This window comes from Abrus precatorius, unplaced genomic scaffold (assembly GCF_003935025.1).
Source record: "Abrus precatorius isolate BTA unplaced genomic scaffold, Abrus_2018 Scaffold2, whole genome shotgun sequence".
In the NCBI taxonomy this organism is placed as follows: domain Eukaryota; kingdom Viridiplantae; phylum Streptophyta; class Magnoliopsida; order Fabales; family Fabaceae; genus Abrus; species Abrus precatorius.
The window spans coordinates 5,651,112-5,701,964 of record NW_020874362.1 but is presented as its reverse complement, the minus strand read 5'-3'; the positions used below and the strand labels follow the sequence as shown (position 1 = coordinate 5,701,964).

Here is a 50,853-nt window from a genome sequence, read left to right as displayed (position 1 = left end):
ACCTTGTTACAGCTAGTCTTGTTAATTCCCTTCCTTTAGAATGTTGTCTATACAAGTTAAGGACCCATGTATGCTTATATATAAGTTGTAATTTTCTTTGCATTTGAAATTGTGTTAAAGAACATCGAAAATTGTCCAATATCTTCAAGCACCAAATCAAAATAGTAAGCTGCACAAGGGGACCAAAACAATTTTGTCCTATTCTCCTTTAGCATTTTTTTAGCTACCACAAGGTCAGAAGCACCATCTATCACAACTTGCACTACATTATCCTCCCTAATTTTTTCCACCATATCATCCAATAATTCAAACATTTTTTGATATCCTTGATAACATCACTAGTATCAACTGATTTTAAGAAAACAATCTCATTTAGACTATTAACAAGAAAATTAGTAAGAGATCTTCCTTTTCTATCTTTCCATCCATCACACATCAAAGTGCAGCTCCACTTCTCTTATTCACTCTTGTATTTCTCCAAATTTTCATAGATGCTATCAATTGCTTTTTTCAAAAAGGATACTCTCACTTCATGATAAGTTAGAAGTTTTAAACCTTACCAAATTCTCCAACAACTTTCAACATTTGAATAAAATGGGGGCTTCTTACCAAATTAAATGGTAAGACATTAGCATATATGCATTTGCAAATTTTTTAAATGACAACATCTCTATCTTTGAACACTATATTCATTGTTGTTTGCTTTAGAGCTTTAGATGTCCCTTCTTTTTCTTTGCTAACAAAAGAATTCATTCTTTCCTTTTGATAACCACTTACATCTTAAGTCGCAACTTCTTCAAAATACTCCAGGCTATTTTCACTTTTTTTCTTTTCTTTCTCTTCCAATATTTTGATGAATATCTCCTTTACTTCATCTGGAACACTTTTACATACACTTATATTTTTTCTTGTTCCAGCTAAATGATGTTTCATTCTTGTAACTCCACCCAAACAAGTATGAGAACAATATTTGTATTTTACTAACAGCTTGTATAGGGGGACACTTTCATAATATTTCCACATGATATCACTCTCTTTTATTTTATTTTTTTGGTAGAACCTATTAGTCTCCTCCAAAAGCAAACAACAAACAAAAATATTAGGAGAAAGACAAATATAAAATAAGAAGTAGGAACTCTTGAAGAGGCTGAATAGAGTGCGAGAATGAGAAATTACTTGAGGGGCCACAAAAAATAAATGAAAGGACCACAAAAAATATGAAGTGAAAAGTACTAAAATAAGAGAAAAGTAGAGAAGAGGAGCACAATACGGGAATAAAGAAAACAAAGGTTTCCTTTCAAAGTAAAATAATGGGTCTGGGTGGGTCTTGCAGAAGTATTATTAAGTGGAAACAACAATTTTCTCAAAAAATAAAAATAAAAAAAGGTTTTTAGTGAATCAGGTTGCGCTGACCTGACCTGACTGCTACGTAACTTGATTCACAGTTGCATCGCATCGCACTCATAAAAATTGCGATACAAGATCGAATTGTAAGATTTATGCGATTTTGGCGGCAATTCCACACAAAAACAATACTTAAATACGATTTTTATCATTTTACAGCTGAATCACGACATTTCTGTTGTATTGTATCGTGATACTCGCGATACTAACTGCAATGTTTAATAGTGAAAAGGAAGGGTGATGAGGTTTAATCATATAGATGACATGATTATCTTGTATATCTTTTATTCATATTTTTTTTATCTTTTTCAAAAAATAACAAAATAATTTTTTCTCTCTCTAAAAATTAGTAATTTTATTTTTTTAATTTTTTATTAATTTTTTTTAAAATTCACTTTAAAAACTAACATATTTACAAAAAATAAAAATAAAATTCTAATTGTGAAACAATGGAAGAGAGAAAAATCTCAGAATGGAGGACTCAACAAACCAACACTAGGAGTGTTTTAGAAGGTTTATAAAAACTCCTTAACCCTTCCTCTCCTAATTAAGTAATTTCTAAATAAGGTTAATCCCAATAACTCCTCCCTTTTTCTCCACTCCCCTATTTTCCTAAACATGACTCCTAAATATAACCTAAATGTAGATTTGGGTAAATTGGTTACAATCTACATCACATTTTGAAATATATTTATAACTAGTAAATTAACTTGTGCAATGCATTGGATCATATTTTTTACAATACACAAATAGAAAAAATTTAGGTGAACTTCTATGCATTTTACCATTGTAGTACCTTTTACCTCCTATTAAAATTAAAGTTTCACTTTTAATCACTACAACAAATAAATCCTTAAGTCATGATTAAAAATTGTAGCTATTAGTTATGAAAAGCGTGACCTTTGATCAAAGGCCACACTTTTATACTTAAGGCCATGCTTCTCTTGTCGTGGCCTATAAGACCATATCCTATTATCTATGGCTACACTTGTCCTCAGCAAAGGCCACGCTTCCTAAGAAAACGTGGCTATTGATGTTAAAAGTGTGATATATGATCGAATTAATGGCTATGCTTTTATCAGTGCTAAGGCCACACTTAAGAATGTTGTCTATGAGTTCAACTTAAGATCATGGTTTAAAGTGTGCCCTTTTATATAAGCTAAATGCCACCTTTTTGAACCGTGTCCTTTGCTTTGAACTTACTGCCATGCTTATCAACCGTGGCCTTTGCTTTGTTCACTTTAAACCACACTTTCTACCATAGTTTATTTTGTAGCCTAACTAAAATTTTGAAATGATGTAATTTTGTATTAAGTAAAAATTATTTGAAAACTTAGTTTAACATATAAGTCTAGCAATTAAACAAGATAAAAAGATACATATAAGTCACAAAATCTATGAAACACCATGATTTTGATAATCATCTGCTCATAATACCAAATATTAGGATGCTCCATTCCCATCAAATACACCATTCACATTATCTTACAAAAATAAAAATATAAATTAAAAATAATATTGGTATATTTGTGTGGTATAGGGTTAGTGGTGCAATAATTAAAAGCAAAAGAAATCAAAAGAATTAATAGAATTAGTGTGCAAAATGCATAGTAATCTCCTACTGATGTGTATAAACCCAATAGCAAAAGATCAACAACAAAAGGCAATACCATGACACAATCACCAGCATAGCAATCCCATTTAGATTCAAGTGCCCTATCATATTGCATGCATAGCAATCACAATTTGAGATTCAAGTTAATAGTGATGATGAGATAGGATAGAAGTACATAACCAAGAAACTAAGGGCTAAGAATAATCACAATTAATAAACAAGATTTCAATTATCCGATTTCTACATAATCAAGAAGAACAACTAGAAAGTGTATATAATCATCAAATTATAATATTTACATTTTCACTAATTGAAATATGACTTGACCCAGAGGAGTTAGGAACATTTTGTCCTACCATATTTGGTGCAAATATTAAGAAGACAAGCTAAGCCTATTTCTAGAAGAAAGATACTCATAACTAAATCCTATTGCTAGAACAAGGGTGCAAAGAAAGGCACTCATAATTTTTTGAAGATTTTGTTTTTGAAACTTTATTTTGTTCTATTCCATCCGTTGTGTTACATTTGTTTCTATTCTATCCTAGTATCCATCATAATAGCCTAGCAACTCCAAACTATCTGAAAGATTAATAATGACAATTTAAGTAACTCACAATCATAGCCTATGTTTCAGAATCAACTTCATTTTCTTTCCTACTTATGTGAGTTGCAATGAATAATTCATATTGCATTGGTTCTTTATTGTTCTCTTTGGTTGCATGCTACAATATAAAAATAAAATTTTACATCAAAAAGTGTGGTAAAGTTCTAATTGAACTTCAGTTCTCTTTGTTTGGATTGTATTTTTCTTCATTGGTAGCCTACTATGCCCTTTAGTTTCTATTGTCTTATGAATTTTTGGTGTTGTCTTCTGACTTTGTTGGGCTTGAGCTTTCATGCTATTCTTCTTGGTTTCTTCTATTCCTTTTTTTTGTCTTAATTTGATATAGTTTTAACTATTCCGTACTTGACCTACTATTCATTTTCATTTCAGGAATTTGGCCTTCTTTTATTTGGCTTAAGGTTTGACACCTTTTTTCTCTTAAGAGTTTCTTCTTTGTTCATTCTATATATGAGAAAAAAAAAAAAGGAAAGTCAATACACATAATAGGTGAGCATGGTAAGGCAAGCATGAATGCATTAGTGAGCCAAAAATAGGTGCAACAATACTGTTTGTCTACCTTAAACTATTTTCTACAATCAAAGAAGAAGAAAAAAAGAGTCTACTTTCAGACTGATCAATCATATCTAAACCAAATTGTCAAGAGAAGAATTTCATCTTTTTATATGGAAGCAAAATATAAACTATTTTCTACCAATCAAAGCAGAAAAAAAAAAAGAAGCTTACTTTCAAACCAATAAATCATATCTAAACCAAGTTGTAAAGAGAAAAATAAAATAAAAAAAGCTTACTTTTAGACAACTTTTGCAAGCAAAAATAGGTTGATTATTAGAGAAGGTTTAACAATAACAGGTCAAGAATAAAAAATCATAGAGCAGTAACAGATTAGCAACAATAACTCAATACCTCAAGAATCACGTCCAGATGCTAGGTTTCTAATGAATCTGTAATACTTAGTCTTTGATTGCTCTTTGGTCGGAGATCTGAGCAACACTCTGAGTAGCGATAGTGTGTTAACAGCGATAAATGTGCAGGATGTAGATAGGCAGCGCAATGGAAAGGACGATGATGAACGCAGATGCGAATGAAAGGAACTCAAATGCGGATGAACACACAGACGATGATGAAAGAAACTTAAATGATGGAAAGGAAGAGAGAGGAACAAATGCCCTATGAGAGAGAAAGAAAGAAACAGGGGAGCTTCAACAAAAGGGGCAACATGTAATTTGAGAGGGAGAAAGGCAGCAACATGTTTTTTTATTTTTTCAGCTATCAATTTTCAAGCAAGAGAGGAGATCTATTTTCAGGCAAGAAGATGAGAAGCAATAAGGTGATATTTTGTTCCAGAGAATTAATAAGCGAGAGACATTTAGAACCTATTTCATTTCAGTAATAGGTAGAAACATTAAAATTATAGTGGAATCTATAGCTCATGAGTTTGAAGCATAGCTCAAATGAAAGATAGAAGTCACAACCTACAAGTGTGGTTATTAATAGTACAAATGTAGTTGATTTACTCCAATTAAGCCATGTTTAAGAAGCGTGGTCTTTTCAATCTATGGCCACATTTTACAAGTGTGACATTAAAAGCGTGGCCACAAGTTTTGACCTTAGTCCATCTCACTAAAAACGTGGTCTTTCGTAATTATAAGCCACGCTTTCTAAGTGTGGACCAAGATAGTGTAGCTGAAGACCATATTTGTTGTAGTGAATGTTTATTTTTATTGTAAAAATTATCAAGGTGAAACTTTAATTTTGATAGAAGAACATCAACAATACCTACAAAATTGCACTTAAATTTGTCCTTCAAAAATATGAAAAAAATAATAATTTTGGCTAATGAATATGTGAGTTTTGTTGTGAATCTTTATCTAAATCCTCGTTCAAGTGCTGAAATCTAGCGAATAAGGGTCTGAACTCAGCTCCAAGGGATCCATGACTCATGCTAGGATACAATAATGTTATTGAATTTGAACAAATTATCAAGTTGGTTAAGGAATTATGTTTGTAGGTTACTAGTCAACTTATGACTCACTTGTTAGGGATAATTTAAGAAAAAATTAAAAAAAATAATTATGGTGGCGTAAAAAGAAAAATGAGTTGCAAAAAGCAACCCCTTAAAAAATCTTATTGAATTAGTCTTTTGTTGTGTACTTTGTGTAAAAAAAACTATATATCAAGTTAAATTAAAAAAATACTTGATAATATTATGTATTTTGAGCAATAAGAAAACTAATTTTTTTTAATCAAGATAATAAAAGAATGATTGCTTTCATTGTTATGTATACATAATTTATTCTCATCCATAAATCTCCTTTGTTGTTCCTTAATTTACATTAGAGTGCTTTTGTTGATATATCACTTTCTTGTTAGAATAAACATACACAAAAAGTTTCATGTATTTTGGCTTTGAACACTATTAACTATAAGATTATTTGTAATGAGTAATCAACTTGTGATGGCAAAATATCCTTAAGTCTTCTTCTTTATATGCCCTAACCAAACTCGATGGATTTTGTGTTTATTTTATTTTTCATACAAGTGAATAATTTTATTTTTTATATTTTTTATTAAATTTTCTTAATAATCTTAAGTGTGCTTTTGTTATGGATACTAGCATATTTATTGCTACAAAAACTAATTTTATTGAGACAAGTGATATAATTATAGTAGTTATTTTGAGATCAATCTTACGGGAAAGAGAAATCTTGAGTGGTAGACTTCAAGACCACAAATTATATATGTACAAATCAAAATACATTTGCCTCCCATAAAAATGTAAGAGAAGGAGAGGAATGTTTGTTTTTAAGGACTTAAGAGCTATCATTGTTGTTGATAAAGGAAGAGTGAATTTAAAGTTCTTTCTAGGAAGGTCCTCTCATTGAGTAGTATACTTCATGTGCTTGATATATGCTATAATTTGCTATTGATATTTATTTTATGTGAAATTAACATTAAACTTACTTTTGATTTGACAAAGTAGTATTCTTTAAAAGTAAAATTTTTGTGGGCAACAATATTATAAAAGCAACTTATTTTTTGTTTAATGTTTCTTATAAAATTAATAAGAATACATGTTATTCTACTTGTTTAATTCTATTGATATATGACTTAGTAAATTAGAACATATTAACTTCTATTATATAAAGAAAATGAGAGATTTAGGAATTTTATATAATATATCCATAAGCAATTCTATTGATTTATGGCATAATGGATTAGGAAATGTTAACTTCTCTTGTATAAAGAAAATGAGAGAATTTATAAGCAATTAAAGAAAAGGCTTAATATGTGTAAAAGTCAAAAGTAACTATAAAATTTCATGAAACTTATTTGTAGAATTAATACATTGATTTAGGTGACTTAAAATTAACTATGACTAAAGGTTTATATAACTTTTATAGATGATTTTTTTAAGATACTCGTATGTGTATTTATTAAGAACTAAAGATGAAACCAAAGAGATTAAAAAAATATAGAGCAAAAGCAAAAAAATAAATTGAACAAGAAAAAGAATTAGAACTTAAAGAGGTAAAAAATATTATTCTAGTACTTTTAGTTCCTTTTATGATCAACATGGAATAATTCATGAGATAATACCTCCTTATTCACTAGAATCTAATGATATAGTTGAAAGAAAAAGATATAATATTAAAAAAATTATGAACGTTTTGTTGTTAAATATTGTGCTTCCTTTAAATTTGTTGAGAAAAGTCATTATTTCTACTTGTTATAATCAACATGATTATATTTAAGAAAACTAACAAGACTTTGTTTTTTGGTTAATAACAAGACTCTTTTTGAACTTTGGAAAAATCATTTACTTAATTTAAAATATTAGTGTGGGGTATTTGGCTAAAGTTTTATTACTTAGAGCCTAAGAAAAATTGACTCTAAAACTTGTGATTGTATGTTTATTGATTATGGTATTTGGTGTTAAGAAATGAGAGTTTAGAATCTAATATTATTATTGAATGAAAAAAATGTTGAATTCTTTGAACTTGTATTTCTGTTAAAATCTTCCATTACTTGTTTTGAAATTAATGAGTTTAAACATAAAAGGAGTAAAAGAACTAGAAAAGAAACTGATTTAGAGATGGATTTTACACTTTGTTAATGGAAGCAGATCCTTTAATGCACAATGAAGTTATTTCTTCTCTATATGTCCCTATTTGGAATGACGTTATTAATAATAAAATATAATCAATTATGAATAATCATTCATGGAAACAATTGGCTTTACCTTCAGGATCGAAGCCAATAATATATAAATGGATCTTTAAAACAAAGTTGAAACCTAATAGTTCTATAGAAAAATATAAAACTAGGCTAAGAGATACAGACAAAAGAAAAACTTCAACTATTTTAATACATATTCTCCTATGACTTAGAATTTTTTTATTAGAGTATTTATAGCTCTTGTATATATGCACAACTTAATAGTACATCATATAGATATAAATATTGTTTTCTTAACTGAGAATTTAAAAGAAAAAACTTTATAAATCAACCTGAAGAATTTGTGATTTTTAGTAGTGAGAGTGTTAGTTGTAAGTCAATTAAATTTCTACAGGGGTCTTAAGAAAGCACCCAAGCTATAATATGGAAAGTTTGATAAAATAATGTTGTTAAATGGTTATCAAGTAAATAATTCTAATAAGTGTATTTATAATAAATTTGATAATATTTTAAATGGTGTTATTGTTGGTCTATGTGTTGATGATATGCTTATATTGAAAAATAATATAGGCGTGATTAATGGTACCACACATTCATCAAAATTTGATATGAAAGACATAGGTGAAACTAAATTTTGGGAATTAAATAACCAATTTAAAGAATGAGGATAAAATGTCTCAAGAACATTTTAATAACAAAATATTAAAAAAAAAAGGGTTCTATGATTCTCAACTTGTGAGTACTCCTTATGATGATAGTTTACACTTGAAAAAGAATAATGAAAATAGTGTATCTCAAATTGAATATTCTCAAATAATTGGGAGCTTTATGTATTTGATGAATTATTCAAGACCTTAATTACATATGCAATAAATAGGTTGAGTAGATATACCCATAATCCAAATAAAGATCATTCAATTGATTTATGTAGTATTTTAAAATATCTTTGTGGAACTATAGACCCTAGTTTATGCTACATGAGATACCTTGTTGTTCTTAAAGAATATTTTGGTGTTAATTGGATATCTAATTCTAATGAAACTAAGTCCATAAAGGGATTTGTTTTTACCCTTGGCAAAGGTGTTGTGGCTTAGAAGTCATGCAAGCAAAACTTATACAGCTTAATATCTATTATGGAGGTTGAGTTTATTACTCTTGACTTAGCAAGATCAGAGGTTGATTGATTAAGAAATATCTTAGCAAATATTCTTTTATGGAAGTGACCTATGTCTTCCATATATGTACATTGTTATTTCTAAGTAGCAATAGCAAGAACAAATAGCAATGTTTATAATAGAAAATATAGACATATATGTATACATCATAATTGTGCAAAGTAACTGCTAAATGATGGGTCATATCCTAAAATCATGTTAGATTAGAAATTCATCTAACTAATCTTTGAAAAAATCACTAATAAAAAAGTTGATAAGTTATACATTGAGGGGCATAAGACTAATGTCTAATATAAAAATAGAGAGTGAAAGTAACTTTACATAAATTTGTGAAATTTTCATAGATTATGTCACATGAATAAGAACAAGTTACTTGTCAATTTTTTGAGATATTATTCAATATTTCAGAGGCTTCATTCTTATATTGTAGGATAGTATGTTACTAAAATGCTACAAAATGAATATATACTCTTATTAGATTTATAAATCAAAATTGAATGATATGATTTATTATAGTGCATATTTACCAATATAATAGTTTAGATGATGATGCCTCCACTACAATTTAGACAAACTCTCTTAGGTAAAGGTTTAAGGCAAAAAGGCACTACACTACATTAAACAAATTTTGATAAAAATAATTTAATAAATGATGAAATTACTTATTTTTAGAGAAAATAAAAGTCAGATAAATTTTAATCTCATTAATATTCTAGCATATTATAACTTATTTTTTTCTATATATTAGTTTATAGTCTAAAAAATACGAGTGCTTATACATTGATTTCTTAAACTCTTAGGAATATTTTTCAAGTAAATAATACGTAAGGGATTATTTTATTTTAAATTATATTTTCCTCCATTAAAAAGATTACATACTACACTACTTTTTCTTTTATTTTAAAACTGTATAATCTTTTTCTCTACAAAATTAAAATATATTGTAAGTTATTTAATTTTAAATTTTTTGTTAAAGCATTGTTAGAAAAGAAACCATAGTCTAATTTTTGTTAATTTTTTTGTGCCTATTATCTAATTTTCAATTCTATTCACTAATTTTTTAAATTTTTTCAAATTTTACCTCTTTCTTTAAATGTGTTAAAACTACAAGTCATATATATCTTGTATATTTTCATACAAGATGAGATTTTTTATTTTTATTTTTATATTTAATGTCAAGACAAACCTTTAAAACTTATATCAATAACAAGTGATTAATGTTTCATGAAAATTACATTCTCATTGAGCTTTTTAAAATATTGACAAAGAAAGTGTGATTTTTTAAAAAGAGTATTTTATTAAAATAAAATGTCAAATAATTATTTAACAAAAACTTAAAATAAATTAAATTGTAATCTATTTTAATTTTTTAGAGGAGTTATGTAATTTTAAAATAAAATAAAAATACTGTAATAAATGCATCTTTTAAAGAAAAAAATGTAATTTACTTTAAGTTTTATTTATTTATTATTATTATTTATTTAAAATTTATCATCTATTTATATGTTAAAAATTTGCTTAGTCTATGCAATATTACTTTTCCTATTAAAGTTAAAGTTGATTTTAAATTTTATTAGAAATAAGTTAGGTTATCTTTTATTACATGTTTTATATATATATATATATATATATATATATATATATATATATTATATTTATATTAATTAATTTGTGTTGTTGTTATTACGGAATCGTTTTAGTACTTTTTCAAAGTTGAAAGTTGGGTACTCTTCTCTTTCTGTTTCTCTATATGCTTTTGAAAATGAAAGTAAAAAATAAAATTCTAATTTAGTTTATTGTAGGCTAAATTAATAAATTAATCTCTTAACTCTTCATTTTTTTAATTTGATTTTTTTTTTGTTAAAAATGTTAATTATGTTAAAAACACAATTGGAAAACATTATTCTATTTATATATAATCATAAAGACTACACTGTACTTACCAAAACAATTAATAAACATATCCCTTATCTGTTACTACACTCAATACCAATCGAAGCAAGTGAGTCAATAAATTTAAAAGTAAAACCCGTGAAAATCCAAATCAATGCAAAGTAAAGTACTAAATTTAAGATAAAATTGAACACGTTAAAAATAAATTAATTATTGTTATGTAATAATAAGATTTAATTAATTAAATTAATGAATTTAACTCTTACGCCAAGACATAATTTATATTAATTTAAAATTTTATCTAATTTTTTTTATAACATTCATTATATTACTCAACCATAACCAAATAGTAAACTATAAATCAACGTGCTTACTAATTCAACAATATATTTTATTTTTATAGCATACTCATTTTTATTTTAACGTTTACTATTATTTTACGTCTTTCATTTAAACAGGTCTACTTATTTATTGGGTACAAACAGCCGATACCGGTTACCTTAATCTTATGCAACCCAAAATGTCGCATGCTGGTCAACTTACACAGCGATATTATTGAAGAGGATGATTTGGTCTAAATTATTCAGTGACTCATACTTCTATACCTATCAAAATGGACTCCTGGAATTAAGTTTAAGAAAATTTTGTCCTATTTTATAATTTGAAAAACACAAGTCCCAGTTAATGTATAGCAATACTTTCAAGTAACCTATCAAGAAAAAGTCAGTATAAGTTAAAAAAGAAACATAAACCCAAAACCTAACGGTCAACATGATTCAACTTTATTATTTGAACCTAATCTTTACACATTTTTCTTTCGTAGCCTAGTAGGAGTACGTTATGCATGAAATTTAAAAAATATTTAACCTAGTTTATGGATAACAGTAAAACATAATAAGAGACAACACATAGGACAAACTAATCTAAGCAATGGAAAGAGGTCAAGATGGACGAGAGACAAGCACATTAATATGAGATATTAATTTGTTAAAATTTACCATCAATTTGTGACCACATTATTCCAATGGACTGATTCAATAAATATTCATGAGCATTTGCACATCTGAACAAACTATAGATACTTGCAAGAAACAAAGGATACTGATAACCACATTTACTGATGATAATTTTTTATATGAATTTTGAAGTGAATATATTTTGACATTTCAATGACCAGTCATTTGGTTTCAGACCTTCCAGATGATATAATCATTTAGTAAGCAGAGTCTCATTCGATTTAACATTAGGTTGGCTTGATTAATTCCTCCCATGAATTATCATCGTATGGAAGAGTAGGTGATGAACTCTCTTGAAGTAAATTGAAATGGCTGATGTGGAATAGGGTTCCTGCAAAAGGGGTTCACATAAAAGATATCAACTGACATATTTATAACTGTATCTAGAAAATTGCTTAAGAAGTATAAGGAGACGCACGGTCGAGGACCATAAACTTTGATTTGCCGGACATGAGTATCCCTCCCATTGAGATGGTTTGACAATACAGCAATTTGCAGCATGAAAGTGTTCACAAAGGTTTCTCTGTAATTGGTAAAAGGCAATTATAAGCTTCTATCTGGAATGAAGGAGAAGCAATCAACGAGTCATCACATTGTCTCATTTACCAACACTATGGCTTCATTGACATTTTTCAATTTCATAATAAGAATCAAAGCCAGTGGTTTAATAAATGAACAAGAATTGTTTATTACAGTCATGCATATTAACAAACAAATAAGCGAGTAGTACCACTGCTTATCCAATCCAATTTTTCAATTCACAAATGGGGAAACACATCCTCGCTTCCCAGCCTTGAACACAAATCCAGGAAAATAGGGAGTGAATTAAAAGAAAAACCAGTAAAATACTAAAACTTCCGCAGCAAAAAACAATTCAGTCACTGCTTTAGATCACTTGGCAAGAATACTGGCCCAGACACTCTACAAACAAGAAGGGAGAAAAAAAAGTCCATCCCGATTTCATCACTTCAAACTCCAAGAGTCTTTAAAAATCATCGAAAGTTTGGATGGCAGTGATGCGTTTTCGATCTTTACTGGAATTGATTCACGATTTCTCAAACCAAATCGGTTTTCAAACAAAAATCAACGGTGAAAAAAAGTGATGCACGGTTTTGCATGCAAGTTGGATGGCAATAATAAATTTTTCATTTTACTGGAACTGATTTCATAAGCTTTACAAACAGGCCCTGAAACTATACAGGCACTAACTGTAAAAAAGAAACAAAATAACAGAATTAGCTTTATAAGACTCTCTTAAACGTTGGATTTCCTACATTAAACTATGAGGCCGTGTTGTCCCCTTCTTCTTTTCTTTCTCTCTCTCTCTCCTTTCTTTTAAAAAAATATATGATCATCTACAGGCAGAGGAGAGTGAATATAAAAACCTCTGAGATAGTAGGGAAAAAAAAAAAAAAAAGACAAGACAGAAGCACGTACCGAGGATCAACACCAGACAAGGAGAGATAAACCCAACCAGTAGGCTTCACAAGTTCCACAGTTTTAATCTCCTAAAAAACTTACCCAATTCATTCACCAATCACAATCTCAATAAAACCAATAACACAAGGGAGCAAAACTACCTTCAAATTGTGAAAGCCATCACCGGCACGAATGGAAATTTTGCTAGGTGTGTAACTCTCGTCAAGCTTGAAATCCACATACAGCACAATTAACTGCGATAACAGAAAAAAAAAGAAAGATTAAAATAATATTAATTAAATAATTAATTAATTTGAAATTTGAAGAGGAGGATGCGCGTACTTGTAATCTAACTTTCTTTTGAAACTGAATGTTAACCAAATGGGGTTGGGCTCCGTCAGATCTGAAAGAAAGTAAAAGTGTGGTATGTTGGGAATGCGAATGAATAAATAAGAGAGAGAGAGAGAGAGAGTGAGGGTCTCACTGCCAATAGGTTAAGATGTTGTCGTCACGGAGCGAGGAAACGCCGTTACCGGGTTTGCAGGAACTGACGCTCCAAGCGGCCTTCTTTCCCATTTCCGTTAAGTCGTCATCCACTATGAGCAATTTGTTCCCTCCGTTCAACTTTCCTTCTTCTTCGCCCTCCGATGATTCTGCGGCCATTTCTCTATCTCAAACCCTATCCCTCTCTTTTCCCCCTTTCTTTATTTCACCGCCAAAACCAGAGATGAGAGTTGAGGAAACGCAGATGAAATGGAGAAGAAGAACTTAACTGAAGAACCAACAACAAAAACAAAACAAAAGTTTAATTTAAGCTCAAGACTGAGTGAAGGGACGACCAAAGTTGCTCGTCTCGCGTATCAAGTAACCACAATTTTGAGCTTTAATTAATCGGGGGAAAATTTTTTAATAATAAGTTGCCTTTATAATTAATCATAAAATTTAATATTTATACACGTTAAATTAAAATAATTTAAGAGGATTATTTTATTTATTTTTTAAAAATTATTACTATTTTATTTTATTTAAGATGATTACTTTTTGTTTTTAAATACAGTTATTTGCAAAATAGTTGGATAATTTTAATCATAAATTTTTTAAATTTTTCTTATGACGACTTTAATTATTTTCTCAAATATATTAATTCTTTTTATAAAATATATTTTCCTTATAAAGAATTTCCTTCTCAAAATAATCATATCCAAACAATAAACATGCTTTAAATTAGATTTTCCACGCCTGCCATATGCATGTGTATATTTTTATTCTTATGATATTAAACTTAATTTAAACTATAATTTATTTATGTTGCTACTATCTAAATTATTAAATACAAATGCTATAACTTATTTAGAAAACAATCAAGCTATTTATTTTAGTCTCCGTTGATTTTACTTAGCAGTAATTCCATTTTAAAAAAATTGTGATATCAAATAACATTTTTTAAAAGATTCATAGCATTGAAAGAACTTACGATATTTACTCTTACAATTTACCTGTATGTATTCTTTTATACTTATAATGAGACTTATTCGAAATTTTAAATTACAACCTTTTTATCTTTCTAAACTAATTGATTAATAATCTGTGTTAATTATAAGAAGAAGAAGATTTTGCACAACACATTAGAATAAAAATATTATTAATTTATGTATTAATTCTGTAAATATTTGTCATATTAAATATTATTTTAAAGATTAAAAGATTCATAATAATATATTTGTACAATGTAAGTATATGTATTTTTCTAGACTTAAAGAAGATCTACATAATGCATATTAACTATTTATAATTTTATGTGTTAATTCTCTGGTCCATACATTTTTTTCACACACCAATAGAACAATGGGATTAACATGTTTATATAATATTCACCATTGAACTGCATCCTTTCAAATATCAACAACTTAAGTTACAAATGTGCATTACCCTAAGATATATTTATTTTGTTTCACGGTTAAATTAAATATTTCCACCCATCATTTGTTTTATATTTTCCCTATATCTTATACAGAATTTGTATTTGCCCCTATTAATTTGTATAAAAATATGAAAAGAATAAGTAAAAATTCGCTTAATTAAGAGATATTTTTCATTTTTTCGTTTTTCATTACCTGGTTATTGTGAAGGAAGCAACCCCACTGGACCTGTCAGAGACCTTTTCTTCTTTCTTTATACCTTGCATCTGCCATATCTTGATTTAGCATCTTGTACATGTATTACAGGAAGGTCAAGGACGGCAGAATAGGCAACTAGCCGTGGCCTACCACAGGCGGCGGAAGAAAGTGCCCCCTTATAGTTCTTGCGGAGTTGCTTCCTTCACCATAAAACGTGCACCTTCCAATATCTATAGGCAAGGGTCTACAAATCAAGAACTTGAAACATAACATTTAACGTACTAACTTCAAGTTCAAACCAGGAAATGAAAGAGAGAAAAATGAGAGAGATGGAGCTGGTTTTGTTTGTGACTTTTTATTTGCTTAAGCAAAAGTATTTATGTATTTTTTTATATTTTTATACGATTTATTTAAGTGAATTTTAATTTGTTTAAGAAAAAAAAAATTTAGCATTCAACTTTTGCTATAATAACAAAGAATCTAGATCCCATCGTAAATCCATTCCAAACATGCTTTGAAAGGAATTCAAATAATACAATTCATGTAAATAAAAATAAAATTCAAGTATCATAGCGACAAAGAAACATAATATAAAATGTAATCAATCTACCTAAAACTAATTTAAACTGTTATGTAGGGCAGAATTAGCTAAAAGATGGTATAATGAATGACAATTACATAGGTAAGAATTGTCATGTATTTCTATATTTCATGTTACCGGAGAATTAAGAATGTGACCAGATCGGATATTTATGGAAGAGAGAACGCTGAAGCCTGAAGGCTTCCAAGATATAACTATTGCACGTTTTTTTTTATCTCGTGCCAAAAGATAAATGTTACACTTCTCAACAATGTAATTATGCATTCTAAAATATCGATACATGCAATATATGCCTAATGATAAGTGTTATCATGCTACTTCACCGATCTTGGTTTCTTTGCGAATTATTACGTTTTAAAGAATCAAAAGCTTTTCAAATTACCTACTGGCTATAATTATCTTTTTTAATATAGGTAATCTTCAATTCTTTGACAAAGGTATAGCTCAAATAAAGAAGTGTCATCACATGTGGAAATAACGTTAAATAATGATAAATTAAAAAAATTAATTTTTTATACTTGAGTCTTTTACCACATTTCACGCAGATTTTAGACTTCGAATCTTCTTTTTAAGAAAAAACAGTGCAGCTCCTATTTAGAAACTAATGAAGTGGATCTCTTTCAAATTTGTGAAATCCTAGAAGTACTTCATGGTAGTACTTCGCAGCAAAATTAAGCACCGAGCTCAACGTACCTAAAGGCCAAAAACGCATTTTAGTCAAATTGGTTTAATATGCTTAATGATTCTTGAAATTTTGGTTACATAAATAATAAAATCTCTAGCTGATTGAACTACGCGCTAACCCAAATGGTATGTATCTGTTATTTTAAAGATGGGTCACTCTTTGTTGTCTGTAAATATATGGCACTTCAGTTTCATTTGTTATTGCATGATGGTAAATACATTTTTCAAGTACGTAAAGGAAAAAGAAAAAACAACATCGAATGGCGTATGATTTGACAAATTAAAAAAAAGGGGGCTAAAATTGAATGGACACAGTGAAAGGAAATTGTAACGATAAATGATAAGAAAGAATTATTACGAACATTACACAAACTTCATATTACATAAAAGAGATAAAAGGATAAGGTTGTAATTAGCATGTCATAAGCATTGCAGCACAGTTTTGAAGATAAAATGATGACAGTATCATACAACTTTTGTTTCTAATTAGACATCATCGCGGCGACATCTTAGTATTGGAGAGCAGCCACGATTGTAAGGTGGTGGTTTAGCATATTGATTGTTCTCATGCTTGGAAACTTTACGTCCTCTTACGTCACGGAGGTTGATATATACACTTTTGTCACCTGGTAAGCCATGATTGAATATTGCCATGCTGAGCAGAAGAATGCAAAAGAACCAAGCCTTCATGATGAAATAAATTCCGTGTAACCCAACCACCACCTTTAGTATTGTGTTCTTCGAGCCAAGTTTTTATTTTGGATTTCGTCTCTTTTCTGCAATTGTGAACATTATATCTTGCAAATTTATATTCGAGTTTATTGGTTGTCGTTATGAAAAAACGAAGTTTGAGTCCAACTTAGTGGTGAAAAAATGAGCTTATTTTTGGCAATAAAGTTTTAGGAAAAATTCGTTAGTTACTCGTTGTGATGGTTACTAAGTATAATATGTTAGAACATATTCATCTAAATTTACTATTAATATAAGTCTCATATAGTTTTGAATTTGTTATTTTGGTTATAAACGTGAGGCATCTTATTCGATTGGTTTTATTATACTAAAACTTCCAACAAAAGTTAATTTTCTTCCTAAACTCTCCTACAAGGATGTAAATGAATTAGGTTATTCGTAAATTATTTAAATACAACTAATTATATGTTGAATTAAGTTTATTTATTTACATACACAATCATAAGGATATTAAGCTTGATTATTTAGATAAATCAACTCAAAACGTTACGACATTAATAATTTTTAAATAATTTGTGTATACACACACTATTTACCTACTGTTATTTTTCAAATATCATATTTAAAATAAATGACTATAAATATTTTTATAAAAATTCACCATTTCATATCAATAAATCAGTTATCTTTATGAATACCAACATAATATTTTATTATAATTTTATATGCTTTTAACACAAAGATATTTGTTAAATACTAAATCAATAAACAAAGTTTACTCAAATATATAAACATGTGAAGCTTGAATAACATATTTTTTCATAAAACTCAAGCCAAACTTTAAATATTTGACTCAACTTATTTATATTCCTACCTCTTAGTTAGCCTCGTTCGTTAACAAGGTGGTCAAAAATCGAAAATCAAGATTGAAGAGTAAGGAAGGTCCTAAATTGATGAATCTTAACATGACTTATAAGAATAAACTAAAATATAAAAAATATTTAAATACATATTTATACAAATAACAAAAATAATATATATGTATAAAATAACCCTTAAATCACACTAATCATTTAATTAAAATTCAACAAAAGATTCATACGGTCTTTAACAACTCAAAAGTTATAAAGTCACAAGTTTTTATCAAAATAAACGAAATACATTATAAAATTGCAGCAAATAATTGAACATTTCAATTCTAAATATATAACAAATTATTCAAATTTTGATCACAATAATCATTTTCTATGTTATTTTTTATCTTTATCAATTTTTTTTATCAAATTTTTACATTTGCTAATGTTAATATATTCTAAATTAAAAATATTTGAATCATCAAAAAAATGTCAAACCAACATCTTCATCAATATCTTTTTCTATTAAAAGCATTTCTTCTTCAATTGAAAGATCTAAATCTATATCCAAATCTGAATTTTGAATATTCTCCATAATCCAATTATTAGAGGAAATATTTTCTACATCATACTCGTGTTCTCTTAGTTTGCTTTTTCTTTTATCCAATTTAGAGGTGGTCATCATAAAAACAATATCATTCATTATTTTTTGCTTCAAATAGTTTCTTTTTTTACTGTGGACTTAAATAAAAACCAAATCAATTAACACCTAATAAATGTACCAAACAATTTTAAGAATAGAATACATAAAATTAAATATTTACCATTTTAAATGTACTCTAATTGCGTTAGGAACTACATGTCAAATTTAATACATATATAACAAATCATTGTAGATCTAAATGTTAATTGCAGTAAGATTTCTACCATCAGGTTGGAATTTTGTTTTAAGTCTAGCAATAACTACAAAATTATCAAAACACTTTGATTTACTTTTAAAATCATTAAGTTAAAAATCAATCTTATTTATTTCTTTAATATCTTCAATCATTCTTTTTAAACAATTATAAAGTCTGGATTGTACTTCAATATCATATTTAAGTTGGGACTATAGTGCAAAATATGATTAAAAAAATAGCTCGCAATATGCAAAAGTATATAATTGGTTGTCTCATCTCTCATTAATAACATTCTATATTAGCCTATAACTAAAGTGTGAAAAAAAAAATTTAGTTTTTAAAAATAACTTTAAAATTAAACTTCTAAAAAATAATTTACCTTTTTCTTGAGCACTTTGTATCTTTTTTTTTTAGCCTAATCCATTTCTTCATAAATAAATCTCATAACCAGCTTCTTGTCTGAATCCACTAATCGAAGCACTTTGATCAAAGGATAAGCGCCCCTCAAACATATCACAATATTTTTCCAAAAGTCCTTATTCATAATTTTCAACCGTTTTCCCATTATTCTTTAGATGCGAACGTTCTTACCAAAGTTCTTTTGTTGTTATTCAGACAACCCAAAGTTAAGTGACATATAGCAAAACATGTAAGGGGCAAGTCTAATCAAATTCATTCCTTTGGTAAGGTGATACAGGAAAGAAATGAGACTACTACTTGAATAAACTAGGGTTGTAATCTTCTTACCACGCGCAATTGTCTCTTTGTGAATTAAAATTTCTTTTAAAAATTATCTAGCATTAGATAAAATTTTCTTTTTCTCTATTCACTTGTTATCATCAACATTAACACTTGCTCTTCCTAAATATTCCTTTTGACTTCTTTATCAAACCACATTTCCTTATGAACTTCATCACTAACGGATGAGATGACTTCAACATCCTTTGGGGTTCCAGCCAAATGGTGCTTCAACCTATAAATTTTTTTATTGACGCTTCCTCACAATATTTGCAATTACTTTTTCTTATACCTCATGATCTGAAATGTCAGTTTCCACCCCCACATAATCCCTATTTCTCGGAGTATTTCTCAGTATTTTCCCATTGCTGTCATCCCTACTTAAATTATTAACCTTGTTACTGCTCCCAACAGCACCACTGTGACCACTTGCCATTTTCGCCAAAAACAGAGCACACAAACACAGCAACAGGGAAGGGAAAAGAAGGCGAAGCCAAGTGCTCAAGGCTTGGTACAAAGAAGGACGAATTAGAACACAACAACTGAGGAGACGCAACCCGTACGCAGAGTTGGAGGCACGAAGACAATGACGAACACAGCTTTTTGAAGGAGAATGTTGTGGAAGAGTTGAAGATCGAGAGAGGAGAGGGTAATCAACACGCATGCAATGTATGCGACCCATTTGTTTAAAAAGATAAAAAATAGGATTTTTTTTTTCTTTTTAATTTCGAGTCCGCGACCTGACTCGTTTTGCATGCGGGTTTTACGCATTTTCGAGCGCTCTGCTCCTACGCTCCAACCCTCCAACGCAGCGCTCTGCTCCAGCTTAGACACCGCGCCTCAGCAGTGTGCGACTCGTTAATACGTTGGAAAAGCGTTGAATCGGGCGATTAACCGCTCCAACGCGCGCTTTTGACAACACCGGATTATAGTCATTAGAGTAGAAGGCATATTCTTGATTTAACAACATAGATTCATCTGTAATTTGTTCAAATATATCATTATTCAATGCCAAACTTTCCTACCATAGAAGAGGTATTTCAATTTATCTTCGTTATCGGCCTTTAGCTGTACACAAATGACAAAATTATATAAAAATTACAAAGTGTATGATAAAGATACTCTTTATGGATAGTTATTAGTTGAACTTTATTAAAAATGACAAAGTGTATGCTAAAGATTGCGTTGCTATGATTCCTCAACTATACATTCAAAAGAGCACCCAACCTAGCTAGTTTGATATCAAAACACATTTAACATATGGATTCCGTAGTAGGAAACTATAGGATCGGCAGAGCATACTAGATATATTACTCACGCATAAAAAGAGATTACTATTCTAACATGGTTAGTTGGTTACAATTCTTTTAAAAGAAAAAAAAAATAATTGCAAATATTATGAGAATGTTTGTAGCAACTGCTGAGAGAATTTTGAATTCTCTAGGTCCTTTTCAGTTAAATCTTTTTCAACATAAAATAAGCTAATACAAACAAACACCGAGTGTGATATGTGAACAATAAAAACCATTCTATTTTAAAATCAGTGCTCACAATATATTGTTTAACATATACATTAGCAAATACAAATAGAAAGGCAGCCCAGTGCCTTACCCACTAAGGCTGTTTCTATAACTAGAATCCATTATCACCAAGTCACAGGAAGCAAACATCCATCTAACATCTTGTGAGGAAAAGAGAAAGAAGAGAACTTCTCAACTTTCTAGTCCATCCCTAACTTGGCATGTCAAAATAACTATACATCATAAAACAGAACTATACATCTCACAATTGCAGTTACTGAGCAAAATTATGAAGCAAAGTATTGTAATGAACACTTGGAGCCAATATACGCTGCAATATGAGATTAGTATCGAGAGCAAGAAAGGCCTAATCTATACCCACTAACAAAGATAAAAACACTATCCAAAAGTCCTACCTGCCATCCAGCAATCCAAAATGTCTCTTATGAAGAACATAATTTGTAGTCCCCATAAAAAGGAGCTGGAGGATATATACAGAATGAGCGGGTCAAAATGCACGGGAATTCAGTTTCATCTCTTGTTTTTTGATGCAATTGAACTGGGTTTTGAGAAGAGTGATAGTATCTTCAAAAGTGATGATTTCTTTTTTTGACAGTGACGGTTAGAGTCTTGAGAGGCATTGAGATTTGGCTCATAGTAATCTTCATTCTCAAAGTCGTTTAAATCCCTCAAAAGTCTGAGCAGTTCAAGGGCATATGCCTTTGCGATATCACTTCCTTTATTGGAGATGTTGACAAGAGAAGGGATAATCCCCTCATACATAACCAACTCACAGTATTCCACGCGTTGAGAGCATAACGAGAGTAGAACAGCCAGTGCAGGTTCTTTTTCCTCATCATTGTCAGTCCCAAGTATTTCAACAACAGAAGATATGCATCCTTTCGTTTCAGCAACAGCAACCCTACCCTCTTCAGTATCACAAAGGTTTTTCAAAATATAAATACAGTCTCTCAAAAGGGTCCTGTCTTCAAAAAATGGCAGTAATTTTGGGATGCACCCAAGAGAAACCATGTGGAGACAAATTTCACCATTGGATGAAAGATTATGCATTATTTTAATAGCTTTTTGTTGGAACTCTACGTTACCAGAATCAAGGATCTTTGAAACAGAAGTGAGTACACTGGAAGCTGCAATGTTAGCCTTTTCATACCAATTCCCAGACAGTTCTTCCATTATGGTAAGAGCTTCTCCAATCACTTCTGTGTCAAGAAGACTTGTCAACATACTGCATGTATCTTCACTTAAATTGGTCATACCATTTCTGCAGTGCATAAAAACCACAAAGAAGTCATTCCAATATCAAAACAGGAGCACTGATGAAGTAAAATGGCATTCTTAAATTGGAACGGAACTTCTTTTCTCCTGCTTTCGGGAAGCAAATCCATCAAATGTGTTATAGCTGTAAACATTCAAAATTGGACACCACTATAATTTAAATGTATCTGCCAATCACTTGGAATGAGATTTTTTTTTTTTAAATTAACATAACAAGCTTTCCTTGTTACTATAAAACTAAGTGAATCTTGCTTTCAATATAATAAATTTTAATATATTCTGTAACAACTCAATAAAAAAATGTAAGCAAAGCTAAATAACTAGCAATGAACCAAGAACCAAATTTGCAAGGGAAAAAGGAAATTGTACCTGCAGCCCTTCATAAATTCCATCAGCAACTTAGTTCCAGCTCTCAGAGCTTTTATGTCATGCATTTCACATGCAGTGCTCAGAAATCTCATGAGTGAATCAATGAAATTCTCAGATGACACGGAGGACAAAGATTGGTAATTGCATTTGAAATCTCTTTTTATATCTTCAATGATTTGGCATTGAGAATCCCATTGATGTTCATGGAGTTTAGACAAACACGTCAAGTTCGAGTCATGTATCTGTGCTTGAGATTGATGCCCGTGAGAATTGTCACTGGTCTTGTTCAACATCAAATCTAAGCCATGATTGTCCTTAGCATGTGAGGAATCTGAATTATAACTGGTATCTAATGATCCAAGTGACACGTTACTAAAATCCATTTGCAAGTTCAAATCATTCATAGAACTTCCAAAACTCCTAATCGAAGTGGAGGAGGTTTCCCATGAACGCAAATCATGTGATTGCCTAATTGGGTCAGGAATGGAGACTCCATTACTTTCACACCACTTTGATATTAAGGTCTTAATGACAACATTTGGAGTCATTGCCAAATGATCCAGTTTCTTTTTAGTTTTTGGGCATATAGTATTACCCTCATTAAACCACTTTTGTATCCACATCCTTTCATATGTTTCTCCTGAAGCAATTGCAACAGGGTCATACATCAACCTTAAAGATATTGGACATGTATATTCCTTAGGAGGTGTAACACTACCCAACTCACTGGCATCAGTTCTATACTGACCATGCTTCAAGTATGGGTCTGATTTGACATGAAGGATGCTTTGAGACTCATGACCAGAGTTCTTAGTTGCAATTGGTCCTTGGCTATGAGAATAGACCTCCATTTGTTCTCCTTTGATTGATTTTCTGTGCTTTATCAGAAGATACAAAAGATTATTCAAGATAGTCTTTTTGGTCTGGTTATTTGGTTTGACATTTTCTAGCAATTTCCTGATAGATCTTTTCTCTATTAAGATGGCCTTCGGGGATGTAATACCAAGTCTTGCAGCTACGAACTGAAAAGCTTTAATTTCAGAATTGTCCATTGAATCTTTATCAGAGGTTGAAGGACCTGGCTGGAGCAACTCTCTCGCTACCCTCCCAGCTTCTTCTTCAGCAGAGTCCAGGACAAATGTCACACACTCAATATCATCAATTAGCCGAGAAATCTGCAAGACAATGCAATGCCAACTAAACCATTGAAATGAAGCTCCAAATAAATATATTTTGTAACAAATAGATCAAATATAGCAAAAATAATAAAATAAAATATCAGATATTTCAGAACAATAAATCCTATCCAGAAATATGCAGCCATCGACAATATTCAATTAGAAAACAAATTCTTCACTATTGTGTGGATTGTTTTTAATGTTTAAGAACTAGATGAGTTCTAAGATAAGTGCCTGATTCATAGGTAGACATTAGGAACTGTAAGTTGGTAATATGAAGGAGTGTATGAGACACATAAAAATGGATAGGGGTGCCACTTGACTAACCTCTGAAGCCAACATAACTGGAACCATATTCTGAATCTGGACTAAGCTTATCTCTAACAATTGTTTTGCCTTTTGGCATTTTGAGACTATGGATTCCCCTGTTATTGCCTGAAAACGATATTAAAACCAACGGAATTAGCATGCAACATGCTACTAGTATCATAAATGATGATATGATATGTAACTCCATATTTTTCTATACATGATAAGCTTATTTCCAAATCTTTGCACGAGTCTGATATGATAGTACAATATAAGAAAAATTGTTTAAAAAATTTTGAACTTTAATAAATAAGAAATGGTGACCCCATCCATGACTTGTTTAAGATATTATTTATGCAGATTTCAAAACACTAGATATTTTGTCTATTTGAAATAATAAAAAGAACTACACACCATGTAGAGTTTACTAGATTCAGAGCAGTGTAGCAGGAGTTGTTTGGCTTTATCAATTGCACTGATTAGCAAACATAGAGCCTGTTGTCCTGATGAGGATGGAGGGCGTGCTGCCTCTATGCGTGGAAATATCCGCAAGATTCTATCAACTAATTCCCTGAGTTCTGTGCACATTGTATGATGTACCTTTAAAGATGAATTACAATAAAAAAAAATGCTTAGTTCCAACATGCAAGTGTAGTTGAACAAGCACCCACATATCCTAATAGTAAAAGCCAGGCCATAGAGTCAGCAGATTTTTAAGAAAGGAACAAATCAAAGGCAATTAATTTAAAAATAACGACCTAATGACTGACTGAGTAAAAGGCTTGTAACATACATAAATTCAACTATTTTCTGTACCTTAAAGGACCGAGGATTTGGTAATGTCTCTACTACGTCGCAGCAATCAGTTCCCATTCAGGGGAGTATCCTAAGCTACAAATTAGCAAGGGAAAGAACGTTAAGCCAGTTAACGAAATTCTTGCACAAAATCATGCATAGTGGTTTTAAAGAAAATTTTCCTGCATGGGAAACATCAAACTCCAGTTTATGGTTTTCAACATACAAAGTAATAATTTTGGGCTGCAAAAATTTGACCTATATGCCAGAAATTATGAAGCCTATCACAAAAGAGTGAGAAAGGTAGTATTCACCCTCAACACAGTAAAACACCAACATGAAAGTAAGCATAAAAACAAAAGCCAAAGTGAAAAAGAAGATTTGGTGATTTATGTTGGGATGCTTTGGCGAATAAAGTAAAACTATGGTATCTTCATTGCCTAAATCTAAATTCCAAGTACTGGAATTTCCATATGGTATTCAAAATATACCGTTAAAAATTTACACCTAAAATATATCTTATTCTAATTGCTCAAAAATCATCACACAAAGGACAGGCCAAATTCGAAAACCCAGATGTTCTGTAGATTTTCACTTACTGAACCCTTTTCTAACACATAACTTCAACCTATTGTTTAAGATCACGAGTTGCCAAACGACACTACTAATTCAACCGTTTCTCAAAAAGTTTTAAAAGCAATAAAGGAACTTCAACAAAAAAAAAATGATTTTCATCTTTCAGTATACTCTAGAATTAAACTATCCAAGCAAAAGACGAAAAAGAAATAATTTAAAAAGAAAACAAAAGCCAGTTTACTACATGAAAAAGGGGCAAACACATGATCAGTTCTAAGAGAAGACAAGAATTTAGTATTATATTGGAAACGATTTGAACGTAAACGAACATAGCAACTTCAATTACACCGTAGCAAACAAAGAAGGAGAAATAAATTACCTAGAATAACGAAGATGATAAGAAGAAACCTTCCACCAGATCCAAAGAGATTAATTCCAAACCATCATTATTACACACTCCAAACATGCCACTAACCCACCACAATAGAAAAATCTCTTTCAAAAAGTGAAGGCCACTACACGCCAAGAGCCGCCAAATGAGCACTTACTAAAACAGTTAAATCGCCACTAACTTGATTTTGTGAGGTGAATTTAGAGTTTCAAACCATCATGAACCATCCGCAACGGTTCCAAGGAAAATTTTCTGGAAGTAAAAAGTATCACGTGCCCAAGTAACCAAATTCATTATACATCTTTATTATTATTATCATCTCGAAACCCCCCACTTTTGCAAAAGGATAAGCCAGAATTGATGATGATTTATGACAAATAGGAGAAAAGGAAAAAAAGAGAATAGATAGAGCAATGAATGCTGTGGTCAGTTTCAGAGGCACTATCGGAGCATTCAATTACGAAAACCCACCAAAGGTTAAAAAAAACAAAGGTTCTATCTTCAGTGAAAGCGAAGCATGGTTATGAAAACAGAATCAACCGTATTCAAGAAACAACAACAAACGTTAAGGCCAAAGAGTGAGCGATTTTGAGTTTCGACGAAGGTGGGAGAGAAAGAGAGAGAAGCGTAAAGGAGGGAAATAAAATATATGAACTATGAAGCAAATTATTAGGAAGAAATTGAAAAGTGTGAATTTTATTGGTAGCAGTAGGAAAGGATCAAATCGATGAAAGGGGAACGAAACAGCGTGGCAATCTCAGTGGCAGTGGCATTTTGACCAACGAATGGGGAAAGTGCCACTAAACAAATTGCAATGAACAGTGATCGTTTTTGGATTACCCGGCTTTGAGGGCTGTGATTTATTTTAACCGTCAATCTCAGCACACAGGTGGTCTTCGTGGGTCTCACAACGGTGGCTGTGACGAGGTTGGTGGTGGCAACCGTAGAGGTTTCCTAATTTTGATTTATAAATTACTAATAATAATTGATAAATAGGTTAATAATGAAGTCAAAAATAGCAAATGGTACTAAAAAGGTTAAAGCAGTGATTCACGAAAAGGACAGACACGGACGAAACATATGGATACGGACAAGACAGACAGAACAAGCGGTCTGTATTCCATCTTTTACTTTTCATTCAAGAATTATTTTTTAGATTTACCATTTTCTTTCATCATTTTATTTTTTATTTAAGCGACTATATTAATTATCTAAAAAAAATTAAAAGTTAAAGCTGCTAAAATGAGTCACCTGAACATTCCAGTTGACTCGTGTTTAATGACAATCTTTAGAGAATTGAGCTAAAATGGTCTGAATTTTATTTGAATTCATAAATTTCATGAGTTTTTGTTAGCTACACTTACATTAAACTTTGTTAGATTCGATTAAATGAAAATATAAAGTCGTTTTATTTAAAGCTCGAATTAAGTATATAGAAGTTAATTTTGTATGATGTGATATATAAATATTTTTAATTTAAAATTAAACTATAAAAATTTGAATTGTTAGAAAAAAAAACTTTAAGAAATAAATAAAAAAATGCATTTGAGATTCAATGTACTAGATAAAGTTTAATTATAATTTTAATTCCTCTTATTCCAACTATGTAGTATGTATGTTTTAGTTTCTTTTCGTTTAGTTAACTATATTTATCTAATTTTAGAATTAACTAAATTTAATCGACTTTTTTTTCTTTAAATTCACATTTTTTTATACTCAAAATTCTTACAAATTAAATTGATTAAATCATCTTATACTAAAAAAGAAAATACTAATCACTCACAAATCTCATCCTCAAACCCTAATTTAATATCTTATAAAATCTTTCAAATTTTAACAAATTTCTTCCTTGTTTTATTCTAAATTTTTAAAATTATTTTATATCTCAAATCCACCATATACACACAAATATATTTACATGAAAAAATATTAATTAAAAATTTGAAGTGAAAAATTCATGAATGGATTGAATTTGCTGAATTTTAATACTAAAGAGACTTATTTAAATTTTAAAAATCAAGAAATAAAACTACGCACAGTATAAATTTGAGGGCTAAACAATCGAAATTAAGCAATAGAATAAAATAAGGTCTTGCATCTAACTCGTTGTAGATCTAAACCTCTACTTCTTTTTTATTTGAGATAAATTTAAGTTTCTTATAAGAATAATTTGAGTGTAATGATTTTTCTTACACTAGAACGAGCTATATATATCATGCTTAAGTTGATTCATTTCTTTTTTGATATGAGAATAAACGTTTATTTAATTTTTTTAAATGACATCTCATACCATAAATTTAAGTTTTTTATAAGCATTATTTGAGTGTAATGATTTTTCTTACCTTAGAATGAACTATATATATCGTGCTTAAGTTGACTCATTTCTTTTTTGGTATGAGAATAAATGTTCATTTAATTTTTTTCAAATGACATCTCATACCATAAATTTAATTATAAAAATTATTAAAATAAATCATTTTCATAAGTTATCCGTAAACTCTTCCTCAATTATTATTTTAGTCAAATAGCCATGGTAATTTTCACGTTTTTGGAGGCATTTTCAGTTCCAACTACAACAATAATGATGATGGATGCATGCATAACATGTGCTTCACTGATTTGATTCGAACATGTGGACCTATTGAACGGTTGCAATAATTTTGCTAGGGGTTATTACAAGCTTCTATTCTTTTCTATCACTGTTCACATTTCAGAGTGGTGTCACCTAAATCTCAATTCATGTACACTAAAATGACTTTAGATTGAGCTTCAACCATGGAGTCATGAGGTCAATCCAAAATCTTTATTTTCTCCAAAAGCATATTAGACTGAACTTCACGTTTAATTCTAACAGCAACGTGTTCTTTCTCTTCCGTCTTTTGTTTTTTTACCATTGCCTTTCTTCAAATTCTCTTGTTTTTGTGGTAAACCTTAAGTGCTTTGTCAATCTCTGGAGAGTTAAAGGGCCCAAAAACAATTTTTTATTTTTATTTTTTCTGTTTTATTCTTTGCTAGCTCTTTCTTTCTAGCCATGATCTTATGATGTTCTTCCTTAACTATATCTTAGCAGCCTCTCAAAAGACTGCTTTGGGGGGGCTTTTACAATAGATTTTTGTTTTTTATTGACTTATTCAGCATTGATTATTCCCACGGACAAAACATGTTGAAAGGCTAGATTGACTTTCTTTATCAATGGTTCAAGTTCAGCAAATGCTTCTAGAGTGTTTTTTTTTTCTTTTGTGTAGGTGAAATAAGAGGATGAAGAAGAAAAATAAATTAACTTATCATATTTTTTATTTACTCCACAAGTGCTATGAGGTCGGAGGCTTTGAACTCTCAATCCTTACTTCATTTGATCTCGCTTAATTGCTATCTTTTTGGTATATCACTAGTGTACAAGCTGCACAAGTAATAAAGAATATAGAGTATCGTTTTTTCAGATATCAACTTCCTATTAGAATTTTAACTAACTAATTACCTAATTAATTATATTTAAGGAATGATAGGAATGTGAGAGGTTGATGAAAGAATACAAAAGAAATAAATCACGCAACACATAAAACTACAAGAAAATTAACCAAATCTTAGAGATTAGGGATCTGTGTTTACCTTGAATTTCGATTAGGTATGTATAAAATATTTTTAAAATTAAATTATTTATGAATAAGGTTCGTTAATAGGAATGTTATTTTAATTAAAAACCCAAGTTTAGGTCAATTATGTGTATTATTTCTATCTAAAATACTATATATATATATATATATATATATATATATATATATATGAAATCTAAGTACAAATCACAAAAATTAAGTTTGGATTCCTAAAATGATATATTCGACAAATCAGTATATTTCTATCATATTTATTGATTTTTCAAAATAATTAGATAAGTTAAAGGTTAGTATTTGTAAGAAGAAAGAGATTAAAGGAGAGTGTCGGAGTTCGAAGATGACAATCACTTAAAATAATGCATTGGCGTTAAATGTTAATACTCTTAAGAACAACTTCTAAAATTATGATAAAAGATTTCTATGATAAAAATTAACAATAGTTTTGGAAAATATAACTGTCATTTTATTTGACAAAAGTAGAATTAGAAAGATACCTATTAAAATTTAAAAATGCTAAAGAGATGTTTTCCGAGAAAAATAGAAGTTGTTTTACTAAACAAAGCACACGCGTCTCAATTTTTTATTATTATTATTATCAATGGGATAAAAGTCCAAAAATAAAGAACAACCAACTAATCATTTTGGGAAAATAAATTTCTCTTTCATATCTTTAATCTGTCTATATATCTGTCAAATGATAGAATTAAATGATAACTAAAAAAGAATATGCATTTAACATATATTACTTTTTATAGTACCGCATAAAATGTTTTGATTATTTTTAATAAATATAAATTTGAATAATTAAACATTGAAAACTCCTTTTAAAATATAATGTCTATTAAAATTATGTTTATTTTCTATATGTCTTGTTTCAAATAATTGGTTAAAATTTTTAGTCAATTTATTACACCATTATTATCATAAAAAATAGATATATCATTCATAAAATAATCCTTAATTTGACATTTTAATCATAGGAGTTTTGGACAATATCTTTTAACAAACATGTATTCATCTTTAGTTGTGAGAGAAGTGCTGGGTTTTCAAACATGATTTGAAAAGGCTAAATATTCAAAACTAAAATGTTATTTATACATATCATGAAAAATTGTTATTTATACAAATTTTTTTCATAAAACTATTTACAAAGACATTTTTTGTATCCATTTTAAAAATATTTTTATTTAATGTTGCAAAATCAAACATAATTCCAACTGTTTCTACTTTAGTTACTAGTGCAAAAATTTAAAATAAAATCTATACTTTTTTATTTATTTATTGTGTTCTTATATTACTAATCTATCTTTTTTTTATATCATCATCTAATTTATTTCTAAAAACTAGTTTAATCCTAATGGTGATTTTCTTTTAAGTTTAGGAACTAATGTCTAGACTTCATTTTTACTAAATTGATTTGAACAAATATCTATCTTTCGTATTTCAATGCTTCATGTTACGTTATTTGTTTTGGGTTGATTTATTTGATTAGATATTTACCCATTTAATACCTAAAGCCAATTCTTGTGATTTTTCATTGTGTCAATAGTTTTAGTTGCTACTGATTTAGTTAAATTTTATCAACTTTTCTAAACATACGCTTCTTGCTTTTTCAAAAGAAAAATGTTAAGAGTTAGACAATCTGGAATATAACACCCCCTTTTAACAGTGGTTCAAATAGCAATTCAGAACGATTATCTTTTGTAGCACAAAAATGTGATTAAACATAAAATTATCATAAAAATCATGTATATTTCTTATAAAATAAAATAAAAATCATTAAATATATACATAGTAACAATCCACTTAGTTATTGTACTGTGACGAAAAAATAAACTTCTTCAAAAGAGAGTGAAGTGCACATTGAAACAAGTTAGGCAAGTTAATTTACTTAAAAAAAAGAGTGAAAATGAAAATGCCTTCAAGTTTACGGCGTCGAAAGATCCCCGAAACTCTTCCCCTAAAAAGGGGTGACCCTTTCATTAGAAAGGTAAGAGATTGATTATTCCTTTTTGTTCAATCAAGTCTTTTCAACGCCAACAATGCTATACAATGTGAAAGGGATTTCGTCATATCAAGCTACCCATAACTTACTAATAGTCAATGCTTGTTTCAAACTCCGAAAGTCAAGTGGCACCCTTCTATTCTTTTTTGAAAAATTTACACAAATAAAATATTTTAAATATAAAATTATGTATATGTCTTCAAAAATTTTTTTACATAAATATCCTGATTTAAAATATATAAAATTTGATTATAATCAATTTTACATATAACTTAAATTTGATTATAAATTTTTTACAATATGATATGAAAGTCGATTATAATCAATTTTTATATTAAAAGAAAATTGATTAATCGTCATATAATTTATTTAAAATTTTTATCTAAATTAAAGAAATTTGATAATTTTAATTAAAAATTAATAATTTTAATTAAATTTATTAATATTTTCATATAATAATTTTATAAATTATTAAATAATACAATGTAAAAATAATATTTTAAAAGATAAATTCTAAACTGTATAAAATTAAAATTCTAAAGTACATAAAATTAAAATTTTAAAATAGAGAAAATTAAATTTCAAAGTACATAGTGCACAAAATATTGAGATCACCATGCAATATATGTGACTAAGGGCCACGCCTGTTGCGTCTCGGCCTAACAAGGTGATCCCCTATTGCACAACAATGATATACAATCTGTCGTACATGTCTACAGTGTATATGTTCCTCCTTCTGTTGTTGGACAGGTGTGTGATATTCTCCCTCCTCCTCATCCGGTGAACCATTAAAGGATGGAGTTTGAATATGTGTTGGTGATGGTCGATATAGATTATTTGGTGGTGACACAGATTTGCTTGTACCAGTCAAATTTAGCCACATCATAACCTCAGCATCTGACATGAAAGGTGAACTAAAAGATATATATCGTGCAATATCATCCTAAGCTAGACTTATGACAAAATGTTGCATAAGATTAGGAGTAACCTCAGAATCTCACATGAACTGATGACTAGGGCCTGCCATAAATACTGACTAGGGGTCATACATGGTTGGCTAGGGCCTGGCATGAATTGGTGCTAAGAAGGACCAGTCATGTATTGCTGTTGGCTTAGTCCTGACATGAAGTGGTGGCTGGGGTATGTGGGTGTTGGGTGGTATACATAGTGTGAGGTATGTTGTACAGTTGGATTTGCATCAGGTTCTACATCGTGTGCTGGGAAATCGGCTAGTATATGCGCCTCATCATGGTACTAATGTCTACTAGCACGTGTACCTGCACGCAAACGATGCATGAAAGAGCGTCTATCTGGAACGTCCTCAGGGTGTGTTATGTCAGGTGCTGGGGGCATGTAGTGGTGCACCATCAGATAAGTCCTTAAGCTCTTCATTCTGTGGGCCTCCATCCAATGACAAAAATCTATTAACGACTAACAAGTACCACTGAAAGTACTCGACAGGGGGACAATCATCATCAGTACTAACAAAAATCAAGTCTTTTCAAGTACCCTATGTGCTTCCTATATAGCATGCCATGTCACATGATAATCAGGCCACCATATATCTAGATCACCCCTCCCATCCTTAGCGTGCCACCGATCAATATTTATCGAGGCTGATTGGTATGTGTTGTGCTCCACCAAATTGTCGAACTATGCGATCAACAGGGTGTTACTCAATCACAGTAAACTGTATAAGAGCAGTCACAGATGCCCAAACATCAGCCTCATCATAGATGAAAAGAGGTGTAATGTTCCTAACCTCATTGTTGTTGTAGGGCATTCACCTAAACTGAAATAATAAATAACAAATTGTAAACCAAAAAATAAAATTATTTAAAGCAAAATAATTTAGTAACATAAACTCTGTTTGAACTTACCCTAATAATGCCAATTGAATCAATGATCCTTCTATATCGCATTAACTTATCTGTATCTGATCTCGTCGATGACCTATAACTTTTCCATTTGAAATAGATATAATTAGTTTTTACTTGCAATGTGAACATATATAAATAACAAAAAAAAAAAAATATTGATAGAATTAATTTGTACCTCAATGTCAATGGAAAAGTGAGAGGATGATGGTTCCTAGGGGCTAACTGAGGTATTCTATACCCTGCCTAAGACTGTAGAAGAGGCAAACAACCTGCAATCTCGGTGACATTGTATTTCACCGCACGACAAAGCTCACAATAAAGGGATGCTAGAACAGTAGAACACCAACTATAGTTTGAAATCTAAGTAAAATTAGTTAAAAGAGGTAGCCACTTCATATGAACCCTAAATCCTAATTTATCTAGAAACAATATTTCACCAAATATCATCATTATGTATGCTCTAGTGTAACGGATAATAGTCTGTCCATCAACGTTGAGGTAATGCTCCAAATGTATCTATGAACCACTGTAAATTTACAAAAAATCCTTGTATGTTACTCTCATCAGGAACTGCTCCAAGTAAATCTTCACACAATGCTCATACATTTCAGTCATAAAATTTCTCCCACGCTCCAATGCAACCACTCACAAGGACCCATCTATACATAAGCCTAGCTGAAACACAACATCCTCCAAAGTAATCGTACATTCTCCATATGGAAGATGAAATGTGTGTGACTCGGGTCTCCAACGTTCTACAAGTGCACTTATGAGTGTCCTATCATAATCAAATACTGGGACCATCTGTGCAACATGCCAAAAATCAATCTCCCTAAAAAATAGTTCCATTTTTGAATCTGGAGCAACCATCATATTATAACGTCTACTTTTCAAAATACGAGATTTCTGTATAATAACAAAATAATATACAAAATTGTTATAAATTATAAATTACTACAATACAAAACTAATTTATCATAATAATTAAAAATATAAAATAAAATTTTAATTTACATTCCTTAGTATAATAATTATAATTATAACAAACAATTTAATTTAATTTACAATATAATAATTAACATTTACACATCTTTCTAAATAATAATTACACAATTAATAATACATTAAATTAATTATAAAAATAATTAATTATAATTTAACTAAATATCTTTAAAAATTAATTTACCTGTGTGTTAAGCTTGCTTGCAATATGATCAACAAAATTGAGTCGATATAGATCATTATCCATTTTCGTCCACTGTATATGCTTTTTTCCAATCTCATTTTCTCTAGTCTCACTCTCTATTGTGGCTGTTTTTTCTGATCTCCCTTTCTCTATGGTGGTTGTTGTCTATGGTGGGGAGGGGAATGGTATATATGAAGTAGTTGATTATACTCGTCCCTAGAATCACACTGAGGTCAATTTTAATAGACTTTCCTTCAACATGCAAGTCAATTATAATCGACTTCAAGGAACCAGAAACCAACAAGATGGAAGTCAACTTGAATCGACTTCTTTGGAGATTGAAAGTCGATTGTAATCATCTTCCTTGCAGCAATAAAGTCAACTTTAATCGACTTCTGTTAGAGCATCAATGACGAATGGGAGTCGGCTGCAATCAACTTCTGCAATATAAGTCATTTTTAATCGACTTCAATGTTTCAGATTTAGGACATTTGTGTAAAAAAATAAAATTTGAGGACCCATGCGTAATTTTGTTTTTGAAATGTTTTATTCATGTAAAAAAGCCATCCTTTTTTGTTTTTCACTCTTTTATTCAGTTTTGAGTAATTACATACTAACGTTTCTGCATTGTTATTCTTATTAAATATATTTTATATTTTTAAGATAATAAATATATACTTTTTATTTAATATTTATTTCATAAAACTATAGAAAAATTATTAAAAAGCTAAGTAGAAAAAATATTTTTTAAAATTATAAGATATATATCTATATATATATATATATATATATATATATATATATATAATTTCAATAAACGAGTAAAGAAAAGCACAATTTGAATTTAGAGAGCAATATTTAAATTAAAACAATATAAATGATTATTTTAAGAGTATAAATAAATAATTTCTTTTGTACAATGTTAGAGGTCTAAAAAGTGAAAGATTTTGTAATTTTTATTGAATCAAAGAAAATTTGCTCATAATAAAGTATGAGTGGTGATGAAAATAGGTTAGGCTTTGTATAAATAGACCTGACTAAATTAATAATTTTAAAACTTAAGTTTGACTTATTATTTATCATAGACTTTTTTATTAAGTCTAATCTGACCTCTTTAAAAGCTTGTTTTGACATATTAGCTTTTTTAATGACCTACTTTAAATTGAAACTTTTATCGGTCATTAAATTTCTTTATAAATAGGTTATTAAACCATTTAGATAGGTATATCTTTATAAAGACTATAAGGCTTATATTTAAATAAGTTATAAAAAAATTGTTCAACACATTGAATATGTACAATAAAATTACATATTTCTATTTTATCAAAATCTACCTAACGAGTTGATGTTTTCTGTCTCTTTTTCTTGATGACTACATTTTCAATCTCTTGTGTTTTGATTTGAGTTCAATAATGTTTGATTATTCACAGGTGCAAGTGCAGTAGGAGTTTACGAAATTATTTTATTACTTTCAATTGGAAAAGACGTTTTATTAACCTGAAAATAGAGAAAAAAGAGAGAGAAAAATAGTGAAAAGAGTTACATATAATATAAACAAATATGTAAGAAGATGATGGATGAGATGAACCAACTTGTAACATCTTTGTTGTTATATTTATTGTTATGGCATTGTATATTGGTTGTATGAGTGAAATTGTTTGAAATTTAGAAGAGTTTATATGGTGTAAATTGCAGGATATCTTGCTATAGCAAGAAAGAGTGTCCAAAATCAAACTCTCTAACGCTCTCTCATTGTAGGGAGAAGTGGATAAGGATAACCCAACAACAGTCTCACTGTAGCTAGAATTCTCTCATTGTAGCAAAGATATCTCACTGTAGCTAAAATGACAAACAATAAAGAAAAAAATTATCTAGTTTTTTTGCTACAGCGAGAGAAAGACTCGCTGTAAAAAGAGATAACTCGTTGTAGCGAGAATATCATAAGTTAACGGATATTTAAGGGTTTTCAACCTAGAAAACTTGAATTACAATCTAAGTTTTGACCCCTCCTCTATTTTCTCTGATCTTTCACCCTCTTTTATCAGAAAACCTCCCTTAAACTTCAATCTTCCTTCAAATCTGGACTTGGAAGTTCAATCAATGAACTTCAAATAAGTTCTTGGAGCTTAATTCTCCTATTTTTGTTGTTTTTCTTTATTTCTTATATCTCAAAATGCTCTCTTTTATGATAGTTAGGAAGAGTTTGGTTCTTTCACCAAAACCCTTAAAGACCCTTCTTTCAAAACTTCATTCCAAGATAAAGAAAGCTCTATTTTGTCATTTTAAGCATAATAAATGTTTTGCACTTATGAGAGTACTCTTGTATATTTTTTTGTGTGTAAATATATGATTGATTGATATTGGACTGTTGTGAAAGGTTAATGAAGTATGTTTGGCTAATTTTAGGTATTAGTGCTATATTTTGGTAATGAAGTATTTTTTATTATGTAATTATTATTCTAGGTGTTACACTCTTTTGATAAATGTTTTGTAAATTATTGTATTTATCACTATAGTTGAAAATTTAGTATCTATACTTTTTTAACTGTTTTTGGCAAATTATGATGACTACCATTAGAACAATCCTTGCTCTTGCTACCTCTAAAAAATGACAACTTCATAAAATAGATATGAAGAATGTCTTTCTTCATGGTGATTTGGTTGAAGATATCTATTTCTGATACTTGCACGGGTAAGAATCTACTTCCCCTTCAACAAGAAGGAGAAAGTTAACAAGAAGCTTAATCCTATTTTCTGAAGCTCTTGAAAGTGAGTCCTTATCAAGGCTTGTTCTCTTCTTTTTCCCCTACCAATGTATGAAAGCTCAAACACTCTTTATATGGCTTGCAACAGGTTCCTCAAGCATGGTTTAAAAAAGTTTCAATGCACTCTTCTTGGATTATCTTGTGCTTAGAATGAATATGATACTTCCTTATTTATTCATTGTATAAAATTAATATTATTTTTCTTCTCATATATATTCATGATATGGCATTACTAGTTTTGAAAATGCATCCATCCAACATCTTAAAAAGCATCTCAAGGTCTCTTTTCATATGAAAGACCTTGGTGATGTTCACTTCTTTTTGGGTCTTGTGGTTTATAGGAATTCTAAAAGTATCTTTTTCCATTAGCATAAATATATTGAGAACTTAATTTCTTTAATTGGCCTTCACTCTACTACCCAATGGATACTCCTCTTGTGGTTAATGTGAAATATCATCGTGATAAGAGTAATCTTTGTCTAATCCTTTACTATATTGACAATTGGAGGGTAGTCTCAATTACTTGACTATCACTCGCCCTAACGTAGCATTTGCAGTTCAATAAGTGAGCTAATTTATGCATTCCTTGCCATCATCATTTAGCTGTTGTTCAACAAATCATTCGTTATTTGAATATATCTACTTATGGACTCTTCTTTTCTGTTCGGACATCTCCCAACTTGGTTACTTATAGTGAAGAAAATTGGGCTAATTTTCCTAGTACTTGGTGATCCATTGGTGGATGGTTCATGTTTCTTGGAGTTGCGTTGATTTCTTGGAAAAGTAAAAGCAATGTCATGTCTCTAAGTTCTCTACTAAATCTGAGCATCGATCCATGTTGATGGCTTGTTTAGAAATTATTTGGCTACATAGTCTTTTGGTTGAGCTTGAATTCCCTCAAAAAGATATAATGCCTCTTCATGGTGATAACATTAGTGCTATTTTTGCTGCCAATATAGTCTTTCACGAGCATATTAAACATATTAAAGTTGATTGTCATTCTATTAGGGTGACTTTTGATAATTATGTTATCTCTCTTCCTCATGTCAGTGTACAACTTTAGCTTATAGATATCTTTATCAAGATAGTTCCTCGTCCACGAATTATTTTATTGTTAGCAAATTAATGCTTCTTAACAAATCGCATCAATTTGAGAGAAGATGTTAATGTAATAATATTTTGTAATTATTATTTCCTATTTTACATTATATTTGAACATCAATTTATTTATAGTGTATAATTATATTCCTAATTTTGACTAGATAATTTGGAAATCGAATATTCTATAGTTAATTATTATAAATAACTTTATATTATTTATCTGGGAGAATAAAATGAAAAAGCCAGTGAAGCCAAAACTATTTGACATACACTACCTCCAATGGTCTTTATTGGATATCCACTTGGATATAAAGCTTCCAAACTTTTGAACTTGGAAACTAAAAAATTTCTTATCTCTTGTGACGTGGTCTTCCATAAGAATATATATCTTTTTCACTCATTAATGAATTATTTTATATTTGTAGATCCATTTTTAGGTTTTGTTTTACCATTACCTATGATTGATGTAAGTTCTTATTCTTCGAATCGAATTTCACATACTATTGGAATTGTAGGTAAAATACCATAGTGTATACGTCAACAAAACCCATAATTCAACCAATATAATGTTCATCTAGGTTATCTTAAAGGCTAACATATTTGCAATTATTCTTGTCTTACTACTTCAAACTTTGTTTGTTATCCAATTTGGAATTATCTTTACCATGACTAACTTTCCCCTTCATACAAAAACTTCATATGCCAAGTCTCTACTAAACAACTTATTATCATCAGGCAGTAAAGTATTTAGAATAGAAGAAAATGATATATGAAGAGTTGCAAGCCTTAGAAGCTAATCAAACTTGGTTTATTGTACTACTTCCTTCTAATAAGAATTGTATTGTATGTTGTTGGATATACAAATTGAAGTAAAATTCAAATGGCAACACGAATCACTACAAGGATTGTTTAGTTGTGAAATGATATATTGAGTCAATAGGGATTGACTTTGGAGGCACTTTTTCATTTGTTGCCAAACTTACTTCAATAAGTGTTTTGTTATTTGTTGTAAGAAGGTAGCATTTGTTACAATTAGATGTAAACAATACGTTTTTAAATGGAGAGTTGTTGGAAGAAGTCTATATTAGTTCATCATTCAAATATCCCACACATAATAAAAATCTAGTTTGCAAGTTAAATAAGTCAATATATGACTTGCAACAAGTGTCTTACCAATGGTTTTGCAAGTTTTGATCTACCCTAATCAGTAATAGTTTCAATCAAACAAAGAATGATTATTCTCGTTTTACTATTAAATTCGATAACACTTTGGTTGTCTTATTAATGTATCTTAGTGAAATTATTTTAATTGCACCTAATCAAATTGTTATTCTCAAGGTTCATAAAAACTCTAACGAATGTTTAATCTTAAGGTACTAGGAAACTTCAAATATTTCTTAGGGTTAGAGATAGCAAGAGCTTCTCAAGGAATCTCTTTATCTCACAAAAAATATATATATTACAATTACTAGATGATACTAGATTTCTTGGAGCCAAGCCTTCATTTCTTCTTATAGATCCAAATCTTAGAATAAATGTTGCTGTGGTGACTTACTTTCTAATACTTTTTCATATAGGAGACTCATTGGATGTCTCATGTACTTAACCATTTCACGGTTAGATTATTGCTTTCATAATTAATAAACTTGGTTAGGATTTGTCTTCTTAAAGTACCACATCTTAATGCTTTACATCATTTTCTAAAATAACTTAAACAATATCTAGCGCAAGGTTTATTTTTTCGATTACTATTTATGTGCAATTGTTTGGATTCCCAAAGAACAACATTGTGCTGTTGCATTTTCATAGGAGATCCACTGGTGTTGTGGAAATCAAAGAAGTAACCTATAATGTCCATGTCTTTTGTTGAAGTTGGGTATAAGTCTTCATTTTCTGTTGCTAGCAAAGTTGTTTGCCACAATGACTACTTTACATATTTTTAGGTCTTATGTGATTTAACAATGATGTTTTGCAAAATAAGTTTTCCTTGCACCTTGCATTGAATCTTATTTATCATGAGAGATCATGACATATAGATATTGACTATCATTTAAGAAGGGAACCTACTTATAACGAAAAAATCACAATAACGCATGTACCAAGAGGCAACATCAACTTGCAAATATTGTCGTTACAAAGTCTTCCCCCATATAAAATTTAAGCAATTTCTTTTTAAGTTAAGCATAATAAATATTTGTTTCGAAACTTGAGGAGGACATATTAATGAATAATTACATTTAGTTTACTCATTTTGCACACTTTAATTAGTTTGTTTGTTATTTTCTATTATCACTTGGTTGTATATATATGAAGTAATTCTCTTATAATAACATTATTAATAAAATTCAATTTCACTTCAAAAATTTCAAAACTCTTATTTTCTTCTTCTAATATGTTCTTATGTCAAAATTAATATTTAATTTATAAAATATTTAAATGAAATTAATAATCGTAGATTTTTTGGTTTAGTAACTCATCAATAAATTGTTATTGAACCATAAGCAACATTTGGAAAAAAATTGAAGTAAGTCATATTAATAATGCGCATGCAAGATGACTTAAGAAAAATAAAATAAAAATTTATACAAAACATCAATCTACAAAAATATTGCCATGAACAATGTAGAAAGTTGTTATCTATCCCCAGAAATTTTTTTTTTTTTGAAAGAATGTATAATTGCTCAAAAAAGTTTGTACAAGTAATATTGTTTATGGTGAATATTACAACAAACAAACAAATTTAAGAATAATCTTAAATTGAGTTTTAGGTTCTTTAAATTGCAAATAAAGTGTAAAATTAAAAAAATGAAAAAAAAAAGTAAGAGAGAAATATGAGATTAAAGCGAGAAACGAATAAAGTAAACAAGATATTTAAAAGTAATGAAAGGTTAAAGAACAATTAAATCGTAAATCAAAGGACATATAATTTTCAACAAGATAGAGTATTATAGATCTTTTCTGTAGGTCTAACATGCGTAGAACATTGACAATTGCAAGATACTAAGTGCATGTGTCTAAGTGAAGAAGATATAACCTTTAAACTATAATTTGAAATCCTATTTATAGACCAAACACAACATAACTACCTACTACACGTTCTTTACAACATAAACTACCTAATCGCCATCACATACCATCCACGATCTTTGTCACATGTCTTAATCTATAACCACTCATAAATGCTCTTGATATATTGAGTTTTTGAGACAAATTTTCATCTTTTCTTAAGCCTTTGTACTTAAAATATTTCATTAGAAATACCTCAATCCAATTTTCTGACAAAGCAATTTTAAACTAAATTTTTTTATCACATTTGTTAACAATGACAATGTTTTTTTTTTAATAATACGTCAACATTCTTTTTTGACCAATTATAACATTCTTTTACCTTGCAACTTCATCTACAAACAATCATATATGAATATGCAAAACTTATTAAAATGTTATTTTTTTTTTTACTAAAATTCATACTTTTTTTGTTACAATTTTATTATAAAAACTAGTCAAAAATATTCCTTCGTTTCAACTAAAACTCCAATCTCTTTGTTTAAACTAAAACTTTATGTACTTTTTGCTATCATTTTTTTTAATAAAAACTTGTAAAAAAATAGAAGACCTTAGAACCATATTATACAAAATTTTAGTCAAAATATATATATTTTTAAGAGGCTTAAATATGTTATTGGTCCCTATAAATGTAGGTCATTTTGTGTTAAGTCCCTATAAATATTTTTGTTAGGAAGTAGTCCCTAGAAAGTTAGAAATTTAGGATTTAGTCCATGTCGTTAATCCCCTCTTATTAAGTGCTGAGCTGGCTGACGGAGAGCCAGCTCAGCACTCACATGATGCCACGTGGCTATCTTGAAACTCAGTCACAACCTATGTGACATGCCATATTATTTATTATTTAAAATTAAAATTTAGAAATAAATCCCTGAACCTATTTTATATGATTGCATGAAAGTCCTTCTAACTTTCTTTCTTTCTTCTCCGCAGTCCCTCCCTCACAACCTACTTCAAGCATTTAAGAGGATATTGACTGTGTCTCTTAAACCAAACATTTTGTATTGATATGGGACATATATCACAGTAGCTTTGTACCCACGGTTTGCTATGCACCAATACTCCATAAACATAACCCAATACTCTATAAACATAGCTATGTACACACATTTCCACCCCCATCCCCATGACCCTCTCTCCACCCTTTCCCCGGCACCTCCCTTTTCTCTTTCACACACCTCTCTCCCTCCAACATTTCTTTTTCTCCACACCCTTCTCCCTCAAACACTCCTATGCAATAAAAATATAAAAGACCTTGTTTCTGACATGGATGAATGCCTCTTTTGCATCTCCATTGAACAAATGTGGGCAAGTGGTGTACCTATATAGTAAAAAAAATGAATTTTGATTTTGTAGGACTTACAAACTTGTAGTAATAGATTCTTACTGGTCTGCCATTTATTAGAAGAGAAATGAGAGTACCAAAGAGGGATTCTCCTGACATTGATACAAAACAAGCAGATTCAAAGTGAAATTTTGGAACTTTGACCTAATACTAATATAATCACGAAAGAAAATTACCATTAATAAAGCTCTTTGTTCCATCTATGGGATCTAATACCCAAACTTAATCAGCACCTTTTTCTTTACACCTCCACCCATTTTCCTCTCCAAAATTGCAAATTAGTGAAAATTGAGGCTCGTGCTTCAATAATTTTAACTACAAAATCTACCACCCCATTGCAAATCTATGGATTATGCCATAGGATGTGCTGCTGATTGCTCGAGCACATAAGCACAAGGGAAACAACAGTATAATACACTTCTCTCTAGTTTTATCTATCAATTAGTAGCATAGAACTCAATATATATTTATCAATTTGAAGGCTAGAATTTTGAAGTATTGAAAAGCTCAAGTTTTCTTATAGTAAAATCCCTTATTTCATAGCTTTAAGGGGCATGGCAGGGAATGATGGTGATTTTGAAGAATGTCGAAGTTCTTTCTGAAGTATTTGCAGATAACTTCTTCGGTGGCATCAGCGACTTTGTTGCCAATCTCGACAAAGCGATTTAGTTCGAGAGGTGTGACGTGGAGCTCTATGGTTCTCAGATGAAAGCTTGTGGAGAGGGTAGTGCTGGGAATTTGGGAGTGGGAGAGAATATAACATTGTGACAACATTGCACTTTGATTTTTTTATTTGAGTTTGAATTTGTAATTCCTACATTGTGTTGTTTGTAGCATCTATGAAGTATAATCAAGAGGAGAAGTGACGAAAAGGTCTGAAGAAGGAGGGAAAAGGGTTATTACATAATTATATAAAATAAATTTAAGGGTTTATTTGTAAATTTTAATTTTAAATAAAAAAAATAAAAAAAATAAATGACGTGGCACGCCACATAAACTGTAATTGGGTCATGTGGTACCACGTGAAGAGCTGAGCTGGCTTTTCGTCAACCAGTTCAGTACTTAATAGAGAGAGAGTTTACAGCAGGAACTAAATCTTAAATTTTCAACTTTCAAGAGACTACTTCCTAATAAAAATATTTATAAGGACTTTACACAAAACAATCTATATTTATAGGAACTAACGACATATTTAAGCTTTTTTAAGAAGTAGTAAAATTTTTTACGCTTTAATCAAATTTAAAACGTCATTTTGAAAAAAAGATATATAATCTTTTGAGAAATTTTTATTTCTTCTAAACAAACACATAAACCTTGGCTTAAAAATTAGAACACGTGTTAAATTTAAAAACACAAAAAAAGTATCAACAATCAGGGTCAATTGTTAAAGAAAAATATCAAAGATAGTATTTTTTTACTAAATCTAAAAAAAAAATTATTAATCTCAATTTTTAAAGTTGAATTTAAACATATACAAATAAAAATTTTTATAAAAAAATATATAATTATTGTATTAAAATTATAAAAATATAATAAATATTTCTATTTTTAATAAAATTTTACTATTATTAACTTTTTATCTTTGTTCATAAAAGTTGAGATTAATAAAATTAAAAAATTCAAAAATTTACTATATTTTTAAACCTAAAATATATCAACCTCTGCATTACTACCACATATTCACTCAATGAATATCTTGGCGACTCTTTCAAATTACATGCCCATCAAACGTCATTTAACTATAAATTATTGTCACCCCATGATCTTTGATTATCAATTTCAAACAATTTTGCCAAACACGACACCGTCGTGTTGTAGCATGCTGCAAGTTTGCGCGTTCATTCTTTGTTTCTTTCTTGGAAGGTGGGGCAAAGCTTTAATTCTCTTTCAACTCAAAGTCTCCCATTCTCAGCAGCTTCATTGAAATCGATGCCTTGACAAAGAATACGTTCGCACTCCTCCTCCTTTCATTTAAAAATATCATTATATCTCAATATTATATTAAACTTTTAATGTAATTACATTTCCAAAGGCTCCACATAAATAAATTAAATTAACTAAAAATTATTAAAGATGTCTGATTTTTTGTCATCTTTAAAATTAAATACCAAAAGCTATGCACAAACAAATATATAAATTTTTTAAGACTATTAATTTAATCTTTATTCTTTAAAGAGTAATGCAAACATAGAAATTGAAAATATTCGATATTATATTATTATTATGATTCGATCCTTAATTAACATGTACAAATTAATGATTTAGGTAATGAACATGACGTTTGTTATCTTCGTGATGTGATAGAGATTGAGAAAATATCTAAGAAGTGACATAAAAAATCCTGATATTTTCTAGCTTGAATTTTAATTGATGGTTAGTAAGTAAAAGCAAAAGACGTGGCTATGGAAATGGGACGCGTCAATTACTCTCTGAATTTTGCAAGCTGCAAACATTGAGTTAAAATGTCGAAGCACAGATTTCAAAACTATAAAAACAAATTGAAAGCCAGACAAAGCTTGAAATTCGGGGTACGGCAAACTTTTTTACCTGCCATTTTATTTTCTTTTAACTGATTTTTATTTAAAATATTTTTTATAATTATATTGATATTAAAAATGTTTTATATATATATATATATTTTAAACTATTATAATAATAGACATATAAACACATTAATAAATATTTTTATTTTAAGGATTCAAACTGATTTTGGTGAAAATTTGTCTAAGATAATTTATATGTTTATTTCTTTTAATATGCCTAAGGACATATTATAAGTATATATGTATGTCTTATTAAAAATTATAAGATTTAATTTAATTAATATTATGTTTAATATAATTTATTATTTATTATACACCGTCAAGTATAAATTAAAAACCATTTTATGTTAACTTAAGTTTCATGCTAAGTTTTTTTTAAATAAATTTTAAAGTCGATTTTAAATAAATTTCTAAAAAAATAAATTTTAGGCTTTTATCTAAACTTAATTGTGCTTTTAAAATATTTAATATTTAAAGATTAATTTTATTCTCTTAAATATTTTTTTGATGATTTTTTTTTATCATTTTACTTGTTATAATTAAGTTATTCCATTACTTTGTTTTTGTTGAAAATTCTCAAATTCTCATTTCAAAATATTTATAAATTAAATTTTTCAAAAAAATTTCAACCTCCTTTCACCCTTATTTATAAACTGAAATATAAAATTTTACTTCAAATTAAAAAAAATAAATTTTATCTTCAAATTCTAATCTCACTTTTTATTAAATCCTTTAAAATACTATCTTTATGCAACTCTTTTGCAGTTATTTATTTTTCTGGTTCTATCTTTCGTTTTTACTATGCTCATAACTTATTGGAAGGTGTACTAGATAAGGCCTATTTAGTCACTCCCGAAGCTACAAAGAGCCAAATACCCCCTCAGCTTTGCCCTTTGACAAAGAATGCCAAAATCGAAAGGAGCTGCGTACCCTTTTGACCTCACCCTTGGATGAGAAATACCAACAAACTCCTTCAACCTTGTTTTAAGACATAGGGTACTAACAACCTCTTCAGCCTCACCCTTAGACAAGAAGTGCCAACAACCTCTTCGGCCTTATCTTAAGACGAAGGGTATCAACCACCCCTTCGATCACCTTAAAATAAATTAATATTAAGATTAAGTCAAGTAAGCAATAAAAAAAAGATTACAAATTATCAAATAGTTAAGGGCTGACTTATTAAGCCCATCAAGCCCAATATGTTTGCCAATAAAAGAAAAATAAGAGGGACAGATAAGGAGATGATGAAAAAAAGAGTATTAAATAGTATTTATTACTCTATACTAAATACTTACTTGATTATTGGAGTGTCATTACAAGTACCTGCCTCCATCCCGTATAGAAGAAAATTTGGAATTTCATCAAGAATACCCTAATTGGACGTGAAGACAGGAAAAGGTAGAACTAGACACCTTGGTAGCAGAAAAGTGAACGGTGTATCTATAATAGGAACAAAAGGATTTACAGTTAGCTTGAGATAATAGAAGTTTGGATTAACACCCAACATTTACATTGTAGTCCAATAAAATAAATCCTTATTAACCATAAGGAATTCCTTCAATCGTGTTTCTAAACTAAGGTTGAGATTGACAGATATTGTGGTGCATTGTTGTAGTAACAAATCTAATTGGAATGGTATAGTTTCTTAATCTGGCTGTGATTGCTTGGGTATGGCTTTGAGTTTTGAATCGACTCTCAGATGGAGACCGATTATGGATATGTTAAGTGTGTTAAGGGGTTCAATTTGTCTTGAGTTCTTACTTAATATTCTTGGTTGCTAGTAAATCTATATTTTAACGTTTTTATTATTATTGTGTACATTAATATGAAAAGGTCACATTTAAGGTTGGGGTGCATTTTATCCCAAATTAATTGAAAAATAAGGCTTCGCAACATTGAACACGTCCATACCTTAGCAGCAAGCATAGACGTACTTCGAGTCACATGCATGGTCGTGCTTATAGTCATGTATGACTATGTTTACCTGTGAGAAATCCAACAATGAATAAATTTTAAGGTTTTTAAACTCTATTAAAGAGACCACAAGGGCAGCGACTTTGCATGTCCTTTTTATTTCATTCTTTCTACGCCTTCTACACATCTCTTTTACACTACGGGAGCTTTGAGGGCGGGTCTTAGGATCAAGATTTCTCCTCATCTCTTCTCCATTAGAAACTCCTCTAGTTTGCATTTACTTTTTAAATATTATAGATTTCTTTAGTATTGTTTTGGTTTTCTTTTATATTATGTTTAGCTAAATCCATAGTTAGGGGTATTGTGGATTCTTTACATGACTTTATGGAATCTTTTTGATTAATAATAATTTAATGTTTCCATTCTTGATTGGTGTTTATCCTATTGCGCTATATTTGTATGTCAGAATTGACAACCCTTGAATATACCATAATTAATTATATCATAGGCAATCATACCACATATAATTAATGGATCTATAGGGTAAAACGAGATAAATGATTAGGTAGACTAAGCTTAGTTCTTCTCTTTCAATCATTATTAAATTAACAGCTCATAGGCTCTTATTTTCTCTTCCTTTTACCTTGCATGATTGATTGTTTAGAAAAAATATTGTTAATATTGTATGATTATTAGATATTAATAGATTTAGTATGAGTGGTTGACAATCATAAGAAAATCGGAATTGAATTAATATAAAAGTGAATATAGAGAAGTATAAAAGTAAAACCATACGCCCTAAGTTCTTCTCGATTAAGTTTATTATTAGCGGTTGCGCTACTTTAAATTTTTTAATTAAGTTTTATATTTAAATCCTTGTTTTATTTACTTTCGTACCCTTTAAATTGAAATAATTAAATTAAGAAATTCTTGATAATTAGAAACAATCATTATGGGACGATATTTCAGAAACATAATTTAGAGCTCTTTATTACTTTTTCAATGGGTACATGTTACTTTCTCAGAATTTGCACTAAAAGTAAATTTAACTAGCTAGTGTACTAGTATAGTTGTAGCAAGTTATAAAATTTTGGAATCAAAGTTGAGTCCCAAGTATCATCCTCAGGGAATAGTTTTCTCAATTATTACTTCACAATTCAACAACTAATTGAGTCTTGTTCAGAGGGCAAGTGTACCCATCGAGAAGTAATAAAGAGTTCTTAAATTAAGTTCCCGAAATATCGTCTCACAAGGATTGATTTCCAATTACTAAGAATTTCCTAATTCAACTGTTTAAGCTTCAAAGATACAAGATTAATTAAAAATAATAATTTATAAAATCAATTATAAAACTAAGAGCAAAGAATACAAATGCACGTCTTAGTTAAACTTATCGGAGAGGAACCTAGGGCATATGAGTTTTCTCATTCAATCATTTATGTTATTTTTCTATTTAACTCTAAATCTGATTTCCTTGTGATTACCAATCATTCATATGAATACTATTAATACCCAATGGCCATGCAATATTAATATTCTTTTCTTTAAATTAATATCCCCAATGGTCATGCAAGACATCAATTTAAGAAAGCTTAAGGAACCTATGAACTTGTTAATTTAATAAAGATTAGAAGAGAAATATTGGTTTAGTCCACCTAATCCTTTGTCTTGTTTTACCCTATAGATCTATTAATTAACCGAGGTACGGTCGCCTGACAATATAATTAATTAGGATTAAGAAAGAAGCGTAATAGGATAAAATCTAATCACAAAACAGAAATCAAATTTAGATTCAAATTCAAAATTTCATAAATTCATAAACAATAGTTCCCATAACCCTAGCTATGGACTTAGTTACTCATGCTAAAGAAAAGAACTAAAACAATTATAAACAAAGCCATAATAAAAAGAAATAGCAAACTAAAGTATGAGATGTGTTTCCGGTCTTCAAGTACGATCTCTTGAAGATCTAAGTCTCGCCAAACATGTGCCAAGGATCCCGTGCAAGAGAGACGAGATAAGATGTATTTTAGAGCAAAAGCCAAGATAAAAACGATCTCTCTACGATGCTTGAGATCTTCCCTTTTATAGAATTTGAAAACCCTAAAAATTCTTCATAAATGGGCTTCCCGTAGATGAGCATGGCTGTGCAAGGCCTTAAATACGACCGTGCATGGGCTAGAAGCATCCTCGTGCTTATTGAATGGATCTAGGCGTGCTGACTGCTGTAAAGCTCTAATCTTCCATCAATTTGGGCCTAGAATACACCCAAAATCCACTTGCAGCCTCTTTATACCGAACTGCACAATTAATATATAAATTAGTGTAAAACCCAACTAAAATAAAAGTCAAATATGAATATATAGGCTGTAAAAGAGGACCTAATTACAGACTTATCAAATCTAACACAATTCAATTGAAGTTTGTAACATTTGGAAGCACTTTAATAAGTGTAGAAAGTAAAAAAATATAACACAATAAAAACCATGAATTTTGTATTAAAAATAGATGTATGAAGCATAGTTAGGAGTTTACTTCACCAAAACTTCAGTATTAACTCAATCATATTCTAAACATTCAAGCATTTGATTTGATTGACAATCAATTTCATAGATTATTAGTCAAAGGTAAATTCCTTAATTCAATGACCCTAACATTTAACTCAACCACCTTAATCCCTTAGGTGTGATTCAATTGAGTGTTGCATTAAGAATTAGAAATCACTAGATTGCAAGATTAAGATGACTTATCCCTAAGAAATCACTAATCTTGGTAATTAATTCAGATTTGAGAAACAAATTCAACTTCCATTGATAAAAGTTTCTCTTTGTTTAGTCAATTGAATTTTCATCCAACAACTACTTTATTAACAAAATTAACTACTCAATCCAATCAAATACTCAAAGTTCAGATTCAAAATTAAATCAACACTTCCATTTCAGATCCATAAATCCCTAATTACAAAGAGTTTAGAAAGTCATTACAAGTTGTAAAGAGAAAGAAAGAAAAGAAGGAGATGAGGAAAGAATCATCTTCAATCCAATTCCTCAAGATATGAAGTTTAGTGTTCGTCCCCAATCTCTCTTAGACTTACTCA

The 50,853-nt window shown here is 29.6% G+C and overlaps 2 protein-coding genes across 6 annotated transcripts; both read right to left on the bottom strand.

The window, feature by feature from the left end:
* Nucleotides 1-11,863: 11,863 nt before the first annotated feature.
* On the bottom strand, nt 11,864-14,200 carry LOC113858697 (anaphase-promoting complex subunit 10). Of its 3 annotated transcripts, none has more exons than XM_027491430.1 (6): nt 13,808-14,200; nt 13,666-13,726; nt 13,485-13,577; nt 13,342-13,412; nt 12,323-12,427; nt 11,864-12,235 (listed from the first exon to the last, which is right to left on the bottom strand). In XM_027491430.1, the coding sequence occupies exons 1-6, from the start codon at nt 13,984-13,986 to the stop codon at nt 12,166-12,168; spliced, it is 579 nt and encodes a 192-aa protein (XP_027347231.1). In that variant the 5' UTR covers nt 13,987-14,200; the 3' UTR covers nt 11,864-12,165. The 3 variants fall into 3 exon arrangements, with proteins under 3 accessions (XP_027347231.1, XP_027347233.1, XP_027347232.1); XM_027491432.1 differs by having other exon boundaries at nt 12,003-12,235; nt 13,485-13,550; XM_027491431.1 differs by having other exon boundaries at nt 12,003-12,235; nt 13,678-13,726.
* A 7,212-nt stretch (nt 14,201-21,412) lies between these two features.
* LOC113857599 (U-box domain-containing protein 5-like) lies at nt 21,413-27,178 on the bottom strand. 3 transcript variants are annotated; one of them, XM_027489669.1, is made up of 7 exons: nt 26,329-26,465; nt 25,395-25,469; nt 24,993-25,178; nt 24,597-24,704; nt 23,092-24,266; nt 22,533-22,708; nt 21,420-22,355 (listed from the first exon to the last, which is right to left on the bottom strand). In XM_027489669.1, exons 2-7 carry the CDS (start codon nt 25,449-25,451, stop codon nt 21,958-21,960), a joined length of 2,100 nt encoding a protein of 699 aa, XP_027345470.1. In that variant the 5' UTR covers nt 25,452-25,469; nt 26,329-26,465; the 3' UTR covers nt 21,420-21,957. The 3 variants fall into 3 exon arrangements, with proteins under 3 accessions (XP_027345469.1, XP_027345467.1, XP_027345470.1); XM_027489666.1 differs by having other exon boundaries at nt 21,415-22,708; nt 26,329-27,178; XM_027489668.1 differs by lacking the exon at nt 26,329-26,465 and having other exon boundaries at nt 21,413-22,708; nt 25,395-26,217.
* Between the last annotated feature and the right edge of the window lie 23,675 nt (nt 27,179-50,853).

Bases quoted from the DNA above. Each gene is read 5' to 3' on its own strand.
- LOC113858697 (XM_027491430.1), bottom strand. From the start codon at position 13,986: ATGGCCGCAGAATCATCGGAGGGCGAAGAAGAAGGAAAGTTGAACGGA. The intron at 13,578-13,665 runs GTACGCGCATCC...CTGTTATCGCAG, and splicing joins AAAAGAAAGTTAGATTACAA to TTAATTGTGCTGTATGTGGA. The intron at 12,428-13,341 runs GTACGTGCTTCT...TACCAATTACAG, and splicing joins TTGTCTGGTGTTGATCCTCG to AGAAACCTTTGTGAACACTT.
- LOC113857599 (XM_027489666.1), bottom strand. From the start codon at position 25,451: ATGGGAACTGATTGCTGCGACGTAGTAGAGACATTACCAAATCCTCGG. The intron at 25,179-25,394 runs GTACAGAAAATA...TCATCTTTAAAG, and splicing joins CAAATCCTCGGTCCTTTAAG to GTACATCATACAATGTGCAC. The intron at 22,709-23,091 runs GTACAATTTCCT...TATGCACTGCAG, and splicing joins GAATTTATGAAGGGCTGCAG to AAATGGTATGACCAATTTAA.